The 70,280-nt window shown below is 53.0% G+C and overlaps 2 protein-coding genes across 2 annotated transcripts; both read right to left on the bottom strand.

Annotated features, from left to right (window-relative positions):
* Positions 1-210: 210 nt before the first annotated feature.
* On the bottom strand, positions 211-12,017 carry SLC22A12 (solute carrier family 22 member 12). Its single transcript, XM_060105132.1, is given in 17 exon segments — positions 211-285; positions 1,496-1,566; positions 2,515-2,574; positions 2,709-2,775; positions 3,835-3,912; positions 4,731-4,887; positions 5,123-5,190; positions 5,193-5,233; positions 5,738-5,931; positions 6,707-6,822; positions 6,986-7,011; positions 7,014-7,108; positions 9,928-10,096; positions 10,172-10,323; positions 10,817-10,920; positions 11,624-11,681; positions 11,683-12,017. Coding segments are annotated over 17 exon segments (1,866 nt in total).
* Positions 12,018-12,206: 189 nt separating this feature from the next.
* Positions 12,207-52,543, bottom strand: SLC22A11 (solute carrier family 22 member 11). Its single transcript, XM_060105133.1, is given in 15 exon segments — positions 12,207-12,309; positions 38,893-38,995; positions 38,998-39,095; positions 40,035-40,152; positions 41,854-42,004; positions 42,006-42,069; positions 44,243-44,358; positions 45,862-46,003; positions 47,503-47,671; positions 47,773-47,826; positions 47,829-47,873; positions 47,876-47,916; positions 50,116-50,143; positions 50,146-50,218; positions 52,166-52,543. Coding segments are annotated over 15 exon segments (1,683 nt in total).
* Positions 52,544-70,280: the final 17,737 nt, after the last annotated feature.

Below are 70,280 nucleotides of genomic sequence, written 5' to 3' on the forward strand. Positions count from 1 at the left end.
CCAGATTGGCCCCCAGTTCCGCCTAACTCCGGTCTCTGCCCCTTCTGCATCTCTAGGGTTCGGACCTTGCCCCCCACTGGCTGACCGTGGGCAGCCCCTGTGGCCGCAGGTGGAAGTAGAGCCAGCACACCTCAGACCAGGTGTTTGCTTCTTCATGGGGACACTAAACAGGCTCATGGTCCCAGACATGCTGAGATGGGTCTGGATTTGTTAAGCCTCTCCGTCGAAAGGAGCCGAGACTCTTGAGATGGGGGTTGTATACGAGGAGCCGCGCACCTGGGCGCCCTCGGGAGAGCAAGCAGAGTGTGGGTGGGTGTGCGTCTCCCAGGGGGCCACGGTGGACCGCCATGCCACTGGACACAGGACTCAGCCACGCTTCTGTCACTCAGGTCTCCTCTGCCTTCTGCTCGGTGGGTCTCGCCTCCCCCTCCTGGCTCTGCTTTCTCGTGCTCTAGGCTCACCGTCGCGCACTTCACCGCCCTATTCTGCTTCCTGAGCTCCCACCTCGGGCGGCTCTGCTGCCGGCCAGCTCATTCTTGCAGCATCTTCCAGTTTACAAGCCTGGTCTGTGTTTAGGCCTGGACACCACCGAGGGCCCTTGGGCTCAATTGCCCACAGGAGCCCCACCCAGGGCCGCCTCATCTCCCCCTCCCTCCTTCCCTCCATCCTGGGACGAAGCTTTTATCATGGGACCACCCTTCCCACCGTGGGTTGTGCCCCAGTGGCCCTTGAGAGTCCTCCCCCCGCCCCCAAGTCCTAACATGGGTAGGAGAGTGAGTCTTCCCTCAGCGGCCCCTGAGGGTGGATTTCCATGGACTTGGCCTCCCCTTTCCCTCCTGAACCAGCCACCAGGAGGGAGGGTTGGGCCCCGCTTGCCCCCTACTGCTGTTCAGTCTTGGAGATCAGCACCACCGAGGCCGGCTCTAACCCTCTGTGCGAGCCCGCGGGGGAGGCCTGGCGTGAAGCATCCTGTTGCTGTGCTGGTGATGGCCTTGCCCTGGCTCTTCTGCTGCCGCTCTCTCAGTCCAAGGAATGGAGACTTAGCTCAGGCTCTCCTGCCCCCATCACCACTGGCCAGAGAAAGCAAAGAGAGGCAGGCAGGATTTCCTCAGTATCAAGAAGGGAACATCCTTACTCCAGAAGTTCTAGAGTGGCCTTGATTAGTCTATCAGAGTAGGGGGCCAGAAAGAAGGAGCGTGCAGGAGCTGGAAGGATGGGCCCCAGTCTGGCTCCTCGCCGTGTGCCTGCGGGACTGGGTGTCTTCCTCTCTGTGTAAGGAAGCTAAGAGCCCTGCCACCCAAGGACTTGGTAGTAAGAGGAAAGATTCCTGAACTCTGCCGCTGACTCCGTGTACTTGTCTGTAAGAGATGGTCACCTTGCTCTTAGTTCCTTCATCCTGTGCATCTGATATTGAACTTAACACCTGGGCCAGACCTGGGCTCCTTGGTGTCTGGCTGGGCTGGCAGTGACCCCCAGGAGAGTCCAAACAGCATACGGGGGGGTGGCCGAAATTCCAGGCACGCTGCTCCTTGACAGCTGGTACTGGCAGGGATGTGTCAGGAGATTCTACCGGGGGAGGGGGATGGGAAAGGAAGGACGGAGTGTGGGGAAGAAGCTTGCAGTGAAGTCTGGCTGATGCCTTTGACCTTGAAGACCTGCACTGGCCATGAAAGCCCCCAGGGGAGGGAACACAAGCTCAGCCAGTGCGGGGACTCTTCTGGGAGAATGTCCTCCTCCTGGGGGTGGACATGGAGACTGTGTTGCTGACACTGTCCTCCCTCACACACCCTCCTGGGTGAGCTGCAGGCCTGGCTGGAGGCAGGAGAATGGCCAAAGTGGGTCCTGAGGCATTTTCCTGTGCCTGCTACCTGAGGCGTCTCCTGCCATGGGGGGCGGAGACTGTAGGGGTGGTGGTGGGTTCTTCCTTCCCAAACCTACTTCCCTTGGTTCTACCACTGCAGGGTGCCCAGCAGCTTCCGGGGCCAGGAGCAAACTGGGATGGGCATCAAAAGAGCGAGTGTGTCCCAAGTGAAGACCTGCCTTTCGGGTAGTAGCACCTAGCTGATTGCAGACCTGTGGCTGCTGCCGAAGGAGGCCCCTTCTCCCTTGGTAGGGTGCCCACTCCGCCACAGTGATGACACTCACTCCCTAGCTGCCCCAGAGGGGCAGGGCCCTGGACCTCCCAGCTTCTAGGTCCTGTTGAGTTAAGTGAGGAGTGACATGCTGGAATTAGGTAGGCCCTGGGTCCTGGAAGGCTGTGACCACCTGGAAGGACCAGGAACAAGGCCATTCTGAATTTGGGCAGAGGGAGAGCTCTGACCACTTGGTGAGCTGGAGGACATCTCTGGGGAGAGGAGGGGCCATCTTCCACCAGCCCTGGGGTCTGCCTTCTGGAGGCTTCTGGATACCCTAAGGCCCCAAGAATGCTAAGCAACAGTAAGTAAGGCAGCTGGAGCTCAGCTGGGCAGCAGGCAGACAAGACAGAAGGTCCACGGCAGGCTGGCAAAATCTCACCTTTGGGCATCTTTACAAACATGATCCCCACAGCCAGCCCCTTTGTCCTGGGGGTCTTCACTGAGGGGTGGCCACAGGCAGACAGCTAAAGGACACGACCCCCCAGAGGCCCAGGCAGATATGACCAAGCCAGGGAGTGATCCCGTCTCCTGGGGCCAGGGAGCTCCTTCCTGATTTCCCGTTGACCTTCTTACGTGTGTACACCTCACTGATGTGTGTGTGTATGTCGGTGTAGAGGCGTGCAGCCTTCTGCTGAGGTGCCTGGAAGCAGAGGCACAGGCACAGGTGGACCAGAGACCACCTGAGCACAGGTCTGGGGTGACTCAGTAGATAGGGCAGGGGGCAGGGACCCCACTAGGCAGGAAAGGCCTCCTGATGCACCCATGAGTGTGTTAGCTGGGGTAGGGGAGCTCAGGGGCCCACCCCTTTCCATCTGAGCCCTTGCACTGGGTTTCCCCATAAGTGATGCCAGTGAGGGGGGTTTAGATGGTTTTCAGAGGGAGGCCCTGCCCTCGAGAAGCATCGCTGGATGCCGAGACTTTGAGGCCTGAGGGCAGGCTGGGGGTGTTGGGGCCAGAGCTGACTCTGGGGGCCTTCGGACCTGGGCTTGACTCCTAATCTGCCCCTCCTAGTTGGGTGTCACAGGCACCCAGGCACAGTTTCTCTGAGCCTTAGATTTCCCGTATGTAAAATAGGGCAACATCTACCTCAAAGGGTTCAGGAAAAGATGAAACGAGACGATGCCTTGAGGTTCCAGCATGGTGCCTGGCCCACAGCAGAGGCTGGAAAAGACAGCCACTCGGCTGGCACTCAGGACAGGAAAGCTGGCCTGGGAAAGGGCCGTCCCAGCGAAGAAATCCCCAACCCCTGTGCCGGCAGACCCTGGGGGCTCATCACTGGAGTTGGCACAGTCCTTTATTCCCTCTCTCATCTCCCTCGCACCAATGGCCCTCTGCTCTGTGTGGGAGCTGGGGACACGGGAAGGCAGACTACCCCAACCCTCTGGGGACTCACAGGCTGGAGGGGTGGGGGACAGGCGTGTGGCCGCAGCCATGGTAAGAATTTCACTGGAGACTTGGGTTGGGCGCTGGGTCCCAGAACAAGGCCATTGCCCTGGGTGTGGGAGGCTGAGGTGGGGGATTTGTCAGGTAGGGAAGGTGGCAGAAGTGTTCCAGGCAGAAGACCTGGCCGCGTGGCTGGAGTAGCGAGGGGGATGGGGAGGGCCGGAGCCGTCTCTCTGGTGAAGCTGAGGGGCTGAGGCGCTTGTGAGGAGCCCTCAGGGTGGGGTGAGAAGCTGGGGAGATTTTGAGCACAGCTGACGTCAGCTTCCGAGCTCAGGGCCTGAGCGGCCAGGAAGCACTGGGTCGGGTCCGGCCCCTGCTCTTCTCTGTCGGCAGCCTTGAGAGAGGGTCGGGTGACGGTGAACCGGGCAGCGGCCTGCCAAGCACACCTTCCTGTGCCCCTTCTGTGTTTAAGGCGGCTCCTTAGATAGTGAGAGGCTGGGCTCGGCTGGAGGGGCAGCCCCCCGGCCCTCCGGAAACCCAGGCCTTTGCTCTCCTTCCTCAGAGAAGAGCCTCCTCCTCCCATCCCATCGCAGGCTTCCCAGGAGGCCTAAAATCATGTGGATTTCAGAACAGGAATCCCCTGGGTGCTGTATGTTGCCTTCTTTACTGCCCTGTTCAGGAAAGGCACGGAGGGGTTATGTCTCGTGGGTGCAAGTCACGCCTGACCCCTGACATGTGTCCGTCCTGAAGACTTAGGAGATACTGCTGCCCTGCTCTCAGGGCCCAGGACTGAGCTCCCTGAGCTCATCGTGGGGGATGGGTGTGCAGTGACAGCCTTGATAGATGTCTAGGGGCTTTAGTAGTAGAGTCTGGGGCCTGGGAGGACCTGCCGCACAGCCGTCACACCCTCAGCTCTCCCCCTCACACAGTCCTACACTCTCCCTTCCCCTTGATCTGTCTCGAGGTGGAGCTGGGGGTAGCTAGGGTATTTAGGTCTCAAATGGGGGAATGAACGGTAGGGGACAAAGTCCATACTGTCAGCCGGGAGACCCAGCCCTTGGTCTCCACTCTCCCAAAGATGTGCTGTGTGACTCTGGGCCAGTCCTATCCCTCTCTGGGCCTCTGCTTCTCCCTCTGTCCAGCAGTAGGGGTGGGTGCCAGGCCTGCCCTCTTCTGCGGTTCTCCGGAGGGTGGAGGGGATGGCCCACTCACCGGCTCCAGCAGCAGTGCAGCCAGGCCGCTCAGCACTGGCACCGCCCCGTACACCAGCAGGGGTAGGGAGGCACCGTGTACACCCAGCAGCCGGACCAGAGGCCCCAGGATGGCTCCCCCTCGGGCTGCCATCTGGCCCAGGCCCACTGCGGTCATCCTGCCCACACAGATGCACCTGTGAGGGGCCGTACTGCCTGCCTGTGGCTTTGGCCTCTCACTCTGGCCCGGCCCTACTCAGCCCAGAGAGGCGCAGTGGGTCAGGCTGGGTTGGGATGCACCTGGGCAGCCCTGAGACCACATGAAAGAGAGATTCAAGGCACGAACATCCGGTCTGGGGGAGGCCACCCCCACGGCACCCTTCCAGCCCAGATGTCCCCCACCGTGGGCCTCACCTGAGCACAGTGGGGAAGATCTCGCCAGTGTAGATGGTGATGCAGGTGAAGGCGGCCCCGCCCCCGCCCCGAGCCCCAGTATGGCCAGGGCTGAACACAGGGCCCCCACCTCTGTGGATAGAGATGGGGTTAGCGGGGCTGCTGGAGGAGGCCCCGGGGTCTCTCCATGACCTTCCAAGTGTCTGCTAGTCACCTCCACCTGGGTGTCCCCAAAGTCCACACATGCACTGTGTCCTAAGTGATCTCATGGCCACATTCCCTGCCCCCCAAGTCCGCTTCTCACCCAGACACCCAGAGCCAGACCCTGGGAGTCCTCCTCGACCCCCTCCATTTCTCTGCCTTCCCACATCCCTGCAATCCATCACTGAGTTCTCATTCTGTCTCCACAGTTTTTCACGATGCTGCCCCCTCCATCCAATCCTGCACCCGCTGCCCGGTGCGGGCCACCACCATCTCTCCCAGACGCCCCGGCAGCCTCCTTCCTAACTGGGCCCTGCTCTAGTCCAATGCCCTCTTGACGAGGGGGACAAGGGTTCCCACAAGGGTTTGTGGCTTAAGCCCTCCCCGGTAGGGAGCCTCTGGCCACAGCCATGTGCACCCAGCCTGCCTGCTCACGGTGGGGCACCAGCATGTCAGCCAGGATTCAGAACCCCACCAGCACCTGAGATGCCGCCTGTGTGGGCTGGTGACCCAGGCGGCTCAGCAACAGCAGGGTGCCAACAACCCCGATGAGGACGTGGAGCAGGAAGATGTTGCTGCCTAGGGCCTGCAGGTCCAGGGCCAGGTCGCGGGTGAAACCAAAGGCAAACCTGGGGGGTGAGGGCAGGCAGGTGAAGGCAACCTGGGGATTGGGCTGCTGGTTTGTTCTCAGACCTGTTTCCACCCTCCTGCTGGCTCTGTACGGTGGGTGGGGGTGGGGTCTCTGTAGACTACATTTCCCAGGTTCCTTTGCCAATGCCACGCCTCATGAGGTTTGGCCAATGGGAGGCACTGGTGAGAGGCTGGAGGCGGGACCAGGAGAGAAGCTAGGGTATTGCTCCTTCCCCAGCTCTGGGTGCCAGGTCGGGCAGTGGCTGTGTCCCCTCCATAGCTCCAGCTTCCACTGAGCAGCCCCTTTCTCTGTGGCTTCAGTGGTGTCAGTCTTTGCCAGGTGACCCTGGCTCCTGGGCTCTGATAGTACCTCTCCCTCCTCTCTTGTCCTTCCAAACTAGGGTGGATGTTCCTTTCTGCCACTGAATTCTTTGATTGCCTCCTCTGCCTAGGGGCGCTGCAGCTCTCCCAGCACCTTTGTTATGAATCTTCCTTATTAGTCTCTTCTATTGACTCTCTCCCCGACCTGAGCCCACCTGAGCCGGGCTGTTTCCTGTCGGGAGCCTGACTGATAGAAGTGGGTACCAGTGCTGCAGGCCTGGTCCTGGAGGCCCTCTCAGGCCAGTGGGGCCAACAGAAGAGGCAGCAGAGGCTCCCTGGCTGGATGCCAGCCAGAGCCCTGATTCCAGGTTCCCTGGCTGCTGGCGGCCCGAGGGCTGGCCAGAGGCAGAGGCTGGGGCTGGGTCAGGTGGGGGGGCCCGAAGGGGCATCCACCAGCACAGGGTGGAGGCACAGGTCCGGAGGCCCAGTCCAGGCGTGCGGAGCAGGGTGCCTAGGCTGGCAGGAGCCTGGACCACACTCAGCTCCTGCTGCATGGCTGAGAGCAAGACCTGGAGCTGGTGGGGGCGGGGCGCGGGCACCAGCCTGGCCCTCCTCCCTAAAACCCTCAGCCTGGGGGCCCAGGGCTCTCCTTCGGTCTCCCAGGGGCCCTGTGCAGGGACAGGGAGAGGGTCTGAGGGTCAAGTACTGGGGGAAGGCCCAGCCCCGCCTCACCTCGATGGTCAGTGCATCCCCCACTGCCCTCTCCCGTTGACGGCAGCTGCCCTCTGTAGCTCCTGCAGGCCCCTCTCCAGCGTGCCCGTAACGAGGAGCCATCGTGCTGAGCCTGCCGGCCACCTGGGGCGGGGGAGAGGGAGGGAAGTGGGAGGCGGACACTGCCTGTGGTCCCCAGGGCCTGGCCTGCATGAGCCTCACTGCCCCTCTGTCCCCTTCTGCCCAGAGGAGTGGCCTCACTGGCAGCTGAGGCTCAGGGTGGCTGAGGTCGGGGGAAGGCAGCACAGGGCTCCGGGGCTGTGGAAGCCGGGCCCTCTGGCACCCTCCTTCCCCTGCAGGCCACCCTGTCTCCCTCCTCCCTCCTCCCTCTCTTGGGCTGGGGTTGGGGGCCCCTGTTCTTCCTTCCTGCCTCCTTCCCAACCCCCTGGCCCTTTCCCGGCCTCGCCCGGGAACCAGGGCTGGTGGGCCTGCGTGCAGTAAGGACGCCCCCATGGCTCGGGGACCGCAGGCCTGCAAGCCCACCAGGGTCCCCCACTGTCCAGCCCTCCCCGATGTCACACGGCCCTCCTGTTTATCCCCATGGCCACACCTTCCTGCCTGAGCTGGCCCCTCCCCAGGTGCCCCTCCCTGCAAACAGGTCCACACCCGCCAGGGGAGGGGCTCAAGCCTGCAGCAGGGTCTTTGGTCCTGACATCACCAGCCCTGTCCACCTGCACCCATCTGTCACCAATGCCCCTCACCTCCAGCGCCCCTCGCAGGCGACCGGCCCACTGCCCTTGCCTCACTTTTGGCCCTTTCGCCCATGCCCGGTGACAGTCGCCACCTCCTGAGTGCCAGTCAGCCTCAGGCATCCCAGTGCCCCCTCCCCATGGCAGGGCCCAGCCCCTAACACTAACTTGTTTCCCACCCCCTCAACATCAAGCCCAGACCCCCTGCACCATCCAGGCCTCGGAGCCCCCTCCATGCCCACCACCGCGCACAGGCTCCTGCCTCCAGACTCAGGTCCCCCAGTCAGACACGTTGCTCCCCCCGCCCCACCCCCAGCAGCAGCCAGGGCGGGGCCGCCTGCTCCACAGCCACGGGGTCCCTGAGGTCCTTGGGGGTTTGCAGAGCAGGGGAGAGAGGGGGACTCAAGCGCACATTAGAGGTAGAGTTGGCAAGACCCTGTGACCTGCTGGACTTGGGGCGCGGCAACCGTGAGGGAGAGGGAGATGTCAGGGCGACTCTGACTCCAGTACCTGTGGGTGGGGGCCTGCCATCAACGTCGGGGAGGCCCTGGGGAGGAGCAGGGGTAAGGAGCTGCTACGTTTGAGATGCCGAGACTCTGATAATGGGGACATCACGCAGGTGGCTGGAGGCCGGGGAGCGGCAGGACAGGGGAGGGGGTCGGGGGCCTGCAGTGTTTGGAGCGAGAACAGGTGAGGTCCCCGGAGAGAGAGCATCGATGCCCTTTTGTGCGGGGGCCGAGGGAGGGGAGGAGAGCGAGGGCGGCAGGGTCACTGGAGTGGGTTTGTGTGTGCAGACGCTTCTCACGAAGAGAAATTGGGTTGGAAGAGAGGCAGAGGAGCTGGCGGGAGCTGAGGGGCCGGGGGGCCCCATCCTCAGATGGGTCCACATCCCCCACTGACGTATCAAACCCTAAGCGTGGTTTGTGACGCTGTGATGTAGGGGATTTCCTGCGAGCTCCACGGGGGCAGTGACCCTGTCCGTCCTGCTCATCGCTGTCACCCCGGCACCAGCCAGTCCCCCACCCATGGTGGTGCTCAGTGGCAATTTGTTGAAGTGGTGAAGTAGTGGAGTAGTGAATACATGTGGGCACATAGCACCTGTGTGGGCCCGTCTGCCAAGGAAAGTGGGGCTCAGCCCCGCAAGTCAGCATTAGCATCGGAGAGCCAGGAGGGGTGCCCTGGAATCTGCATCGCCGACATTTGCCCTTCACCCTCTTGTTATGGGGGTCAGTCTGCCATTCCAGAAGGCCACCTGTCAGGTACGAGTGCCCCCTCTCAGAGCCACTTGAGATGTGATTGCCTCCTGCTCTGGAGAGTGACTGCAAATTAGTTGCTAAAGGCTCCATATTAAGAACTTTTCTGCTCCAAGCTGTTGGTCTGGGAGAGATTTGTGGAGCCAGCCTTCCTCGCAGTGTGGGTGCAGGTGCCCTGTCCTCCACTGGGCCTCTGCTGTGCTCCTTTCTGTGGTGGCTGCAATGGCCAAGCAACTACCAGGTGCTGGGCCTATATGTATGTGATGAGCGAGGCTCAGCCCTACCCTGAAGGGCCATCCATCCATCCATCCATCCACCCATCCATTCACTCATCTATCTGTTTGCCTGTCTGTCTATCTATATATCTATCTCTCCATCCACCCAACAAATATTTACTGTGCACCTACTATGTGCCAGCAGCTTGGTAAGGGCCATGCCTGATTTATTTCAGGGCAGTGCAGACATTCCCTAACCTCCCATACGTGTCAGCCCTGTGTGGAGGAACCAGGGACCCTTCTGACAATTGGGCTGTGGTCCTTGTCCTCTAGCAATAATGTCAGTATGTAAGGCTGACTGTGGCTGTGTTTTGGGAGTGGTGCTTGTGTGTGTGTGTGTGTGTGTGTGTGTGTGTTTGTGTTGGATCTTTGCATCCCATCCCCCCATCTGGCCTAGTGCTGCCATGCCTGGCATGAAGGAGGGGCTCAGAAAACGTGCCTGGAGGCACACTTGCCAAGGCAGGCAATGACAGGAGAGGGGAAAAGGCCGAGAGGTGATGGGAAGGAAGGCGGAGGGAGTGGAGACACGTGGGAGGAGCAGGGGAAGAAGCCCTGGGTTGGGTGGGTGAGCTGTGGCTGTACCAGGCTCCCGTGGCTCCCCTCCGGCCTCCTGCACCCCAGCCCTCTGCGCCCCGGGTGGAGGGTGGGCAGTATCTCCTCCGAGGAGGGGGAGGGGCAGCACCCGCCAGGAGCACACAAAGCAGAGGAAGAAGGGGGCAGAGACCGCCAGCCACAGCAGCGCCCAGTCACGCACGCCGTAGGCCACTGCGGCCATCAGGACCTGGCCGAAGTGGAAGCCCGGGGCTTTCAAAGTCATTGCCAAGGCATGGGCTTGTGCCGATGTCCACTCCGTCACTGCAAGGAGACCAAGTGGGCCAGCCTGGGAGCCTGCACGAGCCTCCCCTGCACGGCCCGGGTCGGGGGACCTACGGAGAGTGCCGGTGTTCATCATGACGCCCGCCACGGCGAAGGCCACCAGGAAGCGGAAGAGGCAGTACACGGGGAAGGTGGGGGGAAGGCGGCTGCCATGCCCCACATGGCCTGGAAAGTAGCTCCAGGTCAGCACCAGCCTGAGTCCAAACCTGTGGCACATGCACAGGGAGGGCAGCCGGGTCCGTGGTGTGTCCACCCTATGCTCGCCTGCTGAGCATGGCGGTGCTAAAGTGCCTCTCAGGGTCAGACCCACATTCTGCATCCATGGAAGGAGGGTTCGTGGGCAGCGCCCCCGCGGCCCAGGCAGGAGTGGAGGTACTGGGTAGGGGGTGAGCTCCCTGTCAGCAGGGGCAGCCAAGCTGCGGAAGGCAGGCACGTTGCTGAGCAGGTTTTAGCAGTGAACGTTTGATGAGCTCAATGACCCTTCACAGCCTCAGAGGAGGGTCAGTGAAACTGAGGCCCAGAGAGGGGCTGAGCCTTGCTCAGCGGCACAGCTGGAGGGTGTCAGAGCGAGACCCGGGAGCAGGTATTCCCACTGCAAGCGGAGTTTTCTCCCTGGACCGGCTGCAAGAGGCCAGTTCAGGGCTAGTCAGGGCCAGGAGTCTGGGAGCATAGGGCCAGTGAGGGGAAAGGGGGCCTTACCTGTCAGAGGCTTGGCGGCACACAGCAGCTCCCACCAGGATCCCGGCCAGGTAGATGGACTGGGCCGTGGTCTTCCGGGCCTCGGAGTCACACATCAGGTCCCCCTGGTGGGAGAGGAGGAGGATCTGAGCTCCGGAGGCTGGATAGCCCAGGTGGGAGGGGCAGGAGGGGCGGAGGAGCCAGATGGGAAGGCCCAGGGAACTGGGGCCGGGTGGCCGGCCTGGTGACCTCTGGGGTTGTCACCCCTTGCTTAAGCCCCTCCATGGCTCCCTATTGCCCACAGGTCCAGGATCAAGCCCTCTCTGGCCTCATCTGCCTCCTTTGCTTTGGCCCCTCCGCAACAGCCACCCCACGCTGGCACCTCCTCCCCGCTTTCCCGAGGCCACTTCCCTCCCGTTCCACAGAGAGGCCCTTCCCGCTTGCTGGGATGGGCCGCCTCTCCCGCTCTCCCACATTTGCTGGATGCTGCCTCTGGGAACCCAGTGACTCTCCCCTGGGTCCCCTGAGACTCCTGGGTGGAGAGAGGTGCCCGAGTTGCAGCAGCAGGGCCGCCTGGGTATCAGACCTGCTCTAGTACCACCTGCTCTTCCACAGCCTGGGGACAGTGTCCGTCTGCAGGCTCATTCCTGCCACCAACCCCTGTAGGGCAATGTGGCCAAGGAGGAGCCAGAAGCCACCTGTGAGGTGGAGGCCGGGGTGGCGGGTCGCTCCCGGGACTGGGCCATTTTTGAGTCCAGCCAACTGTGATCTGTGACTTTGGCCTCTAAGGTGCTAGGACCTGGGGAGGGTCTTGCGGGAGGCCCTCACCTTGGCCACGATGGTGGAGGTGCTGCGGTCATAGACCCAGCCATCCACGCGTGGCTCTGGCAGCCTCACTCCAGTTGGTGGCCGTGGCTTTGGGGTCCAGGAGCTGCCACTGTGGTTGGCGGAAGTGGAGACACCGGTGGGGCTCGTGGTTGGGGCCCGGTGGGATGGAGATGGCCAGGAGGGCCTCAGGGTCCAGGACCCCGGGGACACTGGCCTGGGTAGTGCTGTTGTCCAGGAGGGGCGCCCAGCCACAGTGGCTGGGCATGGCGGCCGAGGAATTCTCCAGCATATTCTGAGTGGTGAACCACATGACGGGGACCACAAGGGCCACCATCTGGAGAACCTGGAACCTGCCCAGGCTGCCCACTCAGTCTGGGAGTTCGGAAAAGGCCATGGAGCCTGCCCAGGGGGCCAGTGGAGGTGCCCACTTCACAGAGGCCGGCCCAGGGCAGAGGGGCTGACGTGAGGGGCCTGCCATCCCCGTGGCATCTCCTGCTCCGCCAGCCAGGCCACCTGGGGCATGGCAGTGGCGCCCGCTTCGCAGACTTGGCCCGCGGGTATCTGAGCGCCTGCTCAGCCGCCGTCACTCAGGGTGGCTCCGACGGGGACCTGAGTCTGTGAGGTGTGACCCTGAAGCCACCGGCATCTCCCCAGAGTCGCAGCTGCCCCTGGATCTCTGGGAGAAGCTGAATTTGGGAAGTGGAGAAAGAGGAGGCTGAAGTCACCCAGGCTGGAGTTACTGTGTCCAGGTGACACTATGGAAGAGGGGTTAGTAATCATTTCCTTGGTCAGTTTAACCCGGCTCTGAGGGAGGCGCAAATTCAAAGGCACGGCAGCTCCTGCCCCATGTGGGCTGGGAGGCCTTGGCTCTGCCCTGGTTGCTGTGAGGCTGCCGCCGCCCCCAGCATCCCTGCTGCCCCTTGGCCTGGCTCTGCCGGTGCTGAGGGCTGACCCAGGAGAAGCACTGCCCGGGGTCCTCTTAATCTGGGGGCTGGTATGACATCGTGCACCGTGAGGACTTCTGTGTGTGTGTAGGCTGAGTCACCGGCAAGCATCCAAACCCCACGCATCCCAGCCAGTGTGGCCCAGCCCTCCACCCACGTCCCCTCACTTGTACGTGTCCACTGTCATGGATGCTGCCCCCTCTTTGCGGTCACCCCCTCCTGAGCCCTTCATGGGGCTTTTTAGTGTCACCAGACACCCCGTGGGTTCCTCAAGTTCAGTGTTTCCCCAAGGTCTCTGCCCCCTCCCCAAATCCACTCCCAAATTCCGTGTCTTGTTTCATGCTTCCTGTTACTCACTTCCCAACCCCTCCAGTGGCCAAGCCCTACTAACTTCTCCTCCCCCACCTCTCTGTCTCCACAGCTGTCCCCTCCCTGGTCTCCCTGCCTCTGTTCCTGTCCCTGCAACCCATCTCCCACACTGCAAAACCCTCCTGTCAAATCCTGCTTAAAAGCCAGGGGGCATCCCCTCAGCAGCAGCTAGCCAATGTGTCCCATGGCCAGGGCGGGGGTGGGGAAGCAATGCATGCTGGAGGGGAGGTCAAGAAAGATTGGACCTGAGCCAAGAGACCCCCCCCCACCGTGGTTGCAATAGTTAATTCTCCAGGCTAAAGGGCCAGAGGCCACAGAAGGGCAAAAAATGTGTGTGCATGTATACATGAGTGCATGGATGTGTGTGCCCATGTGTGTACATGAATGCACAGATGTGTGTGCACAGGCATGTGCATGAGTGCATGGATGTGTGTACACACGTGGTGCATGAATGTGTGTGCATGAGTGTATAGATGTATGTGCACATATATGTACATGAGTGTGTTCAAGTGTGTGTGTGACGTGTGGCAGGTAGAGAGTGGGCAATGGAGTAGTGATGGTGACCCAGCCATTTGTTCTCATGTGCTTTGGAGCATGAGGCCCGTCTATTTTAGGACTATCTCCCCTCCCGCTGCTTCCTTTTGTCTTGCCCACTCTTCCCTCGGCCCATTCATGTAGCTCACAGGTACAACCTCCTCGCCTCCCTGGCCTCTGTACCCCAGCTCACCTACTGCTTCCCACATGCACCCTGTGCTGGCTCAGTGGGCTCCTGCCCTTACTCAGACAGTGCCCCTAGCCTAGAATGCTATCTCCAGGCTCACCCTTGGGCCACATCCTCCATGTACTACAAGAGCCTCCTCCTCCAGGGAGCTCTCCTTGATTATTCCTGCCTCCCCGTGGAGCTCAGAGTGGGCAGTGGAGCCCCTCTCTTCACACTGTCCTGCACCCTTCTGTTATTGTCCAGCTGGCCTCAATTCCATCCAGTTCATGTTGGCAGGGACCTTCTTAAGAGCATCTTTGGAACCCAGGTTTGGACAGCAAACAAAGGTTCCATGAAGATGTGCTTCAGCTGTTTTTAAAAACAACTTCTTTTTTTCCCCTGATAATAAAATTAATGTATACACCTTCCAAAAAATTCAAAACATATTGAAAGGTAAAAAGAAAACAAAGGTCTCTCCTAAACTCACCAACCAGTGATCACCACTGGTAACAATTTGGTGTGAATACTTCCAGACTCTATTTTAGTCATTGTATGTTCTGCTTCATAAGCCTGGAATGCAAACTAAGCTTAACATCTCCTTTTGTAAAGTCCAAATGAAAAGCCTCTGCCTTTTACCTAGTGATTCTAGCCTATTCACATTTATTGTGGTTGTGGTCATGTTTGGCCTTTTGATGCTTTTTCTTCTTTACCATATTTTCCCTTTAAATCTTTTCCTTGTTCCTATTTTCTGTGGAATCCATTGCCTTTTCTTGTTCTATTTTTCTTCTGTCGTGGTTTGGCAGTGACACATTTTATTTCTGTTAGCCTTATATTTGAACACACAAACTAGGAGCTCTTTTATACCGTCTCCTTTCTTCAAACCTCCCACCTACTCTTCTGTTCTCTCAATAAATGTCTTTTCTCCTTATTTCACTAAGAGAATAGAAGCCATCAGAAACCAACAGTCTGAGTCTCTCACCGAAGCCAACAGGCCTCGGTGCCCCAACATTCTGCCTTCCATCCTGCCACTGTAAATGCCCTACACGTCCCCTCTCATCGTGGCCAGCTCCTCCCTGTGTGCCCTGCAGCCCACCTCTCCACCTTTTCAAGTCTCCCCTTCCTCCTTGGCACCTGACTTTCCCTCCCTACTGGACAATTCCCATCAATGTACAAACATGCTGCTTTTTTCTCCAATCCTCAAAAAAGCTCTTCTCACTTTCAACCTTGCATCTCTCTTCAGCTGCCACCCTCTTTTTCTGCTTCTATGTACTGTACAGTTCCATAAAAGGCTTGTCGACACCCATCTCCAATCTCTCTTCCCATTCTTTTTTTTTTTTTTTTGCAGTACGTGGGCCTCTCACTGTTGTGGCCTCTCCCATTGCAGAGCACAGGTTCCGGACGCACAGGCTCAGCGGCCATGGCTCACGGGCCCAGCCGCTCTGCGGCATGTGGGATCTTCCTGGACTGGGGCACGAACCCATGTCCCCTGCATTGGCAGGCAGACTCTCAACCACTGCGCCACCAGGGAAGCCCCCCATTCTTTTTTGGATTCATCTTCATCAAGTTTTTGCCCTGTCACCCTATGATCACCAGTTATGTCCCTGCAGCGAGTTCAGTGCCACTTTCCATTTTTATCTTACTTGAGCCATCACAGCCTCTGAGATTTCTCCTTTCATAAGACCCTTTTTCCCTGGGCCCCAGGGCTCACCTGGCTCTCCTCCCCCTCCCCCGCTTCTCAATCTCTTTGACTGATTCCTCCTCTTCTCCCCACACTCTTACCCTTGGGGTCACAGGGCTCAGTCCTTGGTCTTCTTCTCAGTCTCTCTCCTTTATCTTTGGGACAATTCACCTCTTCAAGGACCTCCTCTTGGAATGCTAGACTTTAATCCAACCCCCTAAGCGTAGGGGCCTGTTGAAATACACAAGGCCCCAGATGGAGCCGCTCCTGCTGGGGGTGCCATGGCAACAAAGGAAAACGTTGATAACATTCATGTCCCTGTAAATGCTCCGCTTGACCAGAAATGCAGTGTATGCAGGCAGCTGGTCCCCAGACGACAAGCCAACCCTGGGCTTTATACTTATTGCCTTGTTGCTTCTCATTCCAAACAGGGTTCACTATGTGGTCCCAGCCAATCTGATATTTTCTACTTTTGTCATCCTGTTCTTTATTCTTTATTTTATAAAGCTTCCTGCCTTCCCCCTCCCTCATTTTGCAGTTCTCTGAATGGAGATGGTCCAGGTCATGAAGTGTTGTGAGGTTTTTTTTTGAAATTTTTATCTAATTCACCATTAAAAAAAATTTTATTGTAGTATAGTTGATTTATAGTTTATTGTTGTGTTAGTTTCAGGTGTACAGCATAGTGATTCAGTTATACAGATACATATACTCATTCTTTTTCAGATTCCTTTTCCCTTATAGGTTATTACAGAATATAGAGTAGAGTTCCCTGTGCTATACAATAGGTCCTTGCTGGTTATCTATTTTATATATAGTAGTGTGTGTATGTTAATCCCAAGCTCCTAATTTATCCCTACCCCTTCCCACCACGTTTCCCCTTTGGTCACCACAATTTTGTTTTCGAAATCTGTAAGTCTTTCCTGTTTTGTAAAAAAGTTCATTTGTATAATTAAAAAAAAATTAGATTCCACGTATGAGTGATATCATATATTTTCTTTCTCTGTCTGACTTACTTCACTTAATATGATAATCTCTAGGTCTATCCATGAAGTGTTAAACTTTGTATCACCTCAGTTATCTTCTTTAATCACTTTCTAATAGGCCTAACAGACGTCCCACACTTACCGAGACCAAAGCTGAGCTCCCTTTAAACGTGCTTCTCTGTGGCTTTCCTGTCTCAGCAGTCGGGGACTCCATCTTTCCAGCTGCTCAGGAAAAAACCCTGGAGCCATCCCTGTCATACTTCATATGCCATTTGCCAGGATGTCCTGTTGGCTTGACCTTAAAGCCATGCCTGAGCCATGCCCACTTCTCTCCTCCCCATCTGCTACCTCCGTGGCCCAAGCTGCTGCCGTGTTTCCCTGGATCATTGCAAGGGCCTCTTCATTGGCCTCCCTTCCTCCACCTTTGAGCCTCTGCCATCTACTCTCCACATGCACACAGATAGAGGGATTCTGTTTTACTTTGTTAACAAAAAAAATTAATCAGTAGTCAACCTAAGAAAGAAATGGAAAATTTTATTTGAGCCAAACTGAGGATTATAACCTAGGAGACAGTCTCTCAGAGAGCTCTGAGGACTGTTCTGAAGAGGTTAAGGGGGAGGCCAGTATAGACATGATTTTGGCAAAGTGGAAACCTGCAACTGAGCACACATCTCAGGAGAAGGTTGCCACTAGTCACGAGGAACAGACATCTTAGTTAATGACCTTAGTGCTTTTCTAAATGTGAGAAGGTGCAAGAATCCGAGTTCATAAAAAATTTCTCCTGAAAATAGCTAATAATCCAAAGGCCCATTCTGCAAGTTTTCCCAGAGCATAAAGTGCTTCATCTTGATCTTTGCCCTGAATTTTTTTTTAGGATTACTGTAGGTCAGAGACTGCAGTGGCAAATGACTTGATTCTTGTAGAACTGGATGGTAGGCAACATTCTTTATTTCACAATCCCTTCCCTTTTGGACTTAATTTCGACCAAGGCTTAGGAGGCGTTTTATGACCAATTTGTTCCATGGCACTAGGAATGCTTATTTCCAGGTCAGGCGAGGATTTCATTGATAGGCCACTCAATGTGCTATTCCTGGACTAGGCCCTGTTAAAAGTAGCCAAAAGCCTCTGGGCTGCCCATCTTATTAGTCTTTTATGGTCCAGGAAATTGTTCCCTCTTGTTAATTCTTCCCATATCTAGAGTTACACTATTACAATCATTGATCTTACAGAACTGGATTTTTTTTTTTTTTTTTTTTGCAGTACGCGGGCCTCTCACTGTTGTGGCCTCTCCCGTTGCGGAGCACAGGCTCCGGACGCGCAGGCTCAGCAGCCATGACTCACGGGCCCAGCCGCTCCATGGCACATGGGATCTTCCCGGATTGGGACACGAACCCGTGTCCCCTGCATCGGCAGACGGAGTCTCAACCACTGCGCCACCAGGGAAGCCCCAGAACTGGATATTTGATCTATTGTTTCAAGTCACCTAATCATCACTAATTTTATCAGAGGCTCAGTCATACATTTGGTAATGCAAGAAACAGTAATCTTATAAATAGACAGAATACAAGTAATATAGCTAGTAACCTTAATATGGTTGTAAGTATTTAAGCTAAGAACTTCCATTAGGTGTGGCCCAGTATCTCCCCAGGCCATCTGACCAGTCTGTTCTGGGCCATACAAGGTGAGTGGTGGGTCATCTTGACCCCTTACAGGATTGAGAAAGAAATGTTATCTTCTAAGGAGTTACAGGGCTGGCGCCAGAAGGAGAAAAGTGGATCTTTATGGTTGAGCAGGTATCTCTGCCATTGGGGAGGTCTGGTTAACACATAACGTGGATGCACTATGCACACCATGGGGAGGGAGGAGGCCAAAGGGCAGAGAAAAAGTTTTATGTTAAAATTTTTCTTGTCTTGCCTTAAGATGTGAATTTTTATTTCGTCAACTTCCATCAGACTGTGTCACTGCTGTGCAGGAAACACAGCAGTGCCTCCTCATCTCATGCAGAGTGAAAGTCAAAGTCCCCTCACTTTCAGCCTCTGCTGTCTCTGTAGGCTCCTCTCCTGTCCTTCCTGCATCCATGCCAGCCCCACTGGCCTCCTCCTGTTGCTCCATGTCTCTGCCTCAGGGCCCTTGCACTTGCTGTTCCTTCTTCCAGGAACCCTTTTCTCCCAGAGAGCCACACAGCTCACTTCATCCACGTCTTTGTGAAGAAGTCTCATGCTCAGCAAGGCCCTCCCTGACCCCCCATTTATTTATTTAAAAATTTTATTGGAGTACAGTTGATTTACAATGTTGTGTTAGCTTCTACTGTGTAGCAAAGTGAATCAGTTATACATATACATATATCAACTCTTTTTTAGATTCTTTTCTCATATAGGTCATTACAGAGTATTGAGTAGAATTCCCTGTGCTATACAGTAGGTCCTTATTATTTATCTATTTTAGATATAGTAGTGTGTATATGTGAACCCCAATGTCCCACTTTATCCCTCACCCCCTTTCCCCCTTGGTAACCATAGGTTTGTTTTCTACATCTGTGACTCTATTTCTGTTTTGTAAATAAGTTCATTTCTGACCCCCTATTTAAATGTTAACTGCCCCCAACCTCACACTCCCCAGCCTCCTTTCCTGCTTCTCTTCTCCCCATTGCCCTCCCCACCATCCAGCACATTTCATCTTTTACTCATGGATTCCCCTGTTGTCTGGCTTCCCACTGCTAGAATGTAAGCTCCTTGGAAGTGGGGGCCTGGTCAGTTTTGCTCACTGCTGTATCCCTTTCACCTGGAGCAAAGCCTGGCACTTAGGAGGCACTCAGTAAGTGTGGACTGAATGAATAAATGAATGAGCAAATACTTAAAGTGCACACTACAAACACAAACACATTCCAGAATTCATCAGAATCAACCTCCTCCTGGTGGGAGGTATTCCACTCCAGCATCCAGCTCACTGAGTTGCTCTTCACTTGAACTCATTCTGCTCTTCAGTCCTTCAGTTGAGCCTCTGATTTTCAAACTGTGGGAATTTTAGTTTCAGAATTTATATTTTTCATTTCAAAATTACCATTTGGTCCTTCCTACAACTGCCTGTTCTTGTTTCCTAACTTCCACTTCGTTTCATGGGTGGCATCATTTCCTTGATCACTTAGAGGATATCAAGTGTGCTTTTCTCTTACTGTTGTGGAGATTCATTCTTCACTGAGCAGATTTTACTGAGCATTGATTATGCACCAGCCACTGCTCTTGGCACTGGGGATGCAGCAGAGAACAAACAAGCTAAGTACCTGCCCTTGTGCTCCATGGAGGCCATGCCGCTGGGGGAGGGGAAGCAAACCAAAAAATAGATAAATATAATCCAATGATGAGTAGTGGTCATGCCATGGAGAGGAACAAAGTGGCATAAGGGGTAAGAGTGAGGGGTTTCCTTTAGACACGGCAGTCAGGGAAGACCTCTCTGTGGAGGTGACATTGGAAGAGACACAAATAGGTAAGGGGACAAGGCACACAGATGTCTGGGGATAGAACATCCCTGGCAGAGAGAAGAGCAAATACAAAGGCCCTGGGGTGGGTGTGTGCCTGATGTGCTCAAGGCTTGGTAAGGAGGCTGGGGAGGGAATGGAGTAAGTGAGAGAGAGTAGGTTGAGGTGAGTAGTTATGGGGCCAGAACATACAGGTCCTTATAGGGTTCTGAGGAGGGGAGCAATGTGGTCTGACATGTCTTAAAAAGATCCCTCTGGCTGCTGTGTGGAGAATGCACTGAAAAAGGAGCAGAGTAGGAGGGGGTCCTCGGGGTGGTGTCCCCGTGAACAAAGACGAGGGTCAGCTCTAGGACGTTAGGGCAGGTGGGAGAAATGCTTAGACTCGGGGTATATTGTTTTATTTTGGGTTGGGTGTGGGTGCAGAGAGGGGAGGGAAGGTTGACCCTGTGGTCGGGCTGGTAAATGGGGGGCCATCTACTGAGATGGAGAACACTGGGGTGAAACGAGTTTGAGGGGGCAGCAAATTGTCTGGCTTTGGATGCGATAAGACTGACCTGTCTAGGAATTGCCTGGTGGTCCAGAGGTTAGGACTTTGTGCTTCCCCTGCAGGCGGCACAGGTTCGATCCCTAGTGGGGGAACTAAGATCCCGCAAGCCACGTGGTACAGCCAAAAAAACCCGAAAACCAAAAAGCAAAATAAACAAAACCTGACCTGTCTCTTGGAGGTCGCTATGCAGTGAGAGTTGGTAAGTGGGGATAACGAGGGCTGAAAGGCATTTCAAGTCCAGGACTGGCTGAGCTCACCTAGGGAGTGACCTTTCACAGCAGGAAGATGAGGTCTGAGGCTGAGCCCTTGGTCTCCAGTGTTTAGAGGCCTGGAAGACTAGGTTCCAGTGAAAGAGAGTCTGGATCATGACCGTGGGGGTGAGCGGCGGGTGGAGAGAAGGTCAAGGAGCAGAGAGGTCAGGCAGTTGGGGCGAAGGGACCAGGGGAGGTGCTGTTGCGGGAAGGGGTGGCGTCCCCGCTCCGGAGCCAGCCCTGGTCAATACTGGGGGTTGTGACCAGTAAGACTGCGCACTTTCCAAAAATGGGCACAGGCAAGCTGTTCATCAACATGTTTTCTTTTGTCTTTTTTTGTGTGTTTTTTTGGACCTGGGGATGCGCCATGGACCTTTCTGGCCAGATGGTCCAGCAGGTTTTCTGTGATTCCTCCCAGCCCCAATGTCCTGTGGTGACAGCAGCTGCCCTTGGTCCCAGGCCAGGCAGGAGAAAGGCCGGTAGGAGTGCTTACTGTCAGTGACTCAGCAGAGTCCCCGGTGGCCAGGAAGGCTGGTTGCATCCAGGCAGGCGTCTGGAGGAGGTGGCAGCCACAGCCAACTGAGTTTGCTTATGCATCCGGGGTCCCCAGCACTTGGGACAGAGTGTAATGTAGCACCTGAACTCCACTGTCCTCCCTTCTCTCAAGTGCTTTGAGACCAGATAGCAATTCTGAGAGGACAGTCTCAGGTGGTCCCTCTGACGGTGTCTGCAGGCTCCGGCTCGTCTCCCTTACTCAAAGCCTCCAATGACTCCCGAGTGCTTCAGAGACAAGGCCAAGCCAGCCAGAGCCCCCCTCCCCAACCCATCTTCAGAGCCTTCACTTTGGCGCCTCCTTCACATGGCCTGAAATGCCCTGCACCCGTCTTCCCTTGCGTGCCATTTCTTCTATCTGAGGGCCGTTGCCACCATCCCTCTACGCTTCGTCCTCCCTGTCCCAGCCCATCTCCACCGCAGCCCCCTGCCCACGGGAGGATCCTCCAGCTCTTCCCTCTGTTGGGTAATGGGCTGCACGCCTCCCAAGGGCCCGGACTAAGCCATTGTGTCCCTCACGGTGCTCACAGCAGGACCCAGCACGCGGACCAGGGCCCAGGCAGGACGCAGGGAGGCTGTGCGGTCTTCATGGTCTCGGTTGGAGTTTGGGCTCTCAGGACCTTTTTTTCCCTCATCTGTAAATAGAGCATCATAACCCCCACTTCGCAAGGTTGTTTTCAGGACAAGTCATGGTTCTTTGAGGGTCCTCACCTTCTCCCGCTGCCAGAGTGTCCAAGTAATTAGAGCCCCCGACACATGTGATGCCTGGAATTCCAAATCCTTCTCCAGAACCTCCGAAGATCTGGTCTCCTGGGTGTTACTTTTTCCAAACTGTTCTTCATGGCAGTTCTGAAAGTCTGGGCCACCACCTTCTTGGAAAAACGCACTGGGCCCATTACTCATTACTACCAAATGTGCCCCAAATGTGGCCACAGGCTCAACTCAGAATTCCCTGTAGAACAGCTGAGAGATGCCTCAAGGCTTAATGAAGAGGATGCTGGTGATGCTGATGATGCTGGTGGTGGTATTGGTTGTGGTGAGGAAGATGACAATGATGATGATGATACCTAACGGTCTCATTAAAGCTTTATTGCAATGCAATTGACAAGTAACATTGTGTAAGTTTAAGGCGTACAATGAGTTGATCCGATACTTTTATAAATTGCAAAATGAGGACCACCATATATTAGCTGCCGCCTCCAACCCGTCACATAGTTACCATTCTTTTTTGTGGTGAGAACGTGTAAGATCTACTCTCTTAGTAACATTCAAGCATATGATACGGTATTATTAGCTATAATCACCATGCTGTATGTTAGATCCCCAAACTTGTTAATCTTATAACTGGAAGTTTGTACCCTTTAACCAACATCTTCCATTTCCCCTATGCCCCCAGCCCCTGGTAACTGCCATTCTACTCTGTTTCTCTAAGTTTTCCTTTTTTAGATTCCACATATAAGTGATATATTGAGTCTTTATATGTGTTGGGCATAATTCTAAGTCCTCTTCCTGTAATAACTCATTTAATCCTTCTGACAACCCTTTTAATTAGATATATGATTCTTATACCTTTTTTTTTTTTTTCGGTACGCAGGCCTCTCACTGTTGTGGCCTCTCCCATTGCGGAGCACAGGCTCCGGATGCGCAGGCTCAGCGTCCATGGCTCACGGGCCCAGCCGCTCCGCGGCATGTGGGATCTTCCCAGACCAGGGCACGAACCCGTGTCCCCTGCATCAGCAGGCGGACTCTCAACCACTGTGCCACCAGGGAAGCCCCTTATACCCATTTTTACAGATGTGAAAACTGAGGCTCGCAGAGCTGAGTCTGGGTCATACAGCTACTCTGTGGCAGAATCAGGACTCCAGTCCAGGTCAGTCCAGCTCCAGTGTTTATGTTTTTAACTCCTGAGATTCGCTGAAGGTTTTCGGGTAGCAAAGGAGGACACCAGGTAGCATCCTTGCCTCAGCATCCTTGCCCTCTCCCTGGGCTCCTGCTCCGTCAGATCAGCAGCTCCTTCCCTCACATCCTCTCTTCCTTGAGCCCAAGGGCCCCCTTCCCCTAGCTCAGAACCTCCTTAGAGGGAGCCCCAAATCAATCCCTCTCATAGCCCTTCAGGGGCCGGGGAAGAGATCCATTTACTTCCTGATGCTGCCAGCTTGACCTCTTCTGCTTCTGGACCAGACTCTAGCTTTACCGTTCTGTAGCCAAAAGGCCCAATAAAAGGTTTTACCAGACAGAAAAGTAGCCTTCCCTCCAAGCTAACTTCCAGAGTCACCCATTCCCACCTCTGGGGCACCGTGTGTGGCACCTGCCTGGTATCCAGTGGGCACTCATCAAGAGAGTCCCTGCTTCCTGCCCCAGGCATCTCTCCAGAGCAGTCACAGGCACTGGCTGCATTGAAATTCATTTTCCTCTGGCTTCGAGGCTGCTGACCCCTGGGAGCAGGCGAGACTGGGCCACCTGTGTGCACCCACTGCCCACGTGGAGGCCGCACAGTGGTGGAGAGGGTGCCGCGGGCCGCTGGCCGCTGGCTCAGCAGCATCTCGGGCAGGTGGCCAAAGCTTGGGGGTGAGTATAGCATGGCTTTAATTGGACACAGCCCTGGTCACAGCCCCCGTTTGTTTCGCCCTCCCAGGAGCCACCCCTCCCCCTCCCCCGCCCTCCCCCTTCCCTTCCCCCCTCCCCCATCCCAGGGTTCCTCTGGCCCATGGAACAGATCAGCTCTAAGTAGGTCAAGGAGAGCTTTGGGCAGCCATGGCTCCGGCTCCTTCCCTTTCATGTGCCTGGCGGCTCCTGCAAGCTTAGCCTGCCTTCACCAAAGGGACTTCGCTCTCCTTGCTGCGTCAAAAAGATATTTCATGTTAAAATGCAATGGGGAGATGTTAACCAGCCAGTCGGAATAAGCCTCGTCAGAATGCGAGCTGCTCAAACAGGATGAACTTTGCCCCACTCTGCGCAGGGTCTTGACCACAGCTGGCAGCGACCAGCTGGCACATTTTAACAAGGCTGGATGTAAACGGCTGGCTTCCCCAGCCCTTGCACGATTTCCCTGGAACCCATGCCACGGGGCCCCTGTTCCAGGGGTCCGGACCACCCCTGCTGGCCCCCCTGGTTCTCGGCCTTTAGGATTTCAACATCTTTGCTGAGTAAGTCATATGCTGGTTTAGCTGCATTCTTAGGAACGCCTGGTCCTCTAGCAGAGCGCTGTCTCTTTGATTTTGTGAGTTGCAGCCTATTTTTTTTTTTTAAGTTTGGGGACCACTGTTTTATAAATTTATTGATTTTATTTTATTTATTTTTCTTGTGTTGGGTCTTCGTTGCTGTGCACGGACTTTCTCTAGTTGCGGCGAGTGGGGGTTACTCTTCCTTGTGGTGCGCAGGCTTCTCATTGCGGTGGCTTCTCTTGTTGCAGAGCACAGGCTCTAGGTGCGCGGGCTTCAGTAGTTGTGACGCGTGGGCCTCAGTAGTTGTGGTGCCCGGGCTTAGCTGCTCCGCGGCACGTGGGATCTTCTTGGATGAGGGCTCGAACCTGTGTCCCCTGCATTGGCAGGCGTATTCTTAACCACTGCGCCACCAGGGAAGCCCTGAAGCCTATTGTTAAGAAGAGTCATTTTAGGTGGATGCAAGGAAAAGCTGCGGGGAGTGTAAGTGAAAGCGTGACATGGATTTTGGCAAAATCCCTCTCATTTCACTGTAAAACACAGTGGCAGGATTTGGCCGGCAATGTGCAAACACACCGTGCAGTCAGAAGCTTTATTTTCTGCTTCTGTGGATGAGACACGCACGGCCTGAGATCAGAGTAGCCAGTGCCGGCCATGGTTTTAACAAACCCCCGAATTCTCCTGAAACGAGAGGCAGCGTGATTCGATGGTTACTCACACAGATTTGGGAGTAGGCTGTCTGGATTTGAATTCCTACTGTGCCCAATCTGTGTGGCCTTAGAAAAGGCATTAAGCCTCAGTTTTCTCCTCTGTAAAATGGGGATGATAATAGTTCTGATCTCATAAAGCTCTGTGAGGACTAAATAAGTTTATGTAGATCACTTATAACAGTCCCTGATGAGCAGTGAACGCCTGTTATTAATGTCATCCTCCTCCTCATCATCATTTTTTTTGACCATGAGGACTGTGGGAGACACATAGGGAACCCCAGAGACCAACTTGAGAAGGGCTCATAGGGAGTGGGGTTCGGTCCAGGGTCAGGTCAGGCAGGGATAGATGTTGTTTGAAGGACAAGCACTAAACTGTACACCATGGAGTGAGGCTGGCGTAGATCTAAGTCAAAATGTGATTCATCTTTTCACATATAACTAATGTTGCTTGCCAGTTTTAACGAAGAACTCTTATTTTTCGAGGAAGAACATCTGCAATGCAGATGTCAGGGGGACTGGACCTTTGGGCTCTCTCCCCATCTGTGCTATTTGAACAAAATGAAGGAGGGTTTTGCGGGGAGGGTGAAGGTGGGACTTCCAGGCTCCTGGTTACTTCCTGTCCTGCTGTTGTCGCTGTCTACCACGGGCTTATGATTTCCTATGGTTCTATCCTGGATGGGTCTGTACCTTGGAAACTGAATGTCAGCCCCCAGCCTTTATTTACACAAACACACACACGCGCCCACACACATATGCACCATTTGCCTAAATCCTAGAGGCTTAAGGAGACAGAGGGCATGTTTTCCTGCAGCCATGAGAACATGCCCGGGTGGAACTGGACAGCCTTGCTTGCTGGATGCCCTTGCCTCTGGGTTCACTGGGCAGCCTCCGCCTTACCCTCTCTCAGCAGTTTTCTCCCACCCCAGGATCATTCTGTCTTCTCTTTTGCTGCTGTTTCTCCTGCAAAAACTGGTGTCCTCAGGGTCTCACCTTGGCCCACCTGACCTAGCCAAGGGAGTTTCCCAAGCCAAGACAGCCGTACCCCTGAGAAGTCAGTTCTCAGCTCTGAGGACTAAACATGACACATGTGTAACTGGTGCTCCATTAGCACCTCCCCGGGGACCCAGCTGGGCACACAGCCTCAGCAGGGCCCCTGCCACCCACTGAGCCTGAAGGGACACGCACGGCTCCTGTGGGTGCCTTGCCCCCACCCTCTGTGCCAGGCCCAGGACCCCAGCGCAGCATCACCAGGCTTTGGGTTGGGACCAACACTGTCCCCAGCCTGCATGAGACCAGGGGAGAGTTGCACTGGGGGCCTGGGGGCTGCGTCCCTCCTCTGTCCCTTGTTTCCACTTCTCTCTTGCTGCAGATCTGTTTCCTCCACACAGGGGAAAGCGTGGCAGCCATCACCCCAGGATGTCAATTCTCGCTGCTCCACCCCCAAAGAGGGCTGATTTTCTTTCTCCATTTTCCTTAGAAATGTCCCAGGAGAGGGCTTTGGTGGACCCAGTGAGGGCCCAGAGGACACGATGATGCTATGGGAGGGAGGAGCGTGGGCGGGTAGCGAGTTCTGACGTCTGTGCCAGGAGGAGGGGGTGGGAAAGGGGGTGTTTGTGGATAGGTGGTGGGCCCACACCCTAACTTGGGGGGTGCTCGGGGCTGTCCCCATGGACCCCAGGAAGGGTCAGGCTTTCGGCAGGTGGAGGCAAACGGAATGGAAACCCCACTGAACAACGGGCCGCTCTCTTCAGCCTCCTCACTCTCTTCTCTCCCATTCATTCATTCATTCATTCATCATTCATTCACCCAACGAACAATTATTGGGTACCTTGAGTTGGGCCCTGGAGCAAAGCTCTGGGCATGTGGTGAGAACAAGACAGAAGCATTCCAGCCTGCAGGGTGGAGGGAGGGGGCCACATCTCTACTGGCTCCCCAACCACTAATTTCGTGAAGACAGATTCTAAGGGTGATGGGTGAAACCAAGAGGGCGTGGAGGCAACAGGGAGGGGTGGGCGGGGCCCCCAGCTGACGGTCAGGATGACCTCACGGAGGAGGGAGGAGCCTCATGCCCGATGGGAATGGAGCTGAGCATCCAGGCTGGTGAGGCTGGAAGAGGAGAGTGGCTTCTCTCCTCCAGACACCTCTGGCCCAAATGCTGTGTTTTCAACAATTGAGCCAACGTCGAACATTTTGGAGATTTCACATAAAAATTGTGACCTCTGACTGATTGACACCCCTGGGCTCACAAGCTCCAGGGCGACAGTGGTTGGGTCTGGGTGGTCACGGCCCCCACCCACCTTGGGTTCTCCACCTGCCTGGTCTCCCCAGATGTGTGAGTTCACAACCCTCACTCTCCCCTAGGGGAAAACACGTCACCCATCTCAGTAAAACGCCCTGCCACCTGTGTGACCCCAGAGCCCACTCTGTCCCCCATACTCGTGCCCCTGGGCTACACCGGCCTCCTGCCAAGCACCTGTGGCCTCAGTTGAGCTGGGAGCTGTCCCCCTGCAGATTTGCTGCTGCCTGAGGTTTGCTTTCAAGCTTAATAAATGAATAAAGGGGAGAAAAGGAGAAAACCACAGCCACGATCAATCATCGACGAGGTTGTATCTCAAACACATAACACTGTTGTTGAAATAAGTGGTTGAAGACTACGGGATTCCATGCTGTTGTCAACAAACAGCATGCCGTTGAGGAATGTGTGAGTAGCTGGCACATTTATGAGGAGAACACAAGAATGTAGGCTAGCGGTTACCTTGGGTCACAGGTCGGGGGGCCACCCAGGGGGCTACTGAGTACTTGCAAGGCCGTATTTCTTAAATACATGAGTGTTTGTTTGATTATAATTTTTAAATTTAATTACAGTTTTCTTGAGGATAATTGACTGTACTTATTTAAGTTTACAAAAAATGTGTGCAATTTAATGCTTTTTGACATATCCACGCACCTGTGAAACCACCTCCATAATCAAGGTAATGAATGTATCCATCACCCCAAAGATTCCCTGTTGCACCTTGGAAATCCCTCCTTCCCTCCCCTCCCCCTGTCTTGGACAACCGCTAATCTGCTTTCTGTCCCTAAAGATTAGTTTGCGTTGTTTTCTAACATGTTATAAAAATACATGTTTTATGTAATTTGTATGTCATTGTATAGATACAGCAAAATTTGTTACCTGTTCATCTGTTGACTGACATTTGGGTTGTTTCCAGATTTTGGCAGTTGCAAATAAAGCTGCTGTGGACACTCAAGCGCATGTCTTCGAGTGGGCAAATTCTCCCACTGCTGTTGGTAAATAAAAACAGTGGAGTGTCTGTGTCATACGGCTGGCATAGGTGTAAGTTTCTAAGAAACTGCCACGCTGTTCTCCATTCTCACCAACACTTGGTCTTTTAAATTTTTGCCCTTCTTGGGTGTGTGGTGGTTTTAATTTGCATCTCCCTAACGGTGTAGAGAATCTTTTCGTTCGCTTATTTGTCTTCCCTAGCTCCTCTTTGGTGAAGCATCTGTTCAAACCTTTTGCCCTGTTTTAAAATCGGATGAACTTTTTTTATTGTTGAGTTGTAAGTGGTCTCTATCTTTTCTAGATAGAAGTCCTTTGTCAAATATAGATTTTTCAAATGTCTTCTCCGAAGTTTGTGGCTTGCCATTTTATTTTTGTAACAGTCTCTTTACAGTCTCTTTGGAAAGCAGAAGTTTTGTTTCATGAAATCCAATATATCATTTTTTTCTTCTATAGCTCATTTTTGGTGTTCTGTTGAAGATATCTTTGAGATATCTTTGCCCAGCCCAAGGTGGCTAAGATTTTCTCCAGTTTTCTAAACTTCTAAAAGTGCTATAATTTTAACTCTTATGTTTAGGTCTATGGTACATTTAAAGTTAATTTGGGGGGACTTCCCTGGTGGTGCAATGCTTAAGAAGCTGCCTGCCAATGCAGGGGACACGGGTTTGAGCCCTGGTCCGTGAAGATTCCACGTGCCGCGGGACAATTAAGCCCATGCGCCACAACTACTGAGCCTGCACTCTAGAGCCCATGAGCCACGACTACTGAAGCCCACATGTCTAGAGCCTGTGCTCCACAACAAAAGAAGCCACCGCAATGAGAAGCCCATGCGCCACAACGAAGAGTAGCCCCTGCTCGCCGCGACTAGAGAAACCTGCGCACAGCAACAAAGACCCAATGCAGCCAATAAATAAATAAATAAATAAATAAAAAGTTAAAGTTCATTTTTGCATACGGTGTGAAGTAGGGTTGAGTTTCTTCTCCCCTCCTTTCTTTCTTTCCTTCCTCCCTCCCTCCCTCTCTTCCTTCCTTCCTTCTTTTCTCCCTTCCTCCCTCCTTTCTTCCTTTCTCTCTCTTTCTTTCCTGCCCCTCCCTCTTTCTCTCTCCTTTTCTTTTCTTCTTTTCTTTTCTTTTCTTTTCTTTTTTCTTTTCTCTTCTTTTCTATGGCTATCCAACTGTTCCAGCATCATTTGCCATAAAAGATTATCCTTTCCCAGTTTAATTCATTTGACACCTTGGCTGAGAATCAATTAATCATTTATGCATGGCTCTATCTGAATTCTTGATTCTATTATATCAAACACAAGTTGTCCAACTCTGTTCCTCTTTTCTTTTTTAATTAATTAACTAATTTTAAAATTTTATTTTATTTTTGGCTGTATTGGGTCTTTGTTGCTGCATGTGGGCTTTCTCTAGTTGCGGCGAGCAGGGGCTACTCTTCGTTGCAGTGCATGGTCTTCTCATTGTGGTGGCTTCTCTTGTTGCGGAGCACGGGCTCTAGAGTGCAGACTCAGTAGTTGTGGCACATGGGCTTAGTTGCTCCACGGCATGTGGGATCTTCCTGGACCGGGGCTTGAACCCGTGTGCCCTGCATTGGCAGGCGGATTCTTAACCACTGCACCACCAGGAAAGTCCTGAGACTTTCTTGCTTTCTTTTTATTTACAATCATTTTTTTGAATTTTATTTTATTTTTATACAGCAGGTTCTTATTAGTTATCTATTTTATACATATTAGTGTATATAAGTCAATCCCAATCTCCCAGTTCATCCCACCCCACACGCCCCCCACCCTGCCACTTTACCCCCTTGGTGTCCATACCTTTGTTCTCTACATCTGTGTCTCTATTTCTGCCTTGTAAACCGGTTCACCTGTATCACTTTTCTAGGTTCCACATATATGTGTTAATATACGATATTTGTTTTTCTCTTTCTGACTTACTTCACTCTGTATGACAGTCTCTAGATCCATCCACGTCTCTACAAATGACCCAATTTCGTTCCTTTTTATGGCTGAGTAATATTCCATTGTATATATGTACCACATCTTCTTTATCAATACGTCTGTCCACGGGCATTTAGGTTGCTTCCATGACCTGGCTATTGTAAATAGTGCTGCAATGAACATTGGGGTGCATGTGTCTTTTTGAACTATGGTTTTCTCTGGGTATATGCCCAGTAGTGGGATTGCTGGATCATATGGTAATTCTATTTTTATTTTTTTAAGGAACCTCCATACTGTTCTCCATAGTGGCTGTATCAATTTCCATTCTCACCAACAGTGCAAGAGGGTTCCCTTTTCTCCACACCCTCTCCAGCATTTGTTGTTTGTAGATTTTCTGATGATGCCCATTCTAACTGGTGTGAGGTGATACCTCACTGTAGTTTTGATTTGCATTTCTCTAATAATTAGTGATGTTGAGCAGCTTTTCATGTGCTTCTTGACCATCTGTAAGTCTTCTTTGGAGAAATGTCTATTTAGGGCTTCTGCCCATTTTTGGATTGTTTTTTTTTTTTTTAATATTGAGCTGCATAAGCTATTTATATATTTTGGAGATTAATCCTTTGTCAGTTGATTCATTTGCAAATATTTTCTCCCATTCTGAGGGTTGTCTTTTTGTCTTGTTTGTAGTTTCCTTTGCTTTCAAAAGCTTTGAAGTTTCATTAGGTCTGACTTGTTTATTTTTGTTTTTATTTCCATTACACTAGGAGGTGGATCAAAAAAGATCATGCTGTGATTTATGTCAAAGAGTATTCTTCCTATGTTTTCCTCTAAGAGTTTTATAGTGTCTGGTCTTACATTTAGGTCTCTAATCCATTTTGAGTTTATTTTTGTATATGGTGTTGGGGAGTGTTCTAATTTCATTCTTTTACATGTAGCTGTCCAGTTTTCCCAGCACCACTTATTGAAGAGACTGTCTTTTCTCCATTGTATATCCTTGCCTCCTTTGTCATAGATTAGTTGACCATATGTGTGTGGGTTTATCTCTGGGCTTTCTCTCCTGTTCCATTGATCTATATTTCTGTTTTTGTGCCAGTACCATATTGTCTTGATTACTGTAGCTTTGCAGTATAGTCTGAAGTCAGGGAATCTGATTCCTCCAGCTCTGTTTTTTTCCCCTCAAGACTGCTTTAGCTATTTGGGGTCTTTTGTGTCTCCATACAAATTTTAAAATTTTTTGCTCTAGTTCTGTAAAAAATGCCACTGGTAATTTGATAGGGATTGCATTGAATCTGTAGATTGCTTTGGGTGTACAGTCATTTTCACAATGTTGATTCTTCCAATCCAAGAACATGGTATATCTCTCCATCTGTATCATCTTTGATTTCTTTCATCAGTGTCTTATAGTTTTCTGAGTATAGGTCTTTTACCTCCTTAGGTAGGTTTATTCCTAGGTATTTTATTCTTATTGTTGCAAAGGTGAATGGGATTGTTTCCTTAATTTCTCTTTTTGATCTTTCATTGTTAGTATATAGGAATGCAAGAGATTTCTGTGCATTAATTTTATATCCTGCAACTTTACCAAATTCATTGATTAGTTCTAGTAGCTTTCTGGTGGCATCTTTAGGATTCTCTATGTATAGTATCATGTCATCTGCAAACAGTGAGAGTTTTACTTCTTCTTTTCCAATTTGTATTCTTTTTATTCCTTTTTCTTCTCTGATTGCTGTGGCTAGGACAACCAAAACTATGTTGAACAATAGTGGCTAGAGTGGACATCCTTGTCTTGTTCCTGATCTTAGAGGAAATGCTTTCAGTTTTTCACCATTGAGAATGATGTTTGCTGTGGGTTTGTTGTATAGGGCCTCTATTATGTTGAGGTAGGTTCCCTTTATGGCCACTTTCTGGAGAGTTTTTAAAATAAATGGGTGTTGAATTTTATCAAAAGCTTTTTCTGCATCTATTGAGAGATCATATGGTTTTTATTCTTCAGTTTTTTAATATGGTGTATCACATTGATTGATTTGCATATATTGAAGAATCCTTGCATCCCTGGGATAAATCCCACTTGATCATGGTGTATGATCCTTTTAATGTGTTGTTGGATTCTGTTTGATAGTATTTTGTTGAGGATTTTTGCATCTATATTCATCATGATACTGGTCTGTAATTTTCTTTTTTTGTAGTATCTTTGTCTGGTTTTGGTATCAGGGTGATGGTGGCCTCATAGAATGAGTTTGGGAGTGTTCCTTCCTCTGCAAATTTTTGGAAGAGTTTGAGAAGGATGTGTGTTAGCTCTTCTCTAAATGTTTGATAGAATTCACCTGTGAAGCCATCTGGTCCCGAACTTTTATTTGTTGGAAGATTTTTAATCACAGTTTCAATTTCATTACTTATGACTGGTCTGTTCATATTTTCTATTTCTTCTTGATTCAGTCTTGGAAGGTTATACCTTTCTAAGAATTTGCCCATTTCTTCCAGGTTGTCCATTTTATTGGCATAGAGTTGCTTGTAGGAGTCTCTTATGATACTTTGTATTTCTGTTGTAACTTCTCCTTTTTCATTTCTAATTTTATTGATTTGGGTCCTCTCCCTCTTTTTCTTGATGAGTCTGGCTAAAGGTTTATCAATTTTGTTTATCTTCTCAAAGAACCAGCTTTTAGTTTTATTGATCTTTGCTACTGTTTTCTTTGTTTCTATTTCATTTATTTCCACTCTGATCTTTATGATTTTTTTGCTTCTGCTAACTTTGGGTTTTTTTTTTTTTTTAACAAATTCAGTTCTTTTTTTTTTTTTAATTATATTTATTTATTTATTTATTTATTTATTTATGGCTGTGTTGGGTCTTCATTTCTGTGCGAGGGCTTTCTCTAGTTGTGGCAAGCAGGGCCACTCTTCATCGCAGTGCACGGGCCTCTCACTATCGCGGCCTCTCTTCTTGTGGAGCACAGGCTCCAGATGCGCAGGCTCAGTAATTGTAGCTCACGGGCCCAGTTGCTCCACGGCATGTGGGATCTTCCCAGACCAGGGCTTGAACCCGTGTCCCCTGCATTGGCAGGCAGATTCTCAACCACTGTGCCACCAGGGAAGCCCTAACTTTGGGTTTTGTTTGTTCTTCTTTCTGTAGTTCCTTTAGGTGTAAGGTTAGATTGCTTATTTGAGATTTTTCTTGTTTCTTGAGGTAGGCTTGTATTGCTATAAAATTCCCTCTTAGAACTGCTTTTGCTGCATCCTATAGGTTTTGGATCATAGTGTTTTCATTGTCATTTGTCTCTAGGTATTTTTTGATTTCTTCTTTGATTGCTTCAGTGATCTCTGGTTATTTAGTATTGTATTGTTTATCCTCCATGTGTTTGTGTTTTTTACGTTTTTTTCCCTGTAATTGATTTCTAATCTCATAGCATTGTGGCTGGAAAAGATGCTTGATGTGATTTCAATTTTCTTAAATTTACCAAGGCATGATTTGTGACCCAAGATGTGATCTATCCTGAAGAATGTTCCATGTGCACTTGAGAAGTGTAATCTGCTGTTTTGGGATGGACTGTCCTACAAATATCAATTAAATCTATCTGGTCTATTGTGTCATTTAAAGCTTGTATTTTCTTATTAATTTTCTGTCTGGATGATTTGTCCACAGGTGTAAGTGAGGTGTTAAAGTCCCCCACTATTATTGTGTTACTGTTGATTTCCTCTTTTATAGCTGTTAGCAGTTGCCATATGTATTGAGGCAATCCTATGTTGGGTGCATAAATATTTACAATTGTTATATCTTCTTCTTGGATTGATCCCTTGATCATTATGTAGTGTCCTTCATTGTCTCTTGTAACATTCTTTATTTTAAAGTCTATTTTATCTGATATGAGTATTACTACTCCAGCTTTCTTTTGATTTTCATTTGCATGGAATACCTTTTTCCATCCCCTCACTTTCAGTCTGTATGTGTCCTTAGGTGTGAGGTGGGTCTCTTGTAGACAGCATATATATGGGTCTTTTTTTGGTATCCATTCAGTGAGCCTGTGTCTTTTGGTTGGAGCATTTAATCCATTCATGTTTAAGGTAATTATCCATATGTATGTTCCTATGACCATTTTCTTAATTGTTATGGGTTTGTTTTTGTAGGTCCTTTTCTTCTCTTGTGTTTCCCACTTAGAGAAGTTCCTTTAGCATTTCTTGTAGAGCTGGTTTGGTGGTGCTGAATTCTCTTAGCTTTTGCTTGTCTGTAAAGATTTTTATTTCTCTGTCGAATCTGAATGAGATCCTTGCTGGGTAGAGTAATCTTGGTTGTAGCTTCTTACCTTTCATCACTTTAAGTATATCATGCCACTCCCTTCTGGCTTGTAGAGTGTCTGCTGAGAAATCAGCTGTTAAACTTATGGGAGTTCCCTTGTATGTTATTTGGCGTTTTCCCCTTGTTGCTTTCAATAATTTTTCTTTGTCTTTAATTTTTGTCAGTTTGATTACTAGGTGTCTCAGCATTTTTCTCCTTGAGTTTATCCTGCCTGGGACTCTCTGCACTTCCTGGATTTGGGTGGCTATTTCCTTTCCCATGTTAGGGAATTTTCGACTATAATCTCTTCAAATGTTTTCTCAGGTCCTTTCTCTCTCTCTTCTCCTTTTGGGACCCCTATAATGCAAATGTTGTTGTGTTTAATGTTGTCCCAGAGGTCTCTTAGGCTGTCTTCATTTCTCATCATTCTTTTTTCTTTATTCTCTTCTGTGGCAGTGAATTCCACCATTCTGTCTTCCAGGTCACTTATCTGTTCTTCTGCCTTAGGTATTCTGCTATTGATTCCTTCTAATGTATTTTTTATTTCAGTTATTGTATGGTTTATCTTTGTTTGTTTGTTCTTTAATTCTTCTAGGTGTTTGTTCTTTAATTCTTCTAGGTCTTTGTTAAACATGTCTTGCATCTTCTCGATCTTGGCCTCCATTCTTTTTCCGAGGTCCTGGATCATCTTCATTATCATTATTCTGAATTCTTTTTCTGGAAGGTTGCCTATCTCTCCTTCATTTAGTTGTTTTTCTGGGGTTTTATCTTGTTCCTTCATGTGGTACAAAGTCCTCTGCCTTTTCATTTTGTCTTCTGTGAATGTGGTTTTCCTTCCACAGGCTGCAGAATTGTAGTTCTTCTTGCTTCTGCTGTCTGCCCTCTCACTTTCTTCCTTTCTAATGTGAGCCCTTAACTATATAAAATTTCCTCTAATCACTGCTTTATCTTCACACCATAAATTCTGACACATGATTGAAATTTTTTCATCCAGCTCAAAATATTTTCTAATTTCCTTTGTGATTTCTTCTTTGACCCATGGTTATTTAGAAGTATGTTTTTCAGTTTGAACAGGTTTTCTAGATATGCCTCTGTTACTGATTTCTAATTTAATTCCATGACAATCCAAAGACACTGTGTGATTTAAATCCTTTTAAATTTATTACATGTGAAGTAAGGCTGGGGACCCATAGGGGCTCATTGGTGGGGGAAGTATGATCTTTATCATGAGCCACCAGAGGGTTTTAAGCAGACAGGGAATTTGATTTGAATTGGGTTTGATTGGTCTGATGTGCATCAGGTGTGAAAGAGGGGAAATGGGATGGGGAACTGGGGTTTGAGGTTTCTCTGAGTTGTCCAAGGAGAGTGGGGAGTTGTCTAAAGGGTCTGTATCTCCAGGGAAGGGTGTAACTTTGTGACAGTGTTGCAGATATCAGAACACGGAGGGGTACAGGTGAGGGCGAGGAGCCGGGTGTTTGGGAAAGAGCCCTGGACTGGGAGTCAGGCAGGGTTAGGCGGTGTGATTCTGAGCATGTCACTTCAACTCTCTGGGCTTTAGTTTCCTTACCTTTAAAATAGGTGATCAGCCTCAATGATCCCCTCATTTTAACAGCCTGGACTGCTGCTTGTATAGGGAGGGTCTGCATGAATGAGGAAAAGGTGACCCCTCAAGATAGACACACAGAAGGGTGGCCCTGAAGCAGGCCTAAAATTAAGGCCTAATATTCTGTGCTGCCTTGACATCTGGTGAAACCGGGAGGGTCTCTGTGGTTTATCTGCAGGTCCCCTTCCCCACTCAGCTCCTGTGGGTAAGGTCCCCCAGTCAACAACAATTCTCATGGGGGTTGGGGGGGCCAGCACAGTTCCTGTCATTCCTGAGAGGTGGGGGTCAGGTCCCTGCCAACCTGTGGAATGATTCAAGCAAGCCAATCACACGGTCCTGTGGAACCAGGGGTCCCCCCGCCACCTTCTTGATACCACGAAGCACACCTCCCACAGCCTTTGGTGGTTCTCTCTTCTCCTGAGTGCAACCCATGTGAGCCTGCGTGGTACACAGTGTCGACCTCCCTTGGCTGTGAGTTTACGTGATTAGTAAACTGCAGTCCATCTTATCTGTGCAGTGTTAGGTTGGGCCTTCCCTAAAGCCACATAACCACAGGGCAGGAGGCCTCCCTCACCAACGGGGGTAAACAGGAAGTGATTAAAACAACCCCTTGCTTGGAATGAATCCAGCCCCTCTTAGGGTAAGTGGCTGAGTTGGTGCAGCCTGGGCTGGGTTTCAGCTCCATGTGCCTCCTCTACTGGTGCCCGGGGACAAGGCACACCTGGTTGCCTGTTCCTGGCAGCTCTGGTAGCAGCTTCTATTTGTTGGAATCTGGTCTGTGCTAAGATCTGCTAGCCTTGTCACCCACCCTGGGAGGTAGATTCCATGAGTCCCATTGTACTGATGAAGACTCTGTGAGTGGCAGAGGAAAGACTGGAACTCAGGTCTGTCTGGACCCTGCCCTACGATCCACTCTGGAAGCTGGCAGGTGAGAAACCTGCAACACCATGTTCTGAGAAGTGAGAAGAAGTGGGTGGCTGAGTGAAGGTGTGAAGACGAATCCTGGCAGGGAAGGGAGAGAACCACTGTGTTAACGAAGTGGACCTGGGGGCAGCCAGGCTGGGCGTGTCTGTCTGCCGGGGGGTCCTGCGATGCTGAGGTGGGTGGAGAGTCTGGCGGGGCAGGGGGAGCAGAAGTGAATGGTGGTGTGGCCTTCAGCCTCAGCCAGCTCAGACAAGCCAAACCCTCAAGGCTGCCCAAATTGCTTCCACCCTCTGATCACAGAAGAGGCAATTCCCACCAGAGGGATCTTTGGCCCAAGGGGCTCCCGCAGGCAGAATTTCTAGAACCAGGTGGTTTCTGTAATGACCACCCTGGCTGCGGCTGACCTCCTAGAATAATGAAAAGGGAGAACAGTTGTGCGCTGTGATGGCTACAGCTCTGGGGCTTAGAGGGCAGAAATGGGGGTCAAGTCTTATGGGAATGTAAACTCTATGAGATTAGGGTTTTATTTACGGCTGTTACTCAAAGCATGGGACAGTGCCTGAAATGTAGTAGGTACACAACAAAAATGAATTAAGTGAAAGAGTAAATTAAGTCTTAGCTTTCCTGTCTCTTAGCTGGGTGTCTTTAGGCAACTTGCATAACCTCTCTGTGTCTCCATTTCCTTGACAGTGGAATTGGACAGAACAGCACCTTGTGGGCTTGTTGCGTGGATCACATCAGATGCTGTATTAAAACAATAAGGGCTCACTAAGCCCCCGCTGTTATTATTACTATTATCACGATCTTGGCTCTTGTTTAGCAAGGAGGGCTGCCTACGAACCCCCTCACCCGAGACCCAGCAGCCACACTTACGGAGCACGTGCTGTGGGCCAGGCACTGTCCTTGGTGCTGCATATAATTACTCACTTAAACCCAAATACAACTCTTTGAGCTACACTGGTTTTTTGTTTGTTTGTTTGTTTGTTTGTTTTTGCGGTACGCAGGCCTCTCACTGCTGTGGCCTCTCCCGTTGCGGAGCACAGGCTCCGGACGCGCAGGCTCAGCGGCCATGGCTCACGGGCCCAGCCGCTCCGCGGCATGTGGGATCTTCCCAGACTGGGGCACAAACCCACGTCCCCTGCATCGGCAGGCGGACTCTCAACCACTGCGCCACCAGGGAAGCCCAAAGCTACACTGTTTTTTTTTTAACACCTGTTTTACCAATGAAGAAGTGGAAACTTAGAGGTGATTCTGGCTATAAAAGAAAGTTGAGGAACATTCCTTCATCCTTATTCTCTCAAAGAACATACATGAGAATAGCATGGTTTTTTTCCTGGAGGGCCCCAAGGAAGACACCTGATAATCTGTCTGGGCCTGGGCTCCTTGGCAGGAAGCCTTAAGGAGAACTGTTGAGGATCTCTTTTTCTTCTTGTGCCAGTTTGATGAGAGAGGGAATACACTTGCCTGCGTAGGCAGGGATTCAGTCTTGGGCAGTCTGGCTGTAGAGCCAGGCTCTTGACCAGTACATTTTCCTGTCTAAGGTACAATCACCTTCTACCTGTGAGGCCTCAAATAAGTCACTTCATCTCTCTGAGCCTCTTGTAAACAGGGAGAGCAATAGTATCTTCCTAGCAGGGTTGTTGTAAAGATTAAATGGTTTCAGAAACATGTTGCCCTGAGCATGGTGTCGGGAATGCTCTGGGCACTAAACAAGCTCAAGCTGTGGGCGTCATCATGATGACCAGCCAGGCCCTGTTCCTGACCTCTCTGCCCAGGACATCTCCTGACCCTTGGGCTCTCCTGTCTCCGGGCTGTGGTGGACCTGCCACCATATCTGCAGCCCCACGCAGCTACATCACTCCCAGGGTGGCCATGGGTCACTCACTGTCTCTCCAGGTCCTGGATGGTGTCAGGGAGTGGAAGGCCCCAGGTCTCCAGGAGGAAGAGGACAATGAGGTTGGAAATGATGGGGATGACACCGTAGGAGGGGGAGCCAGAAGGGGAAGGACCTCGCAGGTCATCCTGGTCAGGGGGTCCATTACAGACCCCCGCTGACCTGCTGAATGCAGGAAGACTTCTGCTGTCATCCTGTGGGTAGAGAGGAGGGCTGGGACCCTTGTCACAATTGCCACTTCAGAGGGGCTACTTGGCTGGGCCAGAGGAGGGAAAGCTGGGCTGCTGGAGTCGCCCTCCTGAAGGGCTCTTCTAACCCCACCTCCTCCATTGAGCTCACCTAGATTTTCCCATCCAAAGGGGCTTCTGCCTCCTGGGAATATCCAGAGTCCTTCATGGGAGCTCTCTAAGGCCCACCCTATTCTCCCTGGTCTCAGGTAATTTGGAGGCTTTTCTCAGGGCTCCTGCAAGGCCACAGAGCTCCCATTTCAGACTTTCTATAAAGTATCAACAAACTCAATAAATGTGTGTCAAAAAAAAAAGAAAGAGTGGACAAGTGAGTGAGTGAGCACCATGAGTGAGGCTGGGCCAGGCCTCTGGGGGCTGGGGTCCAGCCCTGCTCTTCAACTAAATCCTTGGCCACCCTAAGCTTCAGTCTACCCAACTGTCCAATGCAGGGGTGGTCTAACTCTAGACCACTGGGTTCCGAGGAGGTGACCTGGGGCTCCCTTGGGGCAGGGAGGGGACAGTGGGAAGCAAGCAGAGTCCCCACAACCCCCAGGAGCTCTTGGTCTCCTCACCAGGGCTCTTATAAGATTTCACCTGAGCAGAGAGCTGTGTGGCTCGAAGCAGTTTCCAGTCCAGAGGCCTCCTGAGGGCTCTCCGTGGGGCTGCCTCCGAGCCTGGACTCTTGGGGAGAGGCTGTTTGCAAAGGCCCTGGCTGAGCAGGTGCCTTTGGGGGAAGGACTCCAGGGCGTCTGCTCGGTTCCATATCGGCGCTGGGTCCCCCTCTCCCTCTGCTGTGTGTCCCTGGGTGCCCAGCCCCTCTCTCTACCCCCACCATGGGCCCTCGCAGAGGTGTCCCTTTCTCGCCCGCCCCAGGCCTGGCGGCCCCTCCTGGGCCCAGCCAGCAGCCCAGCCTCCCGCAGCGAAGTTGGGAAGAATTCCGGCTTGTAGACCATGATGCAGGTTAAGCTGATGCCAAAACATCCCTTTCCCAGCACAGCCAAGATCACATGCAGGGTCTGCAGATCTAGGCAGAGGAAGGGGTGAGGGTGGGGTCTGCTCGGGAGGGTCCCCAGGAGCGTGGAGCAGAGTGACTGGGTTCTCCCACAGGCTGCTTTGGGCTGAAAGCAGGTCCCGGGCAGTGTGACCCGGTGCCAGGCTGCCCCAGGCCAGGTGGTGATGCAGTGCAGGATGACATCCTGGTGGGTGGGCTGGGGGTGGGGTGCAAGGCAAGAACCCAGCCAGGTCTGGGGTGGGTGAGCCTGGGGGCAGCTGCGGGTGGCACTTGAGGGGCGACAGTGCCAGGGCTCCTTGGGCCCTGAGGGTGCTTCCTCCCTCGAAGGAGAGGGTCATGCCAGGCCCAGGCCCACAACAGGGGCCCTGGGGTGCCCAGCTACCCAGAAGCCTTCCCACCACTCCTTCCCACCAACCCTCAGCCTGCCTGTGGGGCCCCTGCTTCCACAGGGAGCCTCAGCTGGGAAACCAGGGTGCAGGTCACAAGCCAGCGGTGGGCCTGGGCCTCACCTCCCTTCCCGCACGTAGTTGGGAAGAGTCATAAACTCTCAAGTGCTGTCTTTGGAGTTTTTCTCAGAGCGCCGCATCTCACTCAGAGTTTGGGCTCCCGACTGGTCTTCCATCCTCACCCCGCCCCTCCCAGCTGCTGGTCCTTCCTTGCCTCCCTCCTGGCTTTGCTGCCACCGTGGGACACCTGTCCCTGCCCCTCCCCCAGTCACCCACCTTGAGCAATAAAATGAGACACGGAGAGGGTTTCTGAGGCCTCACAGCCTCAGTCAGAAAGGGGAGTGAGGCCAGGGCCCATCCCAGCTGCCCCAGTGCTCAGCCTCTTGCTTCTTTTTTTTTTTTTTTAATACAGGTTTTTTTGTCATTAATGCACCCACATTTTATAGTTTCTGCAGTATGAGGTTTTAAATTTTTTTATATAAATTTATTTATTTACTTATTTTTTGGCTGTGTTGAGTCTTCGTTGCTACGTGCGGGCTTTCTCTAGTTGCGGCATGCAGGTGGCTTCTCTTGTTGCGGAGCACGGGCTCTAGGCACGCGGGCTTCCGTAGTTGTGGCGCGTGGCTCAGTAGTTGTGACGCATGGCTTAGTTGCTCCGCGGCATGTGAGATCTTCCTGGACGAGGGCTCGAACCCGTGTCCCCTGCATTGGTGGGCGGATTCTTAACCACTGAGCCATGAGGGAAGCCCCCTTTTGCTTCTTTTTTTGTTGGCCATGTGGGAATCTTAGCTCCCCAACCAGGGATCAAACCTGGGTCCCCGGCAGTGGAAGTGCAGAGTCCTAACCACTGGAGCGCCAGGGAAGTCTCCCCTCTCGCTTAGTTACAAGAGGAAACACCACACACACTCGGCCTGGTGCCTCTCCTGCCTCACTTGGAGCCCCTCTCAGCCTCCCGGACCCTTCTTCCCACTGCAGACTTGGCCTCTGGCTTGAAGTCTGGTCCAGGCCTGGCTCTGTCGTTTGCTGCTGAGGGATCTCGGGCACCTGGCTTCGTCTCTCCGAGCCTCAGTTTCCCCAGGAAAATGGGTGGGGAGCTGGTTGGGCTGTGGCAGTAATGGCCTTGGGCAGAGCCAGGGCGCAGTGGCCCCTGCCCATCCTCGGGGCTGGGGGAGGGGAAGAGGCTGGTGGTGGTGCGGTGCAGTGGACAGGCCAGCAGGTGCCTGGGCCGGCCGCCCCTCAGCCTTCCCTCCTGCTGCCCTGGCTGCACCTTGTGGGACCAGCATGTTGGTCAGGATGGCGAGGCCAGCCACAGCCAGGGAGCCGGCCAAGGTCGTGTGGCGGCCAAAAAACCTGAGCAGGAGCGTGGTGGTGATCCGGGCCTGGAAGTCCACGGCTCCAAAGAGGACCTGGAGGAAGAAGAATGCTGCTCCCCAGGTTCTGCAGGTGAAGGACTAGCCCATAGTAGGAGAGGGTGAGGGACAAGCTGTGGAGCGAATCCAGAAGTCAGGTCCCTGCCCCACGGAGGAGAGGACACCCTTGCACCATCACCTACGCTGGGGCTGCACTAGGAGAGCACCACCAGCCCAGACCCCCAGGCAGCCTGGTGAGTGCAGGATGCATCTCCCCTGGGTCAGGTTGTCCCAGGAAAGGGTGGGGAGGGCGGTGGCCCCATCCATTCCACGTGTGGGCCTTGGGTGTTAGCCTTGGGTGTTGGCCATGGTGGGCTGGACGTTGCCTCTTAAGCTCCCTCTCCACCAACCAGCAGGAAAACATGCTCTCTGGGCAGATGGGGCAGTGGGTCAAGCTGACCTGCCCCTTTGCCAGGCTCTAGCAACCTCTGGCTTTGTTTCCTGTTCCCAGTCGTGGCCGGGAACCATGATCTGGGTCCCACTCTACTAGCCATGGACCTGGGCAAGTCTCTGCCTGGCCCTCTCTGGATGCGTTTCTTTGTCTTGAAACATGGGATTAATAATAGAATGGGGTCTCAGTGGAGGATGCTGGCCTGCCCCCTTCAGTGCCCTGGGAGTTCTGCCCCCCAGCTGGGGAGAGCATCCCATGGCTGGTCTACACGGTCCAGAGAGACGACTCAGAAGGGCCACCCCAGCTCCCAGGTCCCCAGGCTGGGGCCTGGCTGTGACAGCATCACCACGACTCCTTCCCTGACCCTGCTGCTTCCTGCCCTCCCTGGCCCCTCTCTGCTTCCATGAGAGGTGGTCCCTAGAGCCCCCTCTGTGAACTGCCTGCTCATGGACCTCCATCTCAAAGTCTGCTTCCCAGGGGACCCCATGACACACGCTCCTGAGTAGCTGAACCTACAGTAGCTGAATTTCTACACCTTGGAGATTGAATCTGGCTCCACAAGTGGCCATGGTGGGAAATTATTCTCCACCACTTTTCCAGTCTGTCCCCATCCCTGCTTCACCTGGACGCTCCTCCCAGCCCGCCCCTTCAGGGGCACCTGAGTGCTGTCCTCAGGAGACACCTGGCACCACCAGGCCGACAACTGTAGAGAAACGCCGCGATTCCTGCAGAAACGCAGCGCTTCCTGAAGTTTGTGAAAGTGACTTGACAAGGGCCAGGCTGGAGCTGAAAGCAGCTGACCCGTAGGTATCTAGAGCCTTAGCCAGTAACAACTGGGTTAACAGAGATAAGAAAACCCACGAGGGTGGCCGCTTCACAGCCTGTGATTTGAATAACAAAGAGTGCAGAGTGGACCCTGGGAGAATTGAGGAAGCCTTGATGGTTTTTGAAAGAATGGCCCTGGACATTCAGTGGCCCTGGGCACTCCTAATTTATCAGGAAAAAAAAAAAACTTAAGCAAAGAAAATAAAAGAGAGAGAGAGAAGCATTTGATGCATTCTCTGTCTGAGATGTAGCACGTATTTGCCATTATAACCCACATGTGCTTAAATATAGCATAAAATAAATGTTTTCCTAATTTTGAGTTTTATTTCAAGATCAAGGCCCAATCAAACCTGACCCTCACTTTTCCATCCACTCTTCTGGAAGTCACTTAAACTGAATTTGTCTTAAGGAGCCTTTTCCTGGTCCCAGGTACCCCTGGGAGATGGGGCCTCCTGGGGCGGGACGGGGAGTCCACGCTCAATGTGGGGCTGGAGGGTCAGAGAGCAGGACGAGGAGGTAGCTCGGCCTGGGTTCAAATGCCCGCTCTGTCATCTTGGGCAAGTTTCTTGCCTCTCCCAGCCTCTCTTTCCCCATCTGTGAAGTGGGGTATAAATGAACTTATCTCATGGGGTGGCTCAGAGTGGGATGTGTGTGGCTAGCACGTGGTCCCTGCCACCCTCTCGGAGTCCAGCTGTCAGGGTGAGTCCAGTGCTGACCGGCAGTGATCCTTTCCAGCTATTGCTGGTCCCTTGGCACTGAGGACCTGGCTCTGCCTCTGCCCTGGGCTTCAGCCTGACCCTGGCATCCTGCCAGGACCAGAGCCCAGCCCTGCTGTCTAGCTGACTTTCTGCACAAGCTGGCCTCCCGGTCACATCTGTACGTACTCTGTCTCCCCTACCTGCTAGGCTCTTGCCTCCTGGGGGAGCTGCCTGTTCCGGCCAGAAATGTACCCCATGAGGCCTGCAGGGGCTGTTTTCCTGCTGGACACCCCGCCCTCCTTAGCCCAGGGAGGGATGCTCAGGATGGCATACCTCACTACCAACAGTCTGCAGCTTCTCCAGCGGAGCGCGAGCATACGGAACAGGTCCAGCCCTGACCAGCGGGACTTTGCAGAGGCTACGTCCTCCTCCATGCTGGACATCAGTACCTCCAGGGATGACGGGGGCAGTGAATGTTGGGGCCATGGCCCTGCCCCACCCCCATGCCGGGAATGGTGTCCGGATGGGCAGAGTGGTAGGGAGAGCCTGGCCTTGGCCTCTGGAGACTGGAGAGCCCTGGGGGAGCGGATGGCCTGAGGGCAGAAAGGGTTCTCTCTGGCCCCTAGCTGAGCTACCTTCTGCAGACCCGGTCGCCCTACTCAGAACCAAGGAGCAGGTCTTGTGTCCCAGCTCTAGTCTCTGAGCTGCAGGCTGCAGGAAGGTTTGGACAGTTACCCTGCAAAGCCCTACCATCCCTCTTCACTCCTCTTGGCTGGCATCAGTGCACGCCCCCTCCAGCCATTGGATCCTCCCAAGTACCCATCCAGTCTCTGCCTGCACCCCGGGCCCGGCCTGCCCTGTGCTCAGCTCAGTCCTGGTCGGCTCTAGCTCACCTCCTCTTGGAAGCTTTCCCTGATCCTTCTGCCCCCAGGGAGCTCTGTGTCCTCTAGTCTCTGTCTGCACATCCTCCCACACCTACTTCCTTGAAATAGGTACCTTCAGATAAGCACATCCTGTTTCCCCAAATACGCCGAGAAGCCCCGTGAGGTTAAATGAGCAGTATATGTGGATTAAGGTGATGAATAATAGAGATGGTGACGTGGGTGTGCTGTTGTTGATAATGGTTGTATTGTTGTTGGTGGTGGTGTTGATGGTGGCTGTGGTGGAGTTGGGGATGGTGGTGATGAGGATGCCAATGATGGTGGTGAAGCTGATGGTGATAGTAATAGTGGTGGTGTTGGTGATGCTTTGTAGAGATGTTGATGGTGATGTTCACGATGATATTGGTAGTGACGGTGACAATAAAGGTGAAGTCAGTTGTGATGGTGCTGGCGGAGGTGATGATGGTGGTGGTGATGGTGGTAATAGTGATGGGGGTCTATGGAGAGTTGTAATGCTGTTGATGATGGTATTGATATAGTGGCATTATTATTGGTGGTGGTAATGATGGTAGTGGTGTTTGTGTAGAAATGATGACAGTGGTGGTGATTGTGGGTGTAGTGGACATGGTAATGGTGGTGATAATGGTGATGGTGATGGAGGTGATGATGGTGCTGATACTGGTGGTGATGATGATGGTGGTGCTTATGGTGATGATTATGGTTGTGGTGATAATGGTGGTGATGATGGTGGTGATGATTATGGTGGTGGTGATGGAGGTGATGATGGTTGTGGTGATGGTAGTGGTGGTGATGATGGTGTTGATTATGGTGATGATGGTGTTGATTATGGTGATGATGGTGGTGATGATTATGGTGATGGTGATGATAGAGAAGGCAAAACTGACAACAGTGATGGTGATGTCGATGGTGGTGTTTTGATGGTATGGGTGTGTTGATGGAGGTGGTGCTGGAGCAGATTGGGGTGATGCTGGTGATAATAATGATAAAACATCAGTGGATGTCCTTCTCTGGGTCATATCCCACACTGTATCACAAATAGCAGCATCTCACCTCTATAGTCAGTGTCTTTTTGGCTTCCTTGTGGCCATTTATCTTGGCCACCTTTTTGCATTCCTGAAGCGCTCGATCTGTTTTGCCCACCATAATCAGCCATCGGGTGGATTCTGGCAGCCACCAGTTAAAGAAGCAGGTGCTTGGCTGGGTCTTTGTTTTCTTCGTGTAGATTGGGCACTCCCCCCAGGTCATGTGGGGAGTGGGTGGTGGGCAGCAGACCTGCCGGCTGCAACAGGAGTGGGGAGAAGGCAGCTGCTTCTCCCTCTGCACCGCTAATGCCAGGCTGGGAAGTCCCTGATGGTCTCAGAATAAAGATGAGTCCCAATGCCTGGCCGCCCTCTTCACCAGCCCCCACTCCCTGGCACCCCATCTGGCTTCCCTGCTGCCAGGAGCCTGCCCGCCCAAGCCTCACATTCAGCCAGCGCACAGGCTGCCTGGACATGGGGTGATTCTGGGGTCATTTCTATGGTAGAAAGCTTGCATCATGCTGCATTTTTTTTTAAAAAAACACACATTTAAAACATCCCCAACCAGAATCAAGTGGTTTTATGAAAATAGTAGGCTTCTTCCCAGCCTCAGGGGCAGATGGGCAGGGAGAAGCATCTCCCTTTTGAAAGGGTGAGGGTTTTCCCAGCCCGCAGGAGCTCAGCTCTGTTTGCAGGGAAGCTAAGAAAAACTTCTGGAGGCAGTTTGATGAGGTGGTTACAAGAGTCAGCCTGCCAGGATTCAAATCTTGCCTCTGGCACACAGTGACTGCGTGGCCTTGGGCAAGTCACTGGCCCTCTCTGGGCCTCAGCCCCTCATCTGGAAGTGGCAGTAATAACAGCATCTTGCTCATTAAAAGGAGTGTTGATATACATCTGGTGTTACCAACAGCACCTGGATGCACCCCATCAGTGTGGCTAGGGCAGCTTAATCAGTGTAACTATGGGATGGTCTTCCTCCTTTCTTCCTGGTCCTGTTGATACAATAAACCTCCATGTAGTCGGTGACTTTTGATCTATGATCTGTTTTATTTGCCGATGGGTCCCCAGTGCCTAAAGCCAAGTCTGGCACCGAGCAGGAGTGCAATAAATATTTCAGAATGAATGAATGAGTCCTTAGTCTTCTCTACACCCCACAGCGGACCTGCTCAACTCTGGCCCACGGGCACGAGAGAACTTATGAGGACAGGGATTTGTGTTTATTTCCCTGTATCTCTTCTTCTAGTCCCCACCCAAGCAGGTATTTCCAGGCCTCAGGGATTTTCGCAGCATCGAAAATAAAAGTGATAATATCTTTCCATATCCAATGCCTGACTTGGAGGTCCGCAGGCTGGGCAAGTGATGTGAGGGTGTGACATTGGTGGGTGGGTGGGGGGGGGCTGGTGCCAATGTGAGGGAAGAACGGAGCCCTCAGCCTCAGGCCCGGAGGTCAGTGGGCTGGAGGGAACCATGGACCCCTGCCTGAAATGCCCACCCCGGAACTCTGAGCCCCCAAGATGTCTCTCCCCAGTGGGGTCTGCTCACATCATTCTCTTCCATGGTCTCGACACCTTGGGAGCCGTGGCCAGCCAGAGCGGTAGGGCCCCTCTCACCCCGGGTCCCCCTCCCATTCAGTGATGTTCTCCCCAAGGGAAAAGGCCCCAGCTGCACTGACCAGGATATCAGGAAAATGACCAAGAAGGGCACCAACAAGGCCAGCTGCAGGGCTTGCCGGTCCCACAGGGCAAAGGCCAGGCTGCCCATGGCCGTCTCGCCGATGCTGTAGGTGCATCTCAGGATCGTCATGGTGACGGCCCTCGTGCGTGTTGTGGTCCCCTCCACCACTGAAAGGCGGTGCAGATGATCAGGTGAGGGCCACGTGCAGTGGCCTTGAGCGCCCTCCTCCCCCCCCGACAGGGCTGGGGCAGGCGATCAAGGGATCCACTGAGCGTTGTCGAGGTCAGGATGATGCCAGCCATTCCCAAAGCGCTCAAAACTCGTAGACAAGGAAATTGGGGGCAACGATGGGGCTGATGCTGGCCACGTCACCTGCAGGCAGCGCCAGCTCAGAACTGGCTTCTGCCCAAACCTATTTCGGGAGACAAGCACAGTGGGGGCCTGGAGAGGGGCCCTGGGGACTTGGGCGTAGAGGCAGGGACTTGTCGCCGGAGGTCCGAAGGAGGCTGGGGCACCTGCCGGAGCGCCTACCAGTGCAGGCAGCACCTCCTTCTCGGATCTCCTAGGGCCACGTACAGAGTGCATTTGTTATAAAAATGGCAGACGCCTTGCTCTCTGGGCCACAGTCTCTCCATCTGTAAAATGCAGGGATTCACGAGAACACACTGAACAAGGGAGGAGGCTGGCAGGAGGCTGAGCGCGCATGGCCTTGGGTGACCCAGGCAGCTCCTCCGTGCCTGTGACTGGAGGGCCCTCAGCCCCAGTGAGGTCAGCTTAGCCCGAGCCACTGCCTGCATTTAGCTGAAGTATGTGTCAGTCAGACTGGAGAGATGCGGGCGAACCTTGGCCCTGCCTGTCTGAGCAGCGCCCAGAAGCAGGGACATGCGCCCCAGATTCGGGGTGAGGTCTGGAGGCTGACACCTGGCGCTGACCCCAGGCTCACCAGGCGACCCTCAGACTGATGGCGATTTGGCTCCCGGTGTGGGTGGCCCCTGGGGAAGGTAAGTGGCGGCACGGCGGCCAGTCCTCCGAAAGTGCAAACTGGACCACCTCCTGCCTCACTGTTCAGGCTCCCTGCTACGCTCGGGGTAACATAAGGCCCACGAAGAGTGACCCCCGTGCTGGCCCCGCCCAGGCTCTGCATGTGATTAACTGAATCTTCACAACCCCATGGGTAGGTGGCAGGGTCCCCACTCACAGCAGGAAGCCTAGAGAAGCAACAAACCCGCCTCTAAGAAGCTGGGACATGAGGCCCCAGAGCCTGCACTGCCCAGAGTCCGGAAGCCATTCGTGCATTCAGCGTATTATGATTGTGTGCTATATGCTGGGCACTGGGGATACGGCCCCAAGGCCCCTGCCTCCTTGGAGCTACGTTCTCGTGGGGACACACACAGTAAACGAGCTAACGAAAGCTGGGCACCAGCAGAGAGAGCCAGGAGCTGCGATGGGGAGCGTGGGCGGGACCGTGGGACCTTTGTGCCTGAAGCCGGAAAGGCCTCTCTGAGGAGTGGCCTGGAGCTGAGGCCTGCGTGCTGGGCACGAAGCAGCCATGGGCAGAAACCTCTAGGTGAGGCTCAGCCACCGGCTTCATTGGGTTCTGTGGGCTGGACGGGAGCAGCGGTGCCCCAGGAGGGGCCGGCATGACTCAGGGGGAGAAGTCAAGTGCTGAGCAGGGGTGGTGGAGTGGGTGGTGGTGTCCTTGGTGTGGGAGCCCAGGGGACCTCAGGCTGGGCAGCGACCAGATCCACATATAAGCCTTTGCAAAGTCACTCTGAGCTCTGCAGCAGAACGGAAGGCCCAGTAGAGACAGGAGACCCCAGAGGAGGCCGTAGCAGGGCCAGAGAGGTCGGTGGCTTGGGCGGGGGACAGCGGGCGTGAGGCAGAGGGCGTTGGGCTGGGGCTGTGCCCTGGAGGATGAGTGTGGGCGGTGAGGGAGGGAGCACAGGGCTGGCTCCCAGCGGGGCTGTTTTCCAGGATGGAGTCTGGTGGGGAGGGGTCTGCGCTGGGGGTGGAGGGTCAGCGGCTCAGCATTGACCGTGGTAAGTGTGAGGTGCCTCCAAGTCTGCAGTTGGGTTTACAAGCTGAGGGGGTGCGACGTGGGCGTTTTCAGCACTGGACAGCGGTGCCCCGTGCAGGAGGGGACCGCAGACGTAGAGAAGGTCCCGGACAGCAGCGTTCTGGGTGCTCCACCTCAGGAGGGGTGTGGTGGGGGGCAGTGGAGGGGGGATGATGGGGGAGGAGGGAGAGGAGTATTTCTATTTCATTACATTTCATGTACTTGGAGTTAAAAGAAAGAGGGGTCAGTCTATGTCCAGAAGACCATCAGCTCCCTGAGGGCAGGGGCTGTGCAGTGCTTGGCACACAGTAGGTGCTCAATAAAGTTTGGTGCTATAGCTGAAGATGAGAGCCAGTGTTCAGGGCAATTTCTCAGCTCAACCTGGCATCGAGGTTCAGACATTGGGGTCTTGGCTCCATGTGAACCTGGGCGCAGACCCCAGACCAGGGGAGGCCCACCCTTAGGAAACACGAACGCTCACTGGACACTGCCTTACCTCTGGCCCCACAATGCTCACTCTGTTTTGAAGGATCTGGGACGGGGAGAGATACTGACTGGTGGGAGAGGAGGCCCCAGGTGATCCACCTGCAATGGCCCCCGCCAGGTAGATGGACCGGCCTAGGCGCTTCAGGCCCTGGTGGTCACACACCAGGTCCTGCTGGAAGAGAAGGAGGGTGCATCAGCCTGGCTCAGGGGGTGTGGAATAGCAGGGCCAGGGTGGCAGAGGAAGGTCCAGGACCCCCAGAGGGGATCCGGCCACCCTGCATGGGTTCCCCAGATTCCTAAGTCCAGGCGACCCAGGTGGAAGGAGGTGCAGGCAGCGGGCCTCAGCGCCCCCCGTCAGCCCACAGTGTGGTGCATGTGACACGGCTCTGGGTCTGATGGCATGACAGCCGCTCCGAGTGGACAGTGGTGGGTGGCAGTTAAACCACAGGCTCGAATTCTGAGTCAGCTGATGACCGACATGCTGGTGCCCCTGGGGACGTTCCTGCACCTGGCAGAGCCCGTCTCCTCCAGAAATGGGGCTGTACGGTTGCTTCTCTTACAGGGCATGAAGATGAGCACTGAGGGCTAAGCACGTGTCACCGTGATTTTCCCTGCTGCCTGACGTGGACCAGAGAGACATCGCCTGAACATTGGCCCCGTCACCTCTCCCCCCAGGTCAGCCCTTCCCTTCACCGAGGCCTGGCCGCTCCGCCCACGGTTTCCTCTCCATCTCCGCCTCTCTTCCCTTCACTGAGGCATGGCCGCTCCGCCCACGGTGCCCATGGTTCCCTCTCCATCTCCGCCTCTCTTCCCTTCCCCGAGGCCTGGACGCTCCGCCCACGGCTCCCTCTCCATCTCTGCCTCTCTTGCCTGAACCGCTGCAGGAGGAGCCCCCACCCGACAGGGCGTTCTTCACCCTGCAAAGTCACCTCTTGAAAATGCAAATCAGATCACTGCACCTCCTAGTCCCAAAGCCTCCAATGACTTTCCTTTGCACTTAAACAAAATCCAGGCCCCTTCCCCACACGCCCGGCCATCGCCGGACCCCTCACTCTCTGTGCCAGGTTCTGCTCTTTCAACACCCAGACAAGCTCCTACTTGGACCTCTGTCCCAACTAAGCTTTCTCCTGAACTTCATGTGACTGATTCCTTCTCTGTCTTTTAAAAAAATATTTATTTATTTATTGGCTGTGTTGGGTCTTCGTTGCTGTGCATGGAATTTCTCTCGTTGCAGCGAGCGGGGGCTACTCTTCATTGCGGTGCGCGGGCTTCTCATTGCGGTGGCTTCTCTTCTTGCAGAGCACGGGCTCTAGGCGCTCGGGCTTCAGTAGTTCTGGTGCATGGACTCAGTAGTTGTGGCTCACAGGCTTACTTGCTCTGAGGCATGTGGGATCTTCCTGGACCAGGGCTCGAACCCGGGTCCCTTGCATTGGCAGGTGGATTCTTAACCCCTGTGCCACTAAGTAAGTCCCTGATTCCTTCTCTTATAATCCAAGTCTCATCTTAGATGTCACCTCTTCGGAGTGCCCTTCCCTGCCTGCCTCTCCCTTCCCTACTAGCAGGAGCTGCTTTCTCCTTTGTGCTCACTTATGGACGCAGGGGCCTTGAGACTCAAGGCAGGACAGAAAGTGATGGAGAAGTTCTGGTGCCTGGCTGCCTGGGTTGAATCAGATTCGAGTGTGCTTTAGCTATGTGTCCTGGGGCAAATTACTTAACCTCTCTGGGCTTCAGTTTTGTCACTTATTAAACGGGGTCAGTAATAAAACCCACCTCAAGAGATTGTTGTGAAATTGTGATGACAGGGAAAGCATCAGAACAGTGGCTGCCACTTAAAGGGCACAAGGTATGGACTTGGTGTGCTGTTATTACTGGTTTAAATGTTGACTGATTCTGAATTCTCCAGCAGAATGTAAGCTCCTAGAAATCTCCCTGTCCATCCTGTAACCTTAGCCTTAGATCAGAATCCAGGCCATCCCAAGTGATCAGTAGTTACGTGTTGAGGGGGTGGCATATCAGTTAACAGCAGTGATGGAGTCTATCTAATCCTCCCAGTCATTGGGAGGCTGGGAAGGAAGGAAGTGGTGGGGTTGGTTGGGGCGGGTCGGGGGGAGGCCCTCACCTCGGTCACGATGGTGGAGGTAAACGTGCTGCGATCATAGACCCAGCCGTCCACGCACGGCTCCATGGCAGCCTCGCTCCAGTTGGTGGCCGTGGCGTTGGGGTCCAGGAGCTGCCACTGTGGTTGGCGGAAGCATAGACACTGGTGGGGCTCCTGGTTGGGGCTCAGTGGGATGGAGACGGCCAGGAGGGCCTCAGGGGTGAGGTTTCCAGGGGCCTCAGAGCCGTTGTCCAGCATGTGGGCACAGCAGCGGTGGCCTGGGACAGCAGCTGAAAAGTTCTCCACAACTCATTGGATGGGCGCCCAGACAGAGAGGACCTGCAGGGCCTGGAAGAAGCCCACACCCTCAGCCTGCTCCAAGAGCTCAGTGAACACCATGGACAGAGATGCCGGCACCTAGAGCAGGTCTCCTGGGGGTCAGGGAGCTGGTGAGTATCCAACCTCCTGCCCAGAACCACTAACAAGCGCAGGACCTCCAGACCTTCTGCTTCCGCTCACCACTCGGCCCCGGGGGGGTGGGGCAGCTGTCCAGCAGCCAGTCAAGTGTGTCCCAAGATGCCCAAGATACTTTGAAGAAACCCCTCCTCACCCAGTTTCCAGGAATGACCGCTCAGATGCTCCACTGCTCTGGAGAGGAGATAAGACTCACTGGGGCATCTGGGGCACCCTGAGAGTAAAAGGTCAAGAAGCTTAAAAAAAAAAAAAAGACTCGATGCCGTGATGTTACTGAATTACAGCAGTGGAAGAAACATCGACCGGGCCGTGGCCTCGTTGCCACGGTTAAAGTTAGATCCCAGCAAGGAATCCTGGGGGAGAAAGGCAGGCTCAGCTACTCAGAAAGGCCTCAGCAGCTCCCCACGGGCCATCTGATAGCATCCTTCAGTCTGAACTTCCAGAACCCTCTACATGCCCTCCTTCAAATCAGGAAACTGTTGGCCGAACTTTCACCCATCCCGGACCATATCAGTTCATTTGCTGAAGCACAGAAGTGAGGATCAGGCAGGGCCCTCTTGAGCAGGGCTCCACCACCCTGAGGCTTCAGGGAGGCTGGGGGAGGCGGCCGTGGGTGTGCGGAGCTGGCAGGAGGGCCCAGGCCTGGGCTCTGTCCCTCCTTACCTTGTGCCTCCTACCAGGCAGCATGGGGAGACCAGCTCACAGACGCACTATTTCAGGAAATTTCCATTTCAAGGTTCCAAGTTGCCTTTATTAGATTGTAAGCTCCCCCAGGTTGGAAACCAAGGCTACGATTTTCTGGCATCCCTTAGAAGGGCCCTTGTGGGCCCTGGAGCTGAGCAGACTGGGGAAGTGAGTAAAGTCACACTTCCCTGACCCAGAGTGTGATGCCAGTCCAGCTTGGTGTGAGGAGGCGGGGAGCCCCTGCCCCAGTGCCCCACCCTGCGCTATGCCTCTTAGTAACAGCTGCTCCTGGCACCAAGGGCTTGCTGTGTGCTCAGCTCCATGCTGACCACGCTGCCTGCACTCTCTCATTCCCTCCTCATAGCAGCCCAGGAGAGAAGCAGTACTGATTCCCCTAGACAAGGAAACTGAGGCTCAGAGAGGGCAGGCAGCTTGCCCAAAGTCACACAGCATAATCAGGATTCGAACCAGACACCACAGCCTGTGCTCTCTCCGAGGCCCCTGGCTAGCTGCTGTTTGGTCTCTAGCTTGTCCTGTACCAAATCCCAGCTAAAGGCTGGAATTCAGAATTTGAGTCAGAATTAGGGCCTCCCAGGTGCAAGAAGAATTGGCTGAGTCAGTTCCGGAGAGAAGTCTGAAGAGCGCTGGAAGTGTGGGTGAGGTGTGGGTGGGTGTCTGGACCCTAAACTTCCCAGAAGCTCCCCAGAGTGCTTGGGGAACTCAGCCAAGATGGCGCCCAGCCAGGAAGCCGGGAGTCAGGGTTCTGGGCCTGAATTTCAAAGCCCGGGCCACTGCCCCTCGGGCAGGAACTCGTGATTTTTAAAATAGCAAATAGAGAGAGGTGGGGAGAGAACCAGCCCAAACTAAAGCCCAGGAGGCCAGGAGAGAGGGGCTGACTGGGAGCAGCCCCCTCCGAAACTATCCCAGGCCAAATTTTACATGGAAAGAATTGTGCTTCATGCCTAGGTTTGTGCAAACACCATCATCACAGGGGAAGGCCTGGACCCGGGGACCATAACCTTGAGTAGTGACCTCCTCTCTCTGGCCCCTGGTTTCTGACCTGGGAAAGGAAGTGTTGCCATGTTGGTGTTTCAGACCTTAGCCAGGATCAGAAACCACTGGAGTGCTGGTGAAAATGCAGTTCCCCTGTGGGCCCAGGAATTTGCATTTAAAAATAAGCCCTGAGGTGATTCTGCTGCACTAGGACCCAGGCCTCCCTTGGATAGTGGCTGGGCTAGAGGTGGCTACTGAAATCCCAGGGTCTTCGAGAGAATTCTTTTCTCCTTCTAACTCCTCCTTCCATATGCTTTAAAAAATGTTCTCTTCTTCCCTGCCATTTGCCTGTCATGGACGCCCCTAAGCTTTGCTTACAGGAGAAGGTCAAACCTCCTGGATTTGCCAGAAGGCTCCCGGAATCTCCAACTGACTTTCCGCTTCCAGACCAAGGAATTTTTAATTTGTATTTTCTCTTTTTCTGGGCTGCAGGGGGCAGGGCTGGGTGCAGCTGCTCCGCCACCTGGTGGTCACACCCGGGGCTGCAGCATTCCCAGCATCGCTCTTCCTCACCCGTGTGCCCATCCCCCAAGAATACCCAAGCAGAGGTGGGAAGAGGGGGCCTTGGGGTGGGATGCAGGCAGCCTCAGATTGTAGCCACCAAGCCCTCCAGACTGTCTCATTAAATTAATTCATGTAAAGTGAACCCCTGGTTGTAGAACCAGAATTGCCCTTGGGGTTGACTTTTCTATCCAAGGGCTCTACCAGTTAAAACCAAGGCCAAGGGACTTTCCTGGTGGCGCAGTGGTTAAGAATCCGCCTGCCAATGTAGGGGACACGGGTTCGATCCCTGGTCCAGGAAGATCCCACATGCCGTGGAGCAACTAAGCCCGTGTGCCACAACTACTGAGCCTGCACTCCAGAGCCTGCGAGCCACAACTACTGAAGCCCGCGCGTCTAGAGCCCGTGCTTCGCAACAAGAGAAGCCCCCGCAACTAGAGAAAGCCCGCACGCAGCAACGAAGACCCAACGCAACCATCCCCCCACGCCGCAAAAAAAAAAAGCCAAGGCCAAGCTTGGCTGCCAAATGACCTTAGGCAGTTCACTTCCCTTCTCTGAACTTCAGGGTCCCTTCTCTGAATCTCTAAGGTGGAGGCCTTCCACTTACTTATAGTGAGATTAAATGAGATAATGAATGGCCTGACAGTAGGTATTAACCACCACCATCATCACCGGCATCGCACTTGACCCCTTATTCTTCCTTTTTTTCTTTTCCAGTTGAAGTCACGGCATTTCAGATCCAGCTGGGCTCACTGGATTTTGGCCCCTCCCTGCACTCCTAGAAGATCCTAGGGTTGGCAAAAGGTGAGGGTCTTTCCTGGGCTCACACAGCAGGGCAGAGGTAGAGACTTGTATAAGTCACAGACTCATGGGGGTAATGGAAGGAAAGCCCCTTCTCTGCTGTCTTAACTCCAACACTTCCCACCCCAGAGGAATCCACTCAAATGCTTTTTTCTATGTATTCAGGAACACATCAACATTAATAATTAGTTGTCTTTAATTGAGAAGTTGTATGTGTACACGGCAAACAACCCAATAGTCCAGAGCTTTGTAAAATGACAAATAAAAGTCCTTTTCCCCCATCACCCTCACCTGCCCGGAGGCAGGTGCCACCAACAATGTTTATCCTTCTAGAAAAATCTTAGAGCATCTTCAAATACATGCATCAAGTTTTAAAAGTGTTGAATAGGTAGTCAATTCGCAAGGTTCAGAACAGAAAATGTAAACAAGGTATACAATGAAGCGGTTCTCCACCTGCCCCCTTCCACAGTCCCCACTTGCCACCTCTACCCTCAGGTGACCTTTTAAAATTTCTTGTGCATCCTTTCACATTTGCTTCCTAAAACATAACCAAGGGCAAATGTGCATTCTTATTTTGCTCCCTTTTATACAAAAGGTAACTTTGCACTTTGTGTTTATTTCCCCACAATGGTATACCTTGTGCGTCCAAGAACATCCTGATTCATTTTCACAGTTGCATAGTATTCCATTGTATGGATTTCCATAATTTACCTAACTGGTTTCCTGTCAATGGATAGTTGGATTGCAACTAATATTTTTATATTACAAAAAATGTTGAAATGAATAACTTTGCACATATACTCTTTTGAATGTGTGCTACTGTATCTGTAGAATAAAATTCCAGAAGTGAGATTATGGAGTTGAGGTGTCAGTGAGCTGGTGGCCTTGAGAGGCAGCCCCAATGGCCTCCCCAGGGACACCCTCACGTACACTCTCCCCAGCTTCCTAACACACTGCACTATGACCACACTTGTGGGGTTTTGCCAATATCATGGGTGACAAGTAGTATTTCAAGGCAGCTTTATTTCATCTTTCTTTTCTTATGAGTGAGGTTGAGCATCTTTTAACATATTTAAGATATATTTGTATTTCTTTTTCCATGAACTGTTTCTTCTTGTTCTTGGTCTATTTTTTGATTACGGTATGTGGCTTCCTTAGCAATTTCTACAAGCCCCTTTTATGTTAGGGAGGTTGGTTCTTTGCCTGTGATAGAAGTTGAGAATATTTCTTAATTTCTTAGGACTTTGTTACCGTGCTATTGTTATTGATCTTTTTGCATGTAGAATTTTTTTTGTCACCAAATTTTCAATCTATTTTTTTTTTTTTTTCTTTTTGCGGTATGTGGGCCTCTCACTGTTGTGGCCTCTCCCGTTGCGGAGCACAGGCTCCGGATGTGCAGGCCCAGCGGCCATGGCTCACGGGCCCAGCCGCTCCACGGCATATGGGATCCTCCCAGACCGGGGCACGAACCCATATCCCCTGCATCGGCAGGCGGACTCTTAACCACTGCGCCACCAGGGAGGCCCTTCAATCTATTTTTTTTGACTTTGGGATTTTTGTGTCATAATCTGAGAGGTCTCCTCCACACTATGGTGATGAAGGAATTTTTTTCATGGTTTGCCTCTTTAAATCAAGAAGGATTGTTGGGTTTTGTCACATGTCTTTTCAACACCTATGGGGTTGACAGGATGACTTTTCTTGTTAAATCAATGAATATGATGAGTTATGTTAATAAATTTCCTGAATCATATGAATGAGTTTTCCAAAGAATGCTGAACCATCCTTTCATTCCAGCAGTGAACCTACTTAGACAACGGCTATTATTCCTTCAATGTGCAGCTAGATTCTGCTCATTAAGGTTTTATTTAGAGCTTTCCACGACTCTTCCCATGTGAGACTGGGCTGTGGTTTCCTCCCTTCCTTCCTCCCTTCCCACAATCTTTGTAGGTTTCGGTATCAATGTGATACTTCATTAAAAATAATTTGGCCTGGGCTTCCCTGGTGGCGCAGTGGTTGAGAGTCCGCCTGCCGATGCAGGGGACATGGGTTCGTGCCCCGGTCCGGGAAGATCCCACGTGCCGCGGAGCAGCTGGGCCCGTGAGCCATGGCCGCTGAGCCTGCGCATCCGGAGCCTGTGCTCCGCAACGGGAGAGGCCACAGCAGTGAGAGGCCCGTGTACCGCACACACATACACACACACAAAAATAATAATAATAATAATTTGGCCGCGTCTTCTCATGCCCTGCCTCAACTTACATAATGGAGGGCTTTTCCCCCATCCTCGATATGTAGGAAGGCTGAGATACGGGAGCCTCTGGGACTGGGGAAGAGAGACGGTGGAAGAGGGTCTGAGCTGCACCTGCAGGATCCAGGAGGTAGGATGTGACCAGTCTCATATCTGAGCTTTATTTCCTCAGAAGGGTCCAGGCTGCCAAGTGCTCATGTTCAGAGGTTGTCTCCTCTCCAGTGGACCCTGGTCACCACAGCCCCCTCTCCCCCAGTTTATGCTTTGACCAGATGCAAGAACCGTGATGTCTGGACACTGCTGGAATCGTCCTGCAACCCACGGCCTTGTCCACTGGTTCTTCTCAAAGCAGGTGGCCTGAGACTGGACTTTCCCTCAGCCCCAGCTATGTGGATTCAGCCCTTGTTATTTGCCTTCTGTTTACTTCCTTTGGTTCTGTGGGAAAAGGGGCAAAGGACTTCTTTTCTGTACCTTCTGATGGCACCTACTGCGGGTACCCGAGGGCTTTCTCTGGCTGCAGGAGCTTGAGGGGGCCACGTGGAGCAAGTCAGAAGTTTTAGAGACATAAGGCCCCCAGAGCAGCCTCCAGCCCGGAGCTGGTGGGTCCATCCCCAGCTTGTCTGGCCCCGGTGCCACGAAGGTAGCCGGCTTGATACCATCCCCTGTGGGCTTCCTTCTCTTCCCTGTCTCACTTCCCCTCCTGAGATCACCTCCAGATAAATGGGTTACACTCAGACCTTTGGAGGAAACCAACCTAAGGTAGGGGGTCCCAACCCTCTTTTGTGAGGCGTGACAGTTGGTCAACAGGGGTCCTGGGATTATGTGTGGTCACCAGGCTGATGCCTCGGTTACTCTCTGGACTACTGAGGAGGTGGGTGACTCATGCATAAAGGAGGCTCAAAGATGTCGGGTGATTCCCTCAAGCCTCACAGGGATGCCACAGGGTGGTGAGCCCCACTCCCAACCCCACCCCATTATCCTTCAGGGCGTCTGCTGCTGGGGGTTCCCCTCTGTGCATTCGCCAATAGACTAAAGGGACAGAGACTTAGAGACAGAAGGATCCTGAGATGCGTCCTCACCCCTCATCTTGCCACAGAGAAGAGCCTCAGAAACATAAAGTGCTGGCCCCAGGGTGGAGGGGTGATGGGGCAGGGGCCAGGATCCAGGTGTCCCTGCTCGGTTCTCTCCACACTGCCTGCAGCCACCAGAGAATGACCATGCAGTCACTGGTCACCCGTGCTCTTCCTGCCTGGACTGACCCACTCCCAGCTGTTATGAGACCCACTCTTGCATTTGTCTCAGAGGGCTTGGGATTCATCTCATTACACATTGTAAGGGGCTGAATGGTGGCCCCCAAAGTGATGTGTCCACACCCTACTCTCCAGAACCTAGGGATGTGACCTTATTTGGAAAAAAGGTCTTTGCAGATGTGATGAAGGATCTAGAGATGAGAACATCCTGGATTACCTTAAATCCAATGACAAGTGACCTTATAACAGACACACAGAGGAGAGGCACAGGGAGAACAGGAGGTCACGTAAAAACAGAGGCAGAGATTGGAGTGATGTGGCCACAAGCCCAAGAGCACCTGAAGCCCCCAGAAACTGGAAGGCACACAGAGAGATGGTCCCCCAGAGCCCGTGGAGGAGCATGGCTCTGCAGACACCTTGAATTTGGACTTCTGGCCTTCAGAACCATGAGAGAAGAAATGTCTGCCGTTGTTAGCCGCCTGGTTTGTGGTGCTTGGTTACTGCACCCTAGGAAACTCAGACACACATTTATTTATTCCACTTGGTTCTTAAATTTTTTTCCAGCAATTTCCCTCCACCTACCAAGACTCAGATTCCAAAGGTTGTGAAAGAATTCATTATTATTTCAGCTCCACAAATACACATTAAACACCTACCAGGTGTCAGGCCGCATGTCGGGCCCTGGGGACCCAAGGTGAGTCAGCAAGGAGGTATGTTCAGTAGAGAGACAGAGGTAAAAAGTCATCACGACATAGTCTGATCACACAATGTCAGCAGGACCTGACACACATCGGGATAAAGCAGAAGACATTAACTGCTGGGGAGGGGGCTCTGGAAGAACCAAGAGAGGGCACAGGTCTGAGGCAGGGAGAGGGAGTTGTGGTGAGTATTTGAGGAAGGAGAACCGCATGTGCAAAGGTCCTGAGGCGGGGGGTGCAGGGGGGAGAGGTGGGAGGAGAGGGTCTGGGCCCCAGAAGAATGTGTAGGGATGGAGGACTACAGGACTAGAGTAGGAAGGGGCCCTGAGCACAGAGCCCACCCGCTGGCTCTGCCCCAGAGGGTGATGAGCAGCTTCAAGAAAGAGCTCCAGTTGTGTTCACAATTTTGAGAGATCTTCTGAGGATGAGGATGGTGAGAGTGTAGTTTCAATAAATATTAAAGAGGTAACGATACAAACCACCCGCAGAATGACTTGCTGGATCCAGCAACATCCCTCCAGGTAAGTATCATCATGCACAATCCTTTTGAAGGTCTTGATAGCACATACTGTTCTTCAGAATCCTACAGTGTCTCTTTTCGGTAACGGGGTATCTTCCTGACCCGCAGAGTGAGCCTGTCTTGGTCACACGCTGGATTAACCTTTAAGCTTATTTATTAACCCCGGGTCAGCCGCTCTCCCCACACGCACATCTTCTGCCTTGAAAGGGGCCCTCGAAGCTCCGTGGTTGGGGAGGGTTTTCCCAGCTAGGTTCCAAGGGTGGCCCACACTGTCCTGGCCCCTGGCCAATGTCATGGGCTGCTGAGTCCCTCGGCCCCAAGATAACCAAGGGTTCCTGGACACCCGCCACATGTGCTGGCTTTGCATACAGGCCTCACTTTGTACTTACGGGGACCCGATGACAAACTCCAAAACCGGACACATGTATGCTTATAGGACCTTGTCTAACCCAGCCTCCAACCCTGGAACAGAGCCAGAGCCCCTGATGTTCTGAAGAGGGGGGTCTCACCTGCCCAAGCCCCCAAGCTGATGGGCGCTGTCCCACCCGGGCACACCCACCCCCAGCACCTTCCCCCTGGGGTGGCATGAATTCCTGGCCAGTGAGACGCCAGGTAGGAGGGCCTGCAGCCTGGCCGGCCCAGCACCGAGACTCAGGCCTGCGTGGGCATAGCACCTCCCTGAGAGACCACAGGACTCTTCTCCTGGTGGGGTTCCCAGGGCTCTGCACATCACCCACAGTGTGGCAACAAGGGTGTCACAGGAAGCTGTGGCTTCCCTCTCCCCTTACTACTCAAAGTGTGGTCCACGGACCAGCAGCATCAGCATCACCCGGGAACTTGTAGAAATGCAGAATCTCAGGCGCCACCCAGACCTCCCAGGTCAGAATCTGCATTTACCAAGATCCCCGAGGAATTTGTGCACCTGTTCAAGTTCAAGGGGCGCAGGCTTAGACGGTTCTCCTCCACCAGCCACTGCTGGTCCAACCCTTCCACCTCCTCAAAGGGACTTTCTAAGAGAGGCTTTGTTGTTATTCATCAAAACATAATCTCTTCAGGAATGGGATCTTACCTCATCTTTAAACTCTCCAGCGCCCAAGCCTGCCTGTGCATGGGAGGCGCATGCTGGGTGTTTGCTGCGTGAAGGAGGGAGCCTCGTCAACTTTATTCTCTGCTGGCACGGAGGGCAGGGCAATGGAACCTGCTGCCCCCGCCAGCGCTGGGCCCATAGAGGCAGACACCTGGGGACACGTGTTCCCCACCCCCCTTTCCCGTTCTGCCCCCGGTGGCAAGTAGACCCCAAACTCTCCTCTGCATTGTCAACCCAGCCACAGAGGGCCCTCACTCAGCCATGGCCTCCGCAGCTACGGAGCCTGTCGTTAAGGAACCTGCTGGGTGCCATCGCCCAGGGGATGCAGGGGCCCCGAGGCCCTGCTTCACCTGGGTCTCCTGAGCTCTGTACCTGGTTTCCCGGGGTATGAAGGTGGGTGTAGGGTACAAGCACTCATTTATCTCCCCTCCCCAAATTCAGGTGGATTGAGAGAGATGACAAAAGGCAAAGGAGGAAAGGAATACATGTAAGATATAAAGCTCATGGGGCAGGTGGACAAGGAGACCCCCCAGGCAGAGGGACCCACCACCCCACACAGGAGGAAGAAGAGGAGCTTTGGCAGGAGTGCGATAGCGCCAGGTGGGAGGCAGTGGGGGAAGGGAAGAGGATTTGGGTAATTAACAGAAGGGGCATCAGCAAAGTAGTCATGCCAGCCCCCCTCCCTACCTCCCCTTAGCCACTGACTCCAGTGTTTGCCCAGGGTCAAAGCCTCAAGTACAGATAAAAGGGGTTCAGAAACTGGGGGCTAGGCCCACAGAACAAGGGCAGCACCCCAGCAATGTAAGGGTCCCGCATCAGAGTGGAGCCCTTCATTCAGAAATTCATGTCCACTCGCTCCACCTGGCTATGGGACTTGACTGCTAGCCCCCACCTCAAAGGACCATGGCCAGGGCTCCTGCAGTCAGAGATGTCACTCACAGCTAGGTGGCAGGAATTCCCACTTGGCCTGAGGAAAGATGTTCCAGCAACCAACGATTTTGTCCAGACACCCCACTTCTTCAAACATGAATGGACAACCAAGAAACACCGACACTTAGGAATTCCAGTGCACTGAGAGAGATACACCAGATCAATAAACAGAAGAACCAACTCAGTAGGTAAGTGAAGTAATGCAGTAAACAGAAGAAAAATCTAAAGTAATTATAGCTTATATTGTCAGAGAAATTTAAGAGGACATCTGTCTTTTAAAAACAGACTGCTGGGCTTCCCTGGTGGCGCAGTGGTTGGGAGTCCGCCTGCCGATGCAGGGAACACGGGTTCGTGCCCCGGTCCGGGAAGATCCCACATGCCGCGGAGCGGCTGGGCCTGTGAGCCATGGCCGCTGAGCCTGCGCGTCCGGAGCCTGTACTCCGCCACGGGAGAGGCCACAACAGTGAGAGGCCCGCGTACCACCAAAAAAAACAAAAACAGAAACAAAAAAACAGACTGCTGTGAAAAGGAAACATTCTCAGCATTTTGGAAATTGCAAACATGACTGACAAATTCTGAAACTGTCAATGAATGGGTTGAACAGTGAAGTGGATGCAGTGACCTGGGAGTTCCTGATAAGGGAATTTCCCAGAATACGGTGCAAAAGGACAAAGAGATGAAAAAACTTACAAAAAGTTACAAGTCATGGAAATTAGAGGTTTTGACATCTAATAGAGGTTGGAGAAAACATTGAACATAGGATTTGAAATAATAGAAAAAAATTAGAGGGGAAAACATCTCTGAGCTGAGTGGTTTAGACTGCTGAGCAGGTATAACGAAAAAATGACACACACTTGGTGAAAGTCTAAACTCTAAGAATAGAGATGGGTTTACACGTTAAGTTCCCACCATGACTCATGCAGTATATAGTCACCTAGGCCATTATTTCAATCACAAATCTTTACTGAGGACCTGAGCACTGGGCCAATTACAGGTATCCCCACTTTACGCCAGTTCACTTTTACAAAGAGTTACATTAGCACCTGTTTTCATTAATTGAAAGACATCTGAAGAGGACTTTCACTTTTACGGAAACAAGCGAAAATAGAGATCAGTATTTGTTCTGCAGCAAGCCCTTATAGAGGCGGTGCTGCACCCTGGGCAGCGGGAGTGGCCCTGCCAAGTTCCTTCCCCAGGAACTACACCCAGCATCTCATAGTTTCAAGGGAACGCTCTACTTTTGGATAGTGGGGGAAACCTGTACTATGGACGTAAAGGTGAAAAAAAAAGCTTCTGGTCTGGGGGAACAGACACGAAGCCAGGCAGCTAGGACAGAGGTGCATCCCACAGTGGTTAAGAACACGGGGGCTCTGCAGTGTTAAGCCAGCTCTACCTTTTCCCAGTTCAGTGGCTTCAGGCAAGTGACTAACCTCTCTGTGCCTCAGTTTCCTTCTCTGCAAAATGGGAATTCTAATAGCAGTTCCTGTCCCATAGGTCGTGTTGAGGCCATAAGTAAAGCACTCAGAACGGTGACTTGCACGTAGTACAAGTGAGCACCATATATATATTTGATAAGGACATAAAGGCAGTGATAGATGCTAATGATCAGGGACATGGAAGCACAAAGAAGGTGGCTGACCCTCCTTGTGGGACCCTGGGGCCCTGAAGGCAAGTGGGAGTTGCTCTAAGGAGGTTTCGGGCCCAGGTTCACTTAAGCAAGTGCCGCTGCCTCTTCCCTGGGACCGGGGCCTCGCTGTCCACCTCGCTCATGGAAGCAGAGTGGGGTCCTGGGCTTGTCCTATCCTGTCTGGGTGATGCTGACGAGGATGGCAGTAGCACCAGCGCCTGAAGGAAGCATCCCTGGCGCTCGGGATGCTTCACATCTCATCAGAGAGCTCTGCTCATCCACAACCTGATTTCTTTTTAGCACATCACAGTTCCTCAGCCCCAAGGCCAAGGGCCAGGGCCAATCTGTGGACAAGGAGGGCCCTGAGAGATGAAGAAAGTGGGGAAGGTGGGCTGTTATATTCATCTGGAATTGTGGCAAGGGAGGTGGCCGTGAGGTGGGCTGCCTCTCGGACTCTCAGTGGAAACACAGAGAGAAGCAGCGCATCCAGGGCACAGGTGGCCAAGAGAAGAGGCTTTAGGCCAAGTGCTCCCCCCAGGGCCTGTCCTCAGGGGTATGGGGGGTTGGGGACGTGCTACCTCTGGGCAGGGTCTCCAGAGGTGGGGAGGCTTGAATCTGGATTTCTGTGAGGCCCCAGGAGGAGGACAAACATTGGTTGACTTGAAAATTCTCTTCTCTTGGAGGGTTCTGCTTCCTGCTTCTGGAACGATGAATACAAAAGGCAAATGCGGCTCCAGGGGCTGGGCTTGTGGTCAGGGGACATGCAGCCCAGGCTCGAGGCTCAGGGGTAGCCCAGGGACAGGTGGGTCCCATGATGCACAGATGACCGGAGGCCCCCTATCAGCTCCCGCACGGTGGCCTTGGGTCGCTGACTGCAGCCCTCCAGGGCTTACAATGCTGGCAGACCACGACCTGGGGCCCAGGAGAAAAGGTAAACCCCCAGAGCCTATCTCGAGACCGAGGACAGGATTTCCTGGTCCACGGGGACTCCAGCACCTCTGGGTTTTCTCTGTGACCTCCAAGGAGTTTCCTTGCCCTGTGATTTTGTCACCAGGACCTTGATCCTTTTTCCCCCTAGGGTCCCACTCACTGTCCTCCATGTCTTGGATGGTATCTGGTAGTGGAAGAAGTTTCAAGAAGGAGAAAAGACCCCAGACTGGCCATACCAGGAAGGATGCAGTAGATGATGTGCAGGACAGAGGTAAAACGCCTCCTGTGACTTTCAGGACCCAGGCCAGTGGCCGCCTGGTCCACTCGCCTGTGGTGGGAAGTCGGAACATCCTCCAACACTCCCATCCTGGAGGGGTGCCTGCTGGTGCCCATTTTATGCTTCAGCAACCAGCACTCCCCTAACTCTGCCCTGGAAGGACAATGACCGCCACTCTCAGCACTGTTAGCGTTCCCTGACCAGGGGACACCAGCCAAGGGAGCAGTGATTGTAGTCTAAAGAGAGGATTTCCACCCCAAACCCTTCGTGTCTCCCTCAGTCCCCAAAACACAGGGGCCCCAGTGCACCTCTGTAGTAAAGGACGATGCAGCCCCAAGAGGCTCCGAGGCAGGCGGCCATGGCAAAGACCTGGCAAAAGGCCTGCGTTTCTGCAGAGCATCCTCTGCCCTAAAACGCCTTTGAAAAGACTACCTGGGAATCAAATTGCTGTGCTGACATCGAGCTGCTGAGCATGAGGGCTAGGAAGCCAGGACCCCATGAGAGTTCACAGCGCTGACTCTGGAGCCAACCAAACTGGGTTCAAATCCCAGCTCTGACCTCTGGACAGTTAGCTAGCCTCACTGTGCCTCAGTTTCCTCCTCTGTAAAATGGGGACAGTAGTACTGATCACATAGGGTGTGAGGATGAAATGAGATAATATTATATTAGTAAAGCACTTAGAATAGTGCATAGCCACACAGAAAAGCGATGTACATATTTAATAAAGAAACACTTGTTCCAGGTTTTCAAAATCTTCAAGGCCCAGGTTTAAGTCACCAAAAAAAGCCCAAGACAAAGACACAGTAATAAAATGAGTTTCTGACGCAGCAGGCGTTCATCATCTTGCTTCAGAGCACTGTTTTTTCAAAATTCCATCATTTAGGACTTCCCTGGTTGCTCAGTGGTTAAGAATCCGTCTGCCAGTGCAGGGGACACGGGTTCGAGCCCTGGTCTGGGAAGATCCCACGTGCCGCGGAGCAACTAAGCCGGTGCACCACAACTACTGAGCCTGCACTCTAGATAGACCCCGCGAGCCACAACTACTGAAGCCCCCGCGCCTAGAGCCCATGCTCCACAACAGTAGAAGCCACCGCAGTGAGAAGCCTGTGCACCTCAACGAAGACCCAAGGCAGCCAAAAATAAATAAATTTATATAAAAAACTTCTATCACTTACATGTCTTCCTGACTTCTGTCACATCCTCAGTTCCCTTGTTTATTATTAATAAATAATAAACTATTATTTTTCTTTTCTTTCAGTCAACAGACTTCTAAATAATTTATCTTCTGCGGGATGTTTGTCAACTACCATAACTTGAAAACCAGTATCCCTTGTCATAAATAGAAGGAAACTGTAAAAGCAGATCCTGTGGAAACAAAACAAACAGTATGATGTTCTAGCTGGATCCCTTTGCCTGCCAAGGGCTCTGAGCTTTCTCTTTGTTTTTAAGAATAAAGCATCATCGGGCCTCCCTGGTGGCGCAGTGGTTGAGAGTCCGCCTGCCGATGCAGGGGATACGGGTTCGTGCCCCGGTCTGGGAGGATCCCATATGCCGCGGAGCGGCTGGGCCCGTGAGCCATGGCCGCTGAGCCTGCGCATCCGGAGCCTGTGCTCCGCAACGGGAGAGGCCACAACAGTGAGAGGCCCGCGTACGGCAAAAAAAAAAAAAAAAAAAAAAAAAAAAAAAAAAAGAATAAAGCATCAGCAAGGGTTAAGAAGATTCTCCCGTCAGCCAATCAGGGGGCGGAAAGAGAAGTGACTAGGGAATCAACTTCTTACCCTGTGAAGGCACGTATTTCCCCCTCCTGGGACACCGCCTAGAGTGACCCCCTGCCCCTGCCCCTCCGGCCGTGCGCCCGCATCGAGGAGTGAGCATTTGGGGGCGGCGCTTTCACAGTCGCCATGGCCAGATGCGCGCGGGCGGTGACCCAGAACAGGTGAGGCGGGAGGGGAGGGGCGGCCGCAGCTCAGGGCTGGGTTTGGCTAACGTGTGCCCTCTGGAGGCTGCTGCCTTTGGGCGGGCGGAGCACGTACGCCTGGGGTCTCGGTGGAGGATCTGCTAAAACAGCCGGGCTCCCTCCCGGGACCCGCTGGACACCCCAGGATAGGAAGTCATTGAGCGCGCATCAGGGGGAGGGGGGTGCCCGCTCCGTCCCGCCCTCTTCCTCCGGTCACCTCGTGGCCATGGGCAGCTTGGGGCAGACCTCTGGTGCCCAGACCCCCTAGGCCTCCCTCCCGGAGACTCCTCGCCGCTCCCAGCATACGTCAACCTGGCTCTGCCCTTGGCATCACAAGCCGTCCTTTCCCTCTAAGCAGGACCGAAAGACATGAACCGCTACCGTTAGCCAGCTCGAGGAGGAGGGGGCGGGGGCACTGAGGCCCCGAACGCAGCAGCCGCTGCTCAGGCGATGGCGCCCCCCGGCCCTGCGCACCCACCTGGGCGCCCAGGTAGTTACGAGCCCGCTGGCTCCGCCCAGGAGCAGGTCCAGCGCCCTCGCGACGCAGCGGCGGGTTTGCTGGCGGCGGATTTGCAGGCGGCGTGCGCACTTCGTCAAGCAGCGCAGGGACGGGGCCTGTCGCGCCCCACAGCCTGCAGGGCCCCGGGGGGGCGGTCAGACCTGCGGGCGGGTGCCGAGAATCCGCCTGGCACGGCGGCCTCAGGGTTCCCCAGCACCACCAACCACACAAAAAGGGAGGAGCCGCGCACCAGGCAAGCCCAGAGCACCGTGGATCGTTGGATCGTGAGAGGCTGAATGTACAAACCGACCAAGGCCAGACCACATACAAAAATAGAACACTGCGCGAGCCGCAGCAAACCAGCCCGGGGAAGCCAAACCTCAACTTCTGCAGCATCAACCCCAAAAGGCCAGAACTCGGTAGGTAACTCCCAGCTGCCCTAATTTTTTCTCTGCTCCAACTTAAGACCTACCAGAGAAAGCCAAATCTGCTCCCCTGACCAATCACATGGGCTGCCTCCCTTCTAATTTGCTCACCTCCAGCTTCCCCATGCTGACAACCTCCAATCCTGGCACACCTGACGCCTCCCGTTTCCCACTATGAAGCGCCTGTGGTGGGAAGCAGATGGCGTGAGACATAGCAGCAAGAGCTCGAGGGCCCCCAGGTCTGTGCCCTGGATGGTGGCCCTGGGGTCCCCCCCCCACCATGGTCCTCATCCCTGGGAGCAGACAGAGCGCTTGGGATGAACTCTACACGCACTCATTCGTTCATTCATTCATTCAACAGACATTTCCTGAGCGCCTGTTGTGTGAGGAACGGCCCGAGGACACGCCCCTAAAGCCCTGCCTCATAGGGGCTCCACTCCAGCAGAGGAAGAGAGACAGCAATCAACGCGCAAATATATTAATAGAAATGGAATCGCAGAAGGGGATGGAGCGGGGAGGGGAGTTCCTCTAACTCAGGCGACGGAAAGCCTCTCTGAGGGCAGCTGTGGCCTTCGTCCTCTTTGTTTAGGATGACTCTGGAGAACTAGGGGGCTCTACCCCTCTGCGGGTTATGCGGCAGCCCCTCTCCCCTCCCCTAGTGCTGGCGGCCATCTCCCTGCCGCTGTCCAGGACAACAGTGCTGTGCACGTTGCTTTGCAGCCCCCATCAGCAGCGTGCTTTGTTCCTGAGGCTCCGGAAGGACAGACGGGCAGCCAGCATCAACCCACAGGGACAAGGAGAGCACGTGAGGCTGCAGCCTCCTCTAAACCGGGTGCTTTTGGGGACCCCCAAGGTTGGCTCAGGGCTGTGAGCAGGGGCAATGCAAGACACAGCAAAATACCAGCCCGGATGTGGGTTTGAGGTCTCACTGTCTATAAGAAAAGGAATATGGCTCAGCTTTGGAAAGAGAGAGCTGGGTGGAATCTCGCTTTGTCACCATGTGACATGAGGCCAATTATTTAACCTCTTTACTAAGCCTCACTTTCAGCACCTGGAAACTGAGATGCAAATAGTAGCCCTCTCACAGGGCTGTCGCGAGGTTTCCATGAGATAATCTGTGTGAAGCCCAGAGCACAGAGCCTGGTGCTGGAAAACCCCTAATAACAGGGCCTGTGTTAACCTGGCATCCAGCAAGCCCAGGGTCTTAAGAGGTGGGCAGTGTTTGTTTCCGATGAGGAAACCGAGGCTGGAGAGCTTAACATGGCCCCATGAAGACTTGGAGCAGGGCACTGTGGGTCCTTTTCCAGCTCACTTCCCGACCTGTCCAGGGATCTGTCCTGTTCTGGATAGCAGCCCCCAAAGAAGGCTCTGATTCCGCCTCTCCCACCTGCACTCGGCTTTCCAAGAATTTGTCTATGCGTATATAAATATGTATTTTTTTCTTCTTTTTTATACAAATTGTAGCCCCTCTCCATTTCCACTACCAATAATTCTTGGAACTCATTTCATATCCGTACATATAGAGCTTCCTGATTCTTCTTTAAGCCCGAGTGATACCCCACTGTATGGATGTATGCAGTTTATTTCCCACAGGTGAGTACATTAGTAGGTAAATTCCCAGAAGATGAGTGGCCAACTTGGAGGCATGTGTGTTTGTCATTCTGAATCTGTCACTGTTGTAATAGATGACCTGCCTCCCTCACCATCAATGGTGCCTGCTTTCACATTGTGGATCTTGGCCAACATGATGGGGGAAAACTGGTATTTCAGTGTTTTTTTTTTTGTGTGTGGTACGTGGGCCTCTCACTGTTGTGGCCTCTCCCGTTGTGGAGCACAGGCTCCGGACACGCAGGCTCAGCGGCCATGGCTCACGGGCCCAGCCGCTCCGCGGCATGTGGGATCTTCCCGGACCGGGGCACAGACCCGTGTCCCCTGCATTGACAGGCGGACTCTCAACCACTGCGCCACCAGGGAAGCCCCTCAGTGTTCTTTTAACACATGTCCTGCTTACGATGAGTGAGCATCTTTCACATGTTCAACAGCCACTTTAGTTCATTTCTGTGAATCTCATCTGCCCAGCCCTTCTCCTCCCCCAATTAGGCTGTTAGTCATTTTCTTGTTGATTTGTACCTGCTCTTTATATTTTATGGAAATTAGCCTTTGTCTGTGATGTGAGTT

Source organism: Mesoplodon densirostris, chromosome 7, assembly GCF_025265405.1.
Source record: "Mesoplodon densirostris isolate mMesDen1 chromosome 7, mMesDen1 primary haplotype, whole genome shotgun sequence".
NCBI lineage: Eukaryota > Metazoa > Chordata > Mammalia > Artiodactyla > Ziphiidae > Mesoplodon > Mesoplodon densirostris.